Source organism: Rhinoderma darwinii, chromosome 9 (assembly GCF_050947455.1).
Source record: "Rhinoderma darwinii isolate aRhiDar2 chromosome 9, aRhiDar2.hap1, whole genome shotgun sequence".
Classification (NCBI taxonomy): domain Eukaryota; kingdom Metazoa; phylum Chordata; class Amphibia; order Anura; family Rhinodermatidae; genus Rhinoderma; species Rhinoderma darwinii.
In genome coordinates this window covers 101098500-101170588 of record NC_134695.1, presented here as the reverse complement: position 1 = coordinate 101170588, position 72089 = coordinate 101098500, and the positions used below count along the sequence as shown (strand labels likewise).

Here is a 72089-nt window from a genome sequence, read left to right as displayed (position 1 = left end):
TTTTAGCCAGAGCAGAGAACCACTAAGGAAGAGTGGCACCAGTTACTTTAACAGACTCAATCAGTCATTTGAATAGGCGCCATCTAATACTATATTTGCATATGTTGGAATTTGGGCTTTAATGACCAGACCCAACTAAATGTTTTGTTTACAGGACGTTATTCTCTATAGACTCTATTGTGACATTTGTCATAGTCAGAGCTGACCTGGGTCTGGCAAGGCTCAGCAGCTGTAATATATGGGAGGGCAATCACTTGGCATTGCCACTTAGTGCACTATACATGTGTCGATCATTGAACGCAGAGTATTTAGCTATTGAGATTAACATACTTTGAGGGAATTGAGTTGCTGGGAGTGGGAACCCCACCAATCAGGAATTGGTGGCCTATCCTAAGGATAGGCCATCAACTTCTTAGGACCGTAAAACCCCCTTAAGCACTACACAGCATCCAGGGGTTGTCTCGGACTTCAGCGGTCACCCAAAACAAGAGCAACTCTTTACAACAGCTCTTCGATGTGGCTAACAGAGGGCTGTCTATATCAGGGGACTCCACTCTTTTTCCCCTACTTGCACTATTAGGTCATATAAAAGGGGGTTCTCGAAAGCTAGTAACCCTTTTAAAGGCGCTATACAGGGGTTAAACAAGATTTCTTCCAAAACTAGTGCCATACCTGCTCACAGCTTGTGTGTGATGTTGCAGCTCAGCCCCATTAACATCAATACAGCTAAGCTGCAATACCAGACATAACCTGGGGACAAGTGTGGCACTGTTTTTGGAAGAAAGCAGCCAGTGGTTAACTTGTTGGTTCACCACTGATGAATCACATATACTAGAGAATTGCATAAATAACAATTTCATTAGATACACCTATTTTCGTTATTACTAACTTCACAAATTAGGACTTTTCTCCAGGACTGCAAGTCTGCACTGTAAATGTGCGATTTTCTAGAATTTTATAGCGCTGCCGGGGGACCGGAAGTCGTGTTGCACAGTCTTCTTTGATGACGATACGACTCTTCGTCATGTGATCGGCCTCCGCTGTACTCTATGTATATGCAGCAGTACAGCGGGGCCAGTCACATGACGAAGAGTCATATCATCATTAAAGAAGACTGTGCAACTCGACTTCCGGGCCCCCGGCAGCGCTATAAAAATCAATGAAAGTTTCAGAACATGCACAACGGGGGACCGGAATGTATAATAGCGAGTGTACCCACATACTGAAGTGACTACACTGCTAATAATTTTTGGTCCCCACATAACCCCTTTAACTGCTTGTATTCTGAAGCAACGGAAACAGGTGGGGGTGTAGTCATAGGAGGTGCAGAGATAGAATACACTTAGGGTATGTTCACACAGAAACTCAAAAACGTCTGAAAATATGGAGCTGTTTTCAAGGGAACACATCTCCTGATTTTCAGACGTTTTTAAGCCACTCACGTTTTTCGCAGCGTTTTTTACGGCTGTTTTTAGAGCTGTTTTCAATAGAGTGTATGAAAAATGGCTCCAAAAAGTCCCAAGAAGTGACCTTCACATCTTTATCGTGGCCGTTTTTTTTACCCGGCCTTTTTTCAAAACGGCCACGTAAAAAAAGTACTGTTGGAGCAGAACACCGTTTTTCCCATTGCAATCAATGGGCAGATGTTTGGAGGCGTTTTGCTTCTGATTTTTCGGCCGTTTTTTTTGGCGTTTACGGCCCGGAAAACGGCCGAAAATAAGCAGTGTGAACATACCCTAAAGTCCTAAAGCCCCTCTGCCACATACTGTAAGATGACACCAGTGCTATAAATGGTACATGGTATATGGGGTTACTGTTAGTAATTTTCCATTGGGACCCAGAAGCTTCAAGTTACGTCTCTGAACACAGGCTGTCATAAAACAGCTCGGTTCAGCCGATGGGCTTCTATTTGTAAAAGAGCATCTCTGATAGTAAGTATGTACAGAATATATATATATATATATATATATATATATATATATATATATATATATATATACACACATTGTGTATATAGGGAACTGCTTTTCTGTGATTTCCTAATATATACCAGAACATACAATATTACAGGATGTGATCTCCCAGTATAGCGCTGAGTATATTGTAGGTGCAATGTCAGAATACAATCTAAGTCCATGCAATGTGCTGCAAGTCACTGTACTGGAGCCTCCCAGTCAGGAGGGAGTTTTTGGAATGTATACTTGTGAAACAATTAGCCCACGCCTGGAGAACTGCCAGCCTGGTTTTATGTTATGCTTTCTTATAAGATTATAACTTTTATGAGACCTGTAGCCGTTATTTAAGAGAGCGAGATAGCATTCTGCAAAAGAGTAAACTGCCCGTCGTATCTATCAATTGTTACTTATGCCGCAATATAAATCACACTCAACAAATCTGAACACAACATGAGTTATTGTCCATCTGTTTTCGAGCTAAGAGAAAAACATGTACATGTGTTTGGAGACAGTGGTTGCGCAAGCGACTCTCTAGCTGTAAATTTCCAACAGTTAAAAGAATAATATATCTATATAAGTGTGCGAAATCTGTACTGGTGGAGTTGCACGCTTCCGCCGACGAGCTTAAAGTCTATACTATAATCCAGAACTTTATTTATCCAGCATTTATATTATAGGGAAAATTCTTGCTTTATGGAGCATTTTATTGGTATATATTAGGTCAACAAACAAGTAATCGGGTAAAGTTCATAAAGTCTTAAAGGAGAATGACACCAATAGGATCAGCATTGTTTGAACGTAGCACAGTATACTTAAAGAATGCTTAAATAACAACTACCTAACATTATTATTATTGCTAGAATTATTCCCTTTACAAAGCTGGTAGATGCCAAAAATAAGGGTACATGGGATTTATATTTCCTGCTATTGCCCTTTAAATCTGTCAGCAGACTATAGGCTTCCTTCAGCAGTAACAGTACATCTGTACAGGAAAGCAGCTATAGGGATGCAAAAGTTGGAGTTGCAGCTGGACTGCGGTCTCTCAGGGGGCCCATCAGTCCCCATGCCACTTAAGAAGACAGTAATATTATAATGAGTACCTTCATAGTGGGAGGACCAGAAGAATTTAAAGAACTAGTGCGGTCACATTTAGCTTCATAATGAATAACTACAGTGGGAAATACCTGCAAACTGTACTGTAAAGTGCAGAGTTTATTCTATTTTGTCTCAAAAGGGAGTTTCCGGAGACGTTTTGTGTGTTTCCCAGGGAAACGATTTTCCCACGATTTGGGATTCATATGTTGGTAAGCATGGATGGAAATATACAACCCCAGCACACACAGAGGTAAGCATGGATGTACCTTCGGTGTATACTTCAGGAGCACTTTCCGCCAATGCGTCAATACTTTAGGCCGGTGTCTGTTAGTATACTTTTTTTTTTACTATATTGAAAAGCATACTTAGCTACACTTTCAATACAGGCGAATCCAGGAAGAAAAACTTGTACCGCGCTATATACAGATTTTTTTTTTTACACTGGAAATCAATGACAGATGTAGGCATCTATGTGGGCAGATAACTCTACCAGCACTGTCTATAATTAGGCTTCGTTCACATCTGCGTCAGGGCTCCGTTCAGGCGTTCTGTTGGAGCTTCCCATCAGGGGAACCCATGAATGGAACCCTGACTGAAACAAACAGACACCATAGGTTTCCGTTTGCATCACCGTTGTTTAAGGGTTCCGTAGTTTTGAATAGCGCAGTCGACTACGGTATTGATTCCATTAAAACTATGGAACCCTTGCACAATGGAGACAAACGGAAACCATTTTCACCGGATCCGTCACCATTGAAATCAATGGTGATGCAAACAGAAACCTATGGTTTCCGTTTTTTTCAGTTTGAATTTCGTTCATGGGTTCCCCTGACTGAAAGCTCAGACGGAACCCATGAACGGAGTCTCGACGCAGATGTGAACGAAGCCTAATTATAGACAGTGCTGGTAGAGTTATTTACTGTTTAAGGTGGCATGGCATATAATAGAGCTTTATGAATAGAAATAAAAATAAATATAGAAATAATAAATTCATAGATAAATAAATAAATAATAATAATCAGAAGAAGAATGCCAAATATTTATATCTTCCTTTCAGCCATAGTGCCAAATGAAAAGATGTAATGTGTAACAAGTTATGCGCAAATTCTTCTAAATACGTTTTAAAGGGACAGTCTCATCACAGATAACCCCATTAATATGAACGGTGCTGCCATCAACTGGTCATTTTCCCCCCAGCGGCCGATACAGGTGAAATATAATACAGTGGTCCCTCAAGTTACAACGGCCCCAGGTTACAATATTTTTAACATACAATGGTCTTTTTTGGTAACTTGAAACCACATGTCTGGATCTCGGGCGTGTGTGATTGGCTGGAAGATCCAGCCAATCCGCATGGGGATTTTACTGGTAAAACACCTGTTGTAATGCAGTGCACGTCCTGATTGGCTGTCTAGTAGCGCCTCTCTACAGTACACTACTACATGTCCTGTGCACTACTTTACCTGCGCCAGGATGAGTTGCTCTTTTGGGCGCCAGGTAAGGGCGGCTCCATCTTATATTCCTGGTACACTGTGTACTGTACAGGCTCCTGAAGAAGCTCCTGTCCTCATCGTAGAAAGTGATTTACAGGATCCAGCATCTGCAGTATTTCTGACATATATATGTGAGAACTTTATCTGTATTAGTTATCTGCTAAATTATATTTTTTTCTTATTTGTGGTTGACATTTTGGGGGCTTTGGAACCAATTCCTGTTTTTCCATAGAGTTATGCTCACAAGTAACAATATTTTCAACTTAAAATTGTCGACCCCGGAACCAATTAATATTGTAACTTGAGGGACCACTGTATATGAAATTGGCACTAGTGATTGTCTGAGACAGGGAAATAAGATTGTGAGTTCCATTGGGGCTGGAGACTGATGTGAATAAAGACAATCTCTGTATATTCCTGCGGAATATGTTGGTGCTATATAAGCAACAGAAATAAATGATAAAGAACATTAACAGTGGCCGTTCCTATGAATGGTTATCCTTTTAGTAGCCATTTAGTCTTCAGAGCGAGAGTCGCTGCTTGTGAGTGTCTCTCCACTTTGGCTCATAGACATATGACTATGACATGATACATATGCTCTAATAAGGTTTATGGGATTGGGTTGTTGAAATGAGACAATCCCTTTAAATCTCATCATTTCAGAGGCAAAATGTTTTTTTGAAATCCCAAACCTTCCTCCCCACTATTGGACTGTGTTTTGTTTGCTTTCCACAAGGATATAAATATACTGATAATTCCTTTGCAAATAGATGTTTTTCTTGGAATCATTTATCTTCACTCAGTTTTTCACAATATAGACTTTGAGTTGTTATTGAAGGTCAGAATACTTCAGCTTTGGTTGGGGGGTGGATGGGAACAGGGCCGCCATCAGGAATTTCAGGGCCCCATACAGCTAAATTTTCTGGGCCCCCTACCGTGGCACCACCTGTTAACGGTACTCCGTCCAGCACTATATCATGGTACCCAGGGCCGCCATCAGGTGGGGTATTAGGGGTACTGATGTGAGAGGCCCGGCCAAACCTAATTGAAAGGGGGGCCCGGCAACTGCCGCGACTTGCCTTTGGTAGAAAAAAAACAGGCCCCTGCAATGGGGCCCGTTTTTTTCACCAAAAGAATGTCGTGAGCTGCGGGCCCCCCTTTCAATTAGGTTTGGCCGGGCCTCTCACATCAGCACCGCTAATACCCCCCCCCCCTGATGGCGGCCCTGGGTAGCATGGGGGCCGTCAAACACCGCCGCCCGTGTGACTGATCGCGCGCACCCGCAAACTCCCGCGCGTGCGCACTCGCGAGGGCGCACCCGCGACCGCACGCACCTGCGACCGCCCGCGCACCCGCGACCGCCTGGAACCTCGCACCGAATTTTGAGGCAGATTTTGACCTGCTCACACTATCTTGCCGCGTTTTTTGCCCGCGGCGATTGAGGACAGCAGACAAAAAACGCAGCGAAAAATGCATTTTCTGCCACCCATTGATTTCGATGGGAGGTCAGAGGCAGAACCGCGGCAAGAAAGGACGTGCTGCTTTTTCTTTTTTCCGCGCCTGGCTCCCATTGATTTCAGATTAAATCAATGGGAGGCGGTTTTGGAAGTTGTTTGGTGCTGATTCTGACGCAGTGTCCGAGTCAATATCAAGGCCCAAAAACTCTGTGAACTGGGCCTTATTGTTAGGGCTTATTCAGACGAACGTGTAATACATCCGTGCAACGTGCGAGATTTTCACACGCCTCGCACGGACCTATGTTACTCTATGGGGCCGTGCAGACTGTCAGTGATTTTCACGCAGCGTGTGTCCGTGTGTCCGCTGCGTAAAACTCACGACATGTCCTATATTTGTGCATTGTTCGCGCATCACGCACCCATTGAAGTCAATGGGTGCGTGAAAATCACGCCCAGCGCTTCCGCAGCCGTATAAACTATGAATGAAAACAGAAAAGCACCACGTGCTACAAACATACAAACAGAGTGTCATAATGATGGCGGCTGCGCGAAAATCACGCAGCCACGCATCATATGCTGCTGCCACACGGAGCTGTTATGGACCTTTTGCATGCGCAAAATGCCACGTTTTTTTCACGCGCAAAAAGCACACGCTTGTGTGAATCCGGCCTTAGGGTAGGAACACACTAGGCATGAACACTGCGGATTTTATGCAACACATTTTATTGTGGATAATCCGCAGCGTATCACAGTCGCAGCAGAGTGGATGAGATTTGAACAAATCTCATCCACACGCTGCAAAAATAATGGACCTGCAGTGTGGCTTTTGGCTTTTTAAGCCGCAGCGTGTCAATGTATTCTGTGGAATCGCTGCTCCTCTGTTGCGGAAATGCTGCGGTTCTGCCGCAAAAATCACAAATGAGAAAAAAAAAAAAGGCACTTTTTTAAATTTATAAAAAAGTTTAGACTTACCCCGGCCGTAGTCCTGGTGACGCGATCCTCTATTATTAGCGCAGCCCGGCCTCCTGTCAAGACGTTTCCTCCCATGTGACCGCTGCAGCGGTCACATGGTCTACAGCGTCATCCCAGGAGGCGGGGCTACGTTCAGAAGAGAGAGATGCGTCACCAGGACTACGGCCGTGGCAAGTCGAAACTTTTTTATAAATTTAAAAAAGTGCCTTTTTTTTTTTCTCATTTGTGATTTTTGCGGCAGAACCGCAGCATTTCCGCAACAGACGAGCGGCGATTCTGCAGCATAAATTGACATGGTGCGGCTTAAAAAGCCAAAAGCCACACTGCAGGTCCATTATTTTTGCAGCGTGTGGGTGAGATTTGTTCATATCTCATCCACTCTGCTGCGACTGTGATACGCTGCGGATTTTCCACAATAAAATGTGTTGCATAAAATCCGCAGTGTTCATGCCTAGTGTGTTCCTACCCTAAGGCCGGATTCACACAAGCGTGTGCTTTTTGCGTGCAAAAAAAACGTGGCGTTTTGCGCATGCAAAAGGTCCATAACCGCTCCGTGTGTCAGCAGCGTATGATGCGTGGCTGCGTGATTTTCGCGCAGCCGCCATCATTATGACACTCTGTTTGTAGCACGTGGTGCTTTTCTGTTTTCATTCATAGTTTATACGGCTGCGGAAGTGCTGGGCGGGATTTTCACGCACCCATTGACTTCAATGGGTGCGTGATGCGTGAACAATGCACAAATATAGGACATGTCGTGAGTTTTACGCAGCGGACACACGGACACACGCTGCGTGAAAATCACTGACAGTCTGCACGGCCCCATAGAGTAACATAGGTCCGTGCGAGGCGTGTGAAAATCACGCACGTTGCACGGATGTATTACACGTTCGTCTGAATAAGCCCTAACAATAAGGCCCAGTTCACAGAGTTTTTGGGCCTTGATATTGACTCGGACACTGCGTCAGAATCAGCACCAAACAACTTCCAAAACCGCCTCCCATTGATTTAATCTGAAATCAATGGGAGCCAGTCGCGGAAAAAAGAAAAAGCAGCACGTCCTTTCTTGCCGCGGTTCCGCCTCTGACCTCCCATCGAAATCAATGGGGGGCAGAAAATGCATTTTTCGCTGCGTTTTTTGTCTGCTGTCCGCAATCGCCGCATGCAAAAAACACAGCAAAAAAATGCGGCAAGATACTGTGGGCAGGTCAAAATCTGACTCAAAATTCTTTAAGGAATTTTGAGGCAGATTTTTTCGGCCTGCAAAATACTCTGTGTGAACAGGGCCATACATGATCAGCACTTTGAGACATTTTACTCACTGTGTCAGAAGAACTGCTCCCACTCCAGTCCTCGTCGGTCCAGATGTCCAGTCCTTCACCACCAGGCTCCAGAAAATGGCGGGGATCGTAGAACTCCTGCCGCCGCGCAACAACTGGACTCCTCCCCCTCTCCTTACGCAGCTACGCTCTGGAGGAGGCGGAGGAGGCGGAGGAGGTGGAGGTGGAGGCGGAGGCGGGCCAGCAGGTAAGTAGTCTGTTCGCCGCTCTCCCTGTGTGGCTGTCCTTGCCAGCAGTTCGGCGATATTCTTGTGGTGCGGGCACGAGCAGGTTGCGAGCCGGCACGCACGGTCGTTTGCGCTGGGGCGCGCGACTGCGTTCCTTCGTGCGCGCGCGCTTGTGCGGTCGAGCGTGCGCGGGTGCGCGTTTGTTTCACGGCGGTGTTTTACCAGAGGGGGCCCGCAGCTCACGGCGGTGTTTGACGAGAGGGGGGCCCGCAGCTCATGACATTGTATTGGTGAAAAGAACAGGCCCCATTGCAGGGGCCTGTTTTTTTCTACCAAAGGCAAGTCGCGGCAGTTGCCGGGCCCCCCTTTCAATTAAGTTTGGCCGGGCCCCCTACAGTAGTACCCCTAATACCCCCCTGATGGCGGCCCTGGATGGAAAACATGGGTAACAAATACTGGGACCCTCAAAGACAAGGGGGGAAAGAGGTTTCACTTGTACCCAGCCCTGGTGCCCAAGAGGCCCAATGGTCACTCTTCTACATGAGAGTATACCAACACTTTAGGCCTTAACAACATGCCACGTACATGTACCATGGCACCTGTTAAGAGGAAGTATGGAGCGGACTCACAGGCTTTTTATAAAAGTGGTTCAACATAAAAAAAATATAAATTTGGTATCACCGTAATCGTATCAACCCGTAAAATAAGGTGAACTTGATGTTTTTACTGCCTGATGGACGCCGTAAAAACAAAACCCCCCAAAAGATGGCGTAATCACTGTTTTTTGCCCATTTCACACCACAAATAATTTTTTTACAGCATCCCAGAACATGAAAAACAACAACTTATCCCGCAAAAAAACAAGCCCTCATATGGATACCCTAAAGTCTGCAGTTTTTACTAATCATATGGCATGTCCCAGAGTTTCCATTTCAGTCCATGGGGTATATTGTAGCTCTGTCAAAGAAAAAATAAATGTGGGAAGTTCTTTTCTTGATACAGTGATCACTCCATGACTTTATTGCATCTAAGTTAAAAATAAAACATTGGCGCATTTGACCCTGGAAGCCCATATGTCAGAAATGTATTTTGCTGACCCATCATCATGTTCTCACCCCTTGTCAAAGAAGATATACTGAATGCAGGATATGGATGATTCCTAAACAGACTATGGAAATTCTATGTGACAGGATGTGGCGACTTTTTATAGTAAATTCCAATTTAAAGATAATTTAGAGGTTATTTTATTTATTGTAGCCCAGATTTTCCTGGGGTGCCTTGGAACTTGGTTAAGAGTTCCCTAGAAGGCAGCAAAAGTTGTCAATTTTTCAGTAGGGATGGGCAAGTTGCAGGTGGAGAACATTATTTTAGGGGTTCCACCACAGTAATAAGGTTGGATATGACTGCTTTAGCCAATGCCTGGCTTAGACTACAACACAACCGCTATCACCCAAATATTCCATGCCATCCAATCACATTACTCACATTTAATACATGTTGCCTAGAATTCTTAATCACTAAATTCTTGGTAGATTAAGGGAACCTGTCACCTCTCCTGACTTGTTTGTCTTATTAAATACTTTTATTCCCCATAGTACATCAAATTTGGAGCATCTTTTCATATAACTTTGCTTTGTGCCATTCCTCTGTTATTCCTCCTGGAAATGAATAAATTGACAACTCCATATTACCATGTCCAAGTCAAAGGGGTGTGTTTCTACATAGTCTCACTTTGTCAGCACTGATTGGACAGTGTCAGACTATATAGGGACACACCCCCAACTGGTAACACCCAGTTGTCAATTTATTCTACATTATTAGGAGTAATAACAGAGGAATGGCCCTATGCAGAGATCTAATACAAGATGTTCCAGAATTGTTATATCATAGGGAATTCAAGTATTTACTAAAACAGACATGTAAGAGAGTTGACAGGTCCTCTTTAAAAGGAAAAAATGTACAGAGCTTCACAGCACAAATCATGAAGCGTCATGGACAATAAAAAACGACAATGTTTTAAATAAAATGGAACTCAATGGGCCTCATGTATTAAAACTCTCAGAAAAAAATGTGTCCTTGTTGCCCATTACAACAAATCAATCTTGATCGGGAAAAAAAATCAACATAGATTCTGATTGGTTGTCATGGGCCACATAGATACATTTTCCTTTAGACACATCAGATACATTTTGATATTTGTAGCCTATATGTGTTTGTGCTTACTATCCACTTCATACAATATTACCATATTGCAAACATATACATTCTGTGATAAAGAAGGGGCAAAAAAATTACATAGCCAAAAACTAATGACAAATCAGCAACCCCCGTCATGATAGTTGCAAGCAGCAACTGACGGAGCATCTGAAGCAGGTGTGAACAGAGACTTACATCATTATTGTAAATCACCGACCTCTGGCGACATTGAAAACAGCCACGAATGCCACAAAAAAATCCACTGTGCCCAAATTTGGACTGGCTCCTGGGTTTCCCATTGCTGTACAAAATGAAATGTATTACGCCATGATGTAGCACATCCTCTGATGAGGTTGAAAAATGTTAAACATTTCAGACCAATGTAAAATGTCTCCTAACCATCGGCCCTTTGGTAGTAGTGATAATTCTGTTTAAGCACCTTCTCTTTCGTAATGACATCCGCTTTACCAGTCCCCTAATTTACCAATGGCATTTCTTATTACTAACTGCTGAAGAAATCCTATTTGAACCAGTAGCCCCTCTCCTTACCATCCTCACATCATTCGAGGCGCATGCTCGCTGGCGGCATTTACACTTTTAGAACTTTCAAAGCCCCTCCACCTCTAGGAAGAGGGGCCAATGAGTGTAGAACGGCATCAATAGAGGTTATTTCTTCTTGCCAATTGCCATTTATGTAGGCCCCTATTCTTACTATTGGTTCCTCTCCTCATTTAAGAAAGATGTTCTCTGAAGGCATACAGAATTTTTGGAACTTTCAGAGCACAGCCTTCTCTTGGCAGAGGGGACCCAATTGTTTAGAACAAGTTAGCAAATTATGGGGGCTTCACATATGGCCTTTGGCTCCATCCAAGGATCGCACATTACATTCAATGTCCTGCTTACACTAGTTTACAAATACAAGGTGACTTTCTATTATACAGTAGTAGATGGGAGATTTAAAAACAGCAAAATGAGGGTTCTCAGCTGTTTCCATGTCACCTGTTTGCTGTAATGGAGGGTTACTGTGCATGTACCATCACCCCCCTCTGGGAAACAGGATACACATGACCCCTGTTCTTGGTTTTGGTGGGGGTGGAACTCTGATTAAACAATTATGGCAGAATTTTTTAGAATGTCAGTGCTGATGACAAGTTACAGCTTGTTCATTAAAACTTACCTTCCAGGGTCAAGAGATGACACACAGTCAAGTCACATTATTATGACCCCCAGCTAATATCCAGAGTAACCGCCGTGTGCAGCACGGACAGCAGCTAGACAGGCTGGGAGTGACTCAATAAGGTGCTGGTAGGTTGTCTGGTATCTGGAGCCGTTCTGACTGTAGTGCGTCCCACATTTGCTGGAGGGTGCGTGGGGGAGGATCCATAGAGCGAACAAGACGATCGCGGTCCCACAGATGCTCCATTAGGTTCAAGTCTGGTGAATTAGGGGGCCAGGGAAGTACTTGGAAATCTTGGTCGTGCTCTTCCAACCACTGTCAGACATTTCTAGCTGTGTGACCTGTCGCATTCTCTTGCTGGAAGATTCAATTTTCCCCAGAGAAGACAAACAGCACTTATGGGTGGATGTGACCTGCAACGATGGATTCATACCCAAATGGAGTCAAAGTGCCTTCCACACGGATCAGTGGCCCAGAGAATGGCATGAAAAAATTCCCCAGACCAGAACGCTGCCGCCACCGGCTTGTGTTCTTCCAGCAATAGTTGCAGGGTCTTTGTTCTCTGATGTTTTTCGCCTGACACGCCAACGTCCATCCATTCGATGAAGCAGGAAACATGACTCATCGGAGAAGGCAACCCTTTGCCAATCATCGGTTGTCCAACTCCGATACTGCCGTGCAAATTGAAGCCTTTCTTCGGATGCACCTTTGTTAGCATAGGAGCCGTGACCATCCGTCTGCTTCGGAGCCCCATACGTAGTAGAGTTCGCTGAACTGTTGTTTTAGACACACGTCTGGTAGCCCCCTGGTTGATTGCTCCACTGCAGCGTGTCGTCCGGCCGTCGCGCACTTTAGTTGCCGACGTTCACCTCTCACATCAATGGCACGTGGTGCTCTGCAGTTTCCACATTGGTTATTCCCAACGGTGCCATTTGTCTACTAACAATACACTTTCACCACGGTAGCACGTGAACAGTTCACAAACTGCGCTGTTTGAGAAATACTGCCACCCTTGGCCCGAAAGCTAATAATCCTCCCTTTTTGCAACTCTGATAAATCACCCCTTTTACCCATGGCAACAAGGAGTGGTATGTGTTCAGACAGCCTATCGCACACCTTATATACCCACCAAGCCCACGACACATCACTTCCTTCATGGGCTACGCGCTGCCGATGTTGAAAGTAGGAGGTGTCATAATAATGTGACTCGACTGTGTATATTATACAGGGTGGGCCATTTATATGGATACACCTAAATAAAATGGGAATGGTTGGTGATATTAACTTCCTGTTTGTAGCACATTAGTATATGGGAGGGGGGGAAACTTTTCAAGCTGGGTGTTGACCATGGCGGCCATTTTGAAGTCGGCCATTTTGTATCCAACTTTAGTTTTTCAATGGGAAGAGGGTCATGTGACACATCAAACTTATCGAGAATTTCACAAGAAAAACAATGGTGTGCTTGGTTTTAACGTTACTTTATTCTTTCATGAGTTATTTACAAGTTTCTGACTTATAAAATGTGTTCAAAGTACTGCCCATTGTGTTGGATTGTCAATGCAACCCTCTTCTCCCACTCTTCACACACTGATAGCAACACCGCAGAAGAAATGCTAGCACAGGCTTCCAGTATCCGTAGTTTCAGTTGCTGCACATCTCGTATCTTCACAGCATAGACACCTGCCCTCAAGTTGCCCACTTCTGCTGAGACCATTGGGAGTTTTTATCCTCCATTTAGTGGGGTGCTGTTAGTGTCATGTTGGTGAAAAGTCCCTACTTCTGTCTTTCCGAACAATATTTGGCTTTGTTAAAATTGCTTAATCATGCAATAAAGTTGCGTCTATTTTGTCCACAGTCTTCGCAGGGCATCCTAATGATAGTCATGCTCTTCCTTATCGTATCCTTCATTTTAACAAGAAAAACAAACTGAGACGTGTGCCAAATTTTTACTTTTTCCGTTTAGGTTTTTAAATGCAATGAAAAAACAATCATGTGTGTAATGATTCATCCCCAGTCCGGAACATTGTATCAGCCCGCAGATAAGCTCCCTTAGTTGTATATTGTTTTCCTGTGTGATTAATATTTTGTCCATTTTATTTTGTCAAAAATTTCACATGACACTGCGTGATTTGAAAACAAGATGAGCCGAATTAGAATCAGGATGAGCGGAAGTCGAATGAAAGATAACAAGGTATTGTCAGGAAATAGAAGATATTGAGGAGTCTTCTGGTATAAATATGAGGGAGACGGTCAGAAGAGTTCATGGTCAGGGCTTTCTCTACTTTGTGAAATAAAAAAAAAATTGTCAAAAAATTCTAAATAAAGCAGAAGAAAAGTGTGAGAATATGCTGCCTCCGCATTACATAAGATTATATTATGTTTAAAAGGTCCTTGTTGTTTCTGAAGGTCACATTTTACTCTCTGACCACCTCGTGTAACATCATCAATAGATGGTTAATGAGTTCAAGTGTTTAATAATTATTCCTGATGAGTTTTACAGTCACTGACTTTCTACAGATGAGGGCCGTCAGAAATCATTCTTTCTCGTGCATCTGATCTAAATAGATTGAAAATAAGGGGCCATCATGACCCTAGCTTACAAAGAGAGACCTTAAAGGGGCATTCCCATCTTATAATGTTACGGCAGATCACTAAGATATGCTAAAACATTATGATTATGACCCCTACTGATCACAAAAATGAAGGAACCAGAGCACCCTTTAGCTCATCCCCTGCACAGCGGTGCTCTTGGCCACATGTTGTGCAGGGAACTACAACACAGCCACATTTAAGCGGGTATGCCGCCGTGCAGGGAAATTTCGTGCTTCTGCGCCTTCATTTTGAGGATCTGTGGGGGATGTAGCAGTCGGACATCCATTATCTGTATATCATAGTAATGGGCCATTGCTTACGCTCATGGGAATGGATCAAAAAAATCATGAAAAATCTTGTAAATTTTTCATATGTGGACCCAGGTACCAGAGAGAGAAAGGTTTATTATTATTTTTTCTAACCTACTTTATGTATAAATTCCATACCATTTTAAAAAATTTCTGCTTGCAGACTTTGAATGGGAGCTTTCATTGTTTACTTCCAAAGGATAGAAATTTTGACCAAAGGGGAGTATGGTGAGCAGTAACCCAAGAGGGAGATTGTTATGTACAAGGATTGAAATGACTCACAGTAGTCCATGTGCCGAGTGGAACTCACTATTTAATCTCACACACACATTAGGGCACATTTCATAGGAAATCAATCAACCAATCAGTACATTTTTGGAATGTTGAAGGAAACATATACAAGCTCAATGAGAACATATAACCTACATGCAAATCTTGTGATCTATGTGATTTCAACCCAAAACCACAGTCAGTGATGTATATAGAACTGATGGAGCCCCATGGCAAACATCAAAATAGGCCCCCATTATGGTGCCAGGACAGAAGGGTTTGAAGTTTGTTGCCTCCTCTTTGCCCTTGCCATGACCCTTGAGGCAAATTTCCACGCCCTTGCTTGCTTACAATGCGGTGCAATGTTGTTCAATCTCTATTGTCATATTTAACGTGGCCCAACTAGAGTAAGGGACTAAACAAGAAAGGAGGATCAAAATTTGTATCCCCGATGGCCTACCGTGCTGCAAGACAAGTCGTAACTAGGCTTTCCATTACCAAGGGGAAAAAGATTCCGTTTTTTGTATCCAAATTCCCTGGCAAGGCTGAGTGGGTTGTTGATTTCCTCTGGGCACACAGCACCAGGGGCACATATCTTATCATCTGGACTTTGCCCTCTGCAGGCAAGTCCTCAAGCATCCCCAAGAAACTTTGGTTCCCAGTGAGGCAAACACTCAAAAATAGTTTTTTTCTACTCTATGAAATGCTGCCATTTATTGACAAACTTTACATCAATATTAGGGTAAGGGCACGCGGTCACGGTGCGGTCACGGTGCGTTTATATTGCGTTTTTAAACTGCAGCAAGTCATTTTTCAATAGAAGTCAATGGTGAAATGTTTGTTATGGACAGACTGCTGCTATTATATTACAATGTGTTTTTTGTGCAGTTAACGGCATCTTCATAATGTCCGACCGCATGCAGTTAATGACCGCGCTGCCAAAGTTGTTGCTGAACTGCTTGCGCTTTTGCTAACAGTTCTGCAATTCCTTGTAATGAACTATATACAGGAAGCACCTAACGAACTTCAACACGGGTGAAAACTATGTTATCAATTATTTCCATTAAAAACGCAACAGAACTGCAGCATTACAGAGACAAAAAACGCATGCAATTGACCGCATGCGGTTTTCAAACGCAACAAAACCGCGTCAACGACGCATCGTGTGGCCTTACCCTTAAATGGTTCAAATGAGACAAGACATTGTCAAACTCTTTTCTTTAGATCCCCGGCTAGTGGCTTTCAAAATAGGGCTGGTTGACGATGAAACGTAGCTGGCTACAATTAAGCAAAATCATATGGGAGTACTAATCATAAAATGATATCATCCCACCGGAGATAATAAACAAGATTTTATATGGCACGTTAAGTAGTTATGTTCATTACTGTTTGTAACAGTAAATTAAAAAAATCCGTCATATCTGCTTAGTTTTCTGGAATCTGGTTCAGAATCAAGTTTTAATGAACTCAAATCATTCATCTCTCAAAGTAACATTAACATACTGTACTATATAATTTTCATATCCACGAATACAGACATCAAAGAGGTTTATGAAACATGAAATACTGGGTCCCCAGTGCCGATGATTAATTCTTTAGCTTCTGCCCATTCTGTCCGCCCAGATGCATGGACGCTCACTAATTCATATATATATATGTATATACACACACACACACACTCATACACACATATGTAGCGTAATAAATTCCAAACATTTTGAAGTGAAATAAAATACATTTTACAACAATTATGGCAAACTTTTTGTATCTTTGTAGTATATATATATCTCTATTACTGTTGTTTATGTTTGTTTGTTTTTACTGTGTATTGTAGAATAAAACACCCTGTGTTGCTGCCTGAAAACCATAAGTAGGCAGGCTATGCCAAATAACAGTTCCTCATAATATCTACATAATAGTACAATTCAGTGCCAAAATAATAACGCCATAGAGTGCCTAAATAATGCCTATGTCAAGTCTCCAAATAATAGCACTTTATAGTGCCAATATAAAACTGCTGTGGTTTTTCCACACAATTCAGTGCTAAAATAAAACTGCCATTCAAAGTTCCTGGTGGTTCAGGCTCTTCACTCTAAGGCCCTGTTCACACTGAGTTTTTTTCCAATGGTTTTTGCAGCGGAAACCGCGTCGGAAACCACGTCAAAAAAAGTCTGAAATCGCCTCCCATTGATTTCAATGGGAGGCAGAGGCATTTTTTTTCCTGCGAGCGGAAAAAAATGCTGCGTTTATTGCCCACGGCGCTCATTGTGCAGCCTCAAAACGCCACGAAAAACGCGGCAAAGAGACTGCAGGCAGGTCAAAATCTGCCTCAAAACGCCTGAATGAATTTTGAGTGAGATTTTTCTGCCTGCAAAAAAGAACTCTGCGTGAACAGTACCTAAGGTTGTTCTTGGGGGTGAATGAAATCCTTTTGGCCCCTAGTTAGTACATCTGATGACATTATATATAAGAATATTTATGGGGTAGGGGTAAAAAACAAAAACTGCTTTATGTGTGAAGGGGGACGGAGACAGAGATGACTAAAGGGTACATGTTCATGGCAAAACCACATGCACATACCTTTGAGTGCAGCAAACATATTATTGACCGGTGGGCCCTCTAAGTGCTGCTGTAATTTGCCCCGATGAGACAACGTATGTTTCCCTAAAATAAATTCTTCCTGTGGAGAACACCTCTGTGATATGGCATATGATGGAGCATATAGATTACTCTGTATTCCTACGTAAAAAAATCGGAGACACGCAGAGGTAACGCAAGGACCTACAGCTGACTATAACCACCATAGTATGAACCCGAAATATGACCATGTGCATTGACTCTAATGCTTGCAGCACCCTGTATACAGATCATTTATGGAGCTAAAATAAGTATATACTGTATATCAGCCTAGTAGATGACCAATGATTAAATTCCACCAATGATTGTAGCCCACCAAAGTCCCCCTGTCCCAGAAAAAGAGACAACACATTTCAAGTGATTTCCTAGCTACAAACCTGTACTTGTGCTACAGAAATTTTCGCAGGTCCTTTAAACATGTACAAGATCTTACATGATCTATTATGAAGAACATGAAGAGTAATAAATATATACATGAAATCCAGCATCAATACCAACCTTGAAAGATACAGAGAAAAGTATAAAGGACGTTCTTCTTTATATCAAAGCTGCACAACGCTCATTAGACTTCAAAATAGAATAGATTGTTGAATAGAGAAAAAAAATAAAAAAGTAAAGCTTGTAATAAATCATAATTTTATATTGGTTGTTTCATATTTTATTCTATTGACCAACGCTACAGAATATGGCTCTTCTCAGAGGGTTTACAGAACATTGGCTCATCTCAAAGGGTTTAGTTAGGACAAGGTCTCCAAAACCTCTGTAGATATTTCTAGACAAAGGTTCCCACATAAAATTTGGGTAGTTCAGGGGGAAGTAATTCATGAATTTCTGTATTGGCTGGTAACTCAACCTTCCTTGTTTCCAAGATCGTTGCCTGGTTCCGGTAGGTGATGCAATTTTCCCGGAATTAGGTCTATAAAGGATGGGTGACGCGCCATGCCACCAACCCAATTTAAATAATGGGAGCCCTAGTACGGAATACATAAGGGCGGGTGGAGGGTTTGCAATCCGAAGCTAAACCCGAAAAGTTCTTTATTTTTGGGTAGAGATTGGAATAATTGTATATATTTATCATTTTGAGGGTAATAATAATGTAGCCGTCATGCTATGGACATTGGAGATGAAAATTATAGTTTTATTTCATATTCTGAGACCTTATCTGCTTCAGTTATTGATGAAGGATGTAGTGATATTATTACCATGTTTGTCCCTATTAGGGCATGACCACACGTGGCGGATTTCCTCCGCAACTGTCCGCATCAATGCCGCACAGAATCTGCGTTGCAGATTCTGCTGCGGATCTGCACAAAATGTGCAGTAAATTGATGCGGACTAGCTGCTGCGGACTGCGGGAAAAGTGCTTCCCTTCTCCCTATCAGTGCAGGATAGAGAGAAGGGACAGCACTTTCCCTAGTGAAAGTAAAAGAATTTCATACTTACCGGCCGTTGTCTTGGTGAGACGTCCCTCTTTCGGCATCCAGCCCGACCTCCCTGGATGACGCGCCAGTCCATGTGACCGCTGCAGCCTGTGCTTGGCCTGTGATTGGCTGCAGCCGTCACTTAGACTGAAACGTCATCCTGGGAGGCCGGACTGGAGACAGAAGCAGGGAGTTCTCGGTAAGTATGAACTTCATTTTTTTTTACAGGTTGCTGTATATTGTGATCGGTAGTCACTATCCAGGGTGCAGAAACAGTTACTGCAGATCGCTTAACTCTTTCAGCACCCTGGACAGTGACTATTTACTGACGTCTCCTAGCAACGCTCCCGTCATTACGGGAGCCCCATTGACTTCCTCAGTCTGGCTGTAGACCTAGAAATACATAGGTCCAGCCAGAATGAAGAAATGTCATGGCAAAAAAGCAAGACGCATCCGCAGCACACATAACATGTGCATGACAGCTGCGGACTTCATTGCGGAACTTAGAATCTCCATTGAAGTCAATGGAGAAATTCCGCCATGAGTCCGCCACTGCTCCGCAACAGACAGAGCATGCTGCGGACACCAAATTCCGCTCCGCAGCCTATGCTCCGCAGCGGAATTTTACGCCTCGTCTAAACGAACACTGCTAAATTAAAGTGTAAGTCAATGGACAAACGGCTCCGCTGCGGATTAACGCTGCGGAGTGTCCGCAGCGGAATTTAAGTGAAATTCCGCCACGTGTGAACCCAGCCTTAAGCATACTTTGAAGAGTATAGTAGATATCCCAAGAGATTTCCATGGATGGCTGTAAAACCCAGCTGATCGTAGTCATGGCTTTTCTCTGACTTTGGGCAATCCCATCTGCAGCCATAAATCTTTCATATTTGTTAAGAGAATAGAAAAAGAGCAAAGTGCCGTGACTCGACTGCTTTGTGATTTCCTTCCTCTTCACAATACCTTTATAGGTTTAAGGGAAACGTCAGACACTTAATTTGTGTGAATTTGAGTCCTGCTGAGAGAGTGGAGGACTTGTTGATTGAGATATATATATTTTATTTATCGATTTTGAGCACCATTAAAGATTAACTATTGGATATAGCTTTTTTTTTATTATTATTATTATGAAATTGTGATGGATCCAGGGTCCACATAGATTTATATAGAATTCCCTAAATAATATGATGGCTGCAAATCCCATTGTGATCACAAGAGAGATGTTCATAGAGAAGTTGGACCCTTATAACAAAAATTAGCAGATGAATCCATCCTTTAGTAGGTTCACACCACCATATCCCCATACCCTGGGAGAGGAGAGGCTGGTACTTGTCATACCTTGCCACCCTTTATAGGTTGAAGGGCGGCATGCCCCTCAGACTAGTCTCTCCCTCTCTATGTTGCTTTTTTGCTGATGGGGTGCCTATGAAGTTGAGTATGCCTGCCCAGGTTGACACCACCTATGGGATGATGCCAACCTCAACTAGAGCTCAACTGTCCATGGACCCATTAGCAACCACAGAGGCTTGGTCTATGGTACATACAATCCTGTATATACCAAGATTCGATTATGTGACAGGTCTAAGGTTTAAAGGCGGTTATCCGGTTTCAGCAAATGAATGTTATTTTTTGTATGATTAACCCCTTCCCGCCGCAGCCCTTTTTCAGATTTTCATTTTAGTTTTTTCCTCCCCACCTTCCAAAAGCCATAACGTCTTTATTTTTCCGCCGATATAGTACTATGAGGGCTTGATTTTTGCGGGACGAGTTGAAGTTTCTCGTAGCACCATTTATTTTGCCATATAATGTACTAGGAGACAAGAAAAAAAAATATTTGTGGGGTAGAAAATAAAAAAACAGCGATTCCTCCAAGTGTAAAAAAGACAATTTATTTTGTGTCGCCAAATTTAGAGAGCCATAACTTTTTTATTTTATGTTTATTTATTTATTTATATTTTTACTATGCTCTAGGGGGAAAATGTGAAAAGGGTTTTTTTTATTAACTTTTAATATTTTTATTTTTTTTTACACAAAAAAACTTAATTTAACTCCTTTTTACTTTTTTTTATTAGTCCCCCTAGGGGACTTGAACCAGCGATCGTTAGATCACTTGCACGATATACTGCAATACTAATGTATTGCAGTATATCGTGATTCTGACAGGCACCTATTAAGCCCTGCCGGAGGCAGGGCTTAATAGGTGTACAAAGATAGTGGACCTGGGGTCTTCATTAGGCCCCCAGGCAGCCGTAGCAACCATCGCCCCCCAGTGATTGCGTTGTGGGGGGGCGCGATGAGCTGTTAGCCCCCCTTTTCTAACGATTTAAATGCTGCGGTCTCTGTTGACCGCGGCATTTAACGAGTTAAACTAGCGGGATCGTGCTCGAGCACGATGCCACTAGTTAATTTGAGGTGTCGGCTGTAACAAGCAGCCGACACCGGCATCATATGAAGCGGGTTCACTCCGTGAGCCCGCTCCATATTTCCCCTAGCCGACTTTGGCGTATTGATACGTCAAATGTCAGGAAGGGGTTCAAAGTTTTTAAGATCTCTGCTTGTTGTTATTTAGTAGGAATATTCATTGTTTACTTCCAGTGGGTAAAATTGGGGATGTGAGTCCCACCTCTGGGACCTGCACTTATCTCAAGAACAGGGGTTCCCCGGTGAGGCAGGTAGTCGGGTTTCAGGAAACAGCCGAACCTAGAAATATGATGGCTAGTAATTCTGCAGTAGTTTTACAATAACAGCTTGCCTATCTCTGCCCCGCATCTACCACATGATGAGATGGTATTACATTGCACTGGCACCAAATTTAATTGAATAATCTCAGAACCGTGGGCCTTCTCGTGCCCAGCAATGGGCGTAAGGCGTCACTTTTTATTTTGCCAAGCGCACCAGTCTATGCAAAGTGATTTACAATCAATAGAAAGTGATTGCTCATTGTTTGTCATCGATAAACAGGAGGAATCCTTGACGAAATAATAAGCTGCAGCTGATGACAATCAAAGTGCGCTGAATACTGTTCATGGAGTCTGATTGCATATCCTCCACCCGACGTGTATGTAAACTATCACTGCATCCAAATACAGCAAATAATATTAGGATACAAAAGTCATTCTGAACACTGAGCAGCGCTGGATTAAAAGGACTGTGAAAAACATTGAATTTCCATCATTATCAGATAAAAGGAAAATGCTTCTGGCTACTTATCAGTCATCTAAACTGAAGTAAAGTGCTATCAACTTGTGGGATTTATGTCCTTATTAAAAAGGAGAATTATAAAGCTGCCGAATATGTCTGCTCTATATCACTGATGGAAACTGCCATATTTTTTGGACTGAAGTTTAGACAACAGAAAATTAGGAGAAAAAAAAAATCTGATTATTTCAGGCTTCTTTGGTGGTCTAGGTTAGCAGAGGGTTCAGTGCCATCTTCCCTGATGGTCTAGGTTGGTGAAGGAGGTAATACTAGATTCTCTCATTGTGTAGGGTACTGGAGGGGTTAACATTAGCTTCCCTGTTGACCTAAGGTAGTGGAAGCTAATGGCTGGTGGTCAAAGGTAATAGTGGGCTAGGGTAGAAGTGGAGGGTATTAATACCTAGAGGACTCGTAAAATATCCAAGATTTGCTAATGGTTTGAAATGTTATATTTCATTTTGTAACTAGTATCTTTATATCTGAAATGTAGTGGCTATGGCTACAAAACTGTTTTGCCACATGTAGGTCTGTTGTGGTGCAAAACAATTTTGAAGCCCTGGCCACAACCTTTCTGATAGGAAGATATTAGTATTAAAAGAAAATTCAAATCTCAGAGAGACTGGAGAATCTGGGAGCATAAACTCATGGCAACCTTTGTCACCCTCAGAACAGGAATGAATGTGTCGTATGGATTTATGTCATTCTACATCCCTAAAGGAATATTCCTCTCAGACCTTGAGGGGGCATCACAATAGGGTTACCGCCTTTTGATTGTCAGATTCCCGGACAGTTTCTTTCTACCTCTCTTATAATGACATAAAAGTAGCTTTATGATTTATATAAGATTCTTGGATAAATCCCCTATTTATCCATAAGTAGACCACATGTCTCCTCAAAAAACAGCTTACCATGTGTTTCACAAAACCAAATTAAATTACATTCGTATAAAGTGCAATTAGGATCCCCTCCAGGGATAGATAAAATATGAATACAACACACACAGTACCCCCTAGATATAGTGCCCCCTTTAGATAGTGCCCCTCACAATGTGCCCCTTGTATATAGTGCCCCTGTAGATAGTACCCCACACAGTGCCCCCTATAAATAATGCCACATACAGTGCCCTTGTAGAGAGTGCCCCATACAGTGTTCTTAAACTGTGCCCCCTGTAGATAGTGCCCCCTGTAGATAGTGGCCATCACACGGTGCCCTTATAGATAGTGACCAACACACACAGTGCCCCCTGTAGATAATGCCACAAACATAGTACCCCCTGTAGCTAGTGCCACACACAGTGCCCCACACACAATGCCCCTGAGGATAATACCCCAGTCTGTGCCCTTTGAAAATGAAGCGCCACTCACAGTGCTACCTCAAACAAATAAACATACATGGTTGCTGTGGGTAACTCCTCTACTTTTCATTTGCACCAGATTTTTTAAGGATCTCTACCATTGTATTTCTATAGTAATTCTAGGGCTACATGTCTTCTTCTTCTAAAGGAGGTTTTACACTGGGCAATTATCGGGCAGACGAGCATTCATAGAATTGGTCTGTGTAAAATATTATCGGTGTCGGCAGCAGATCTCCCTGTGTAAACAGGGAGACGCGCTGCCGACGTGATAATAATGTATGGGGATGAGCGATTGGAGTAACGTCTCGTTGATTGGCGCTCGCTGCACCGGACATAATCGGCCGATGTAATAGGGCATTTAGTCAAACACAGGCTGGTCATAATGCGGACATATTTAAAGACAACCCCGTTTATCTGAGAGCCGCTGCGGTAACACACAGACAACTCAAGTTCACCAGAGCGGTAACTGCTGCGTACCGTTACATACTCTTTCTAAAAAAAAAATAAACATTTAAGCTACTAATGTTGAGAATAAATACATTAATTTATATTTTTAATGATAGAACATTGCACTATAGACATTGGTAGTAATTCAGGTTTCAGCCACGCATCTTCGCATGTGGTACTATGATGCATCCACTCAGCAGCATTATCTCTCTGAAAATGTATTTTCATTTATAACTAAATGGCGATAATCTCCGATATCTTCTGTAAATGATCTCAGGAACGGTAACTTCAGTGCCTTTCCACTAATCCAACCCTTCCAAGCTTAGAATTTCCATAGGCCAAACGTCACGTCGTTGATGATATCACTGACTCTAACGTGGTCCCTTTGTGATGAAGCAGGCTACAGCTTTTTTTTTCTCTTGTACATTCTCCCTATACATTAATTCAGTTTATTCTGAAAACATTAAGAAATGTAATTACAATCACACAGGAAAGAAAATAAATCAAAATTTATCAGCATTAAATGGATAAGGCCGATGACAACCGTTGCATACTAAGCCAATTTATCTGTAAATGGATTAGTGCAACAATTCTTGGTACTGCATATAAACTCAATTTTATGCTGATATTAGCTTTTTTAATGAAATTATGCATGTTTTATAGAAGTTTTATTATGTTACTTTTGCATTACTGGAATCTGGATGCCTGTGTTGTTGTGTTTTATAGTATATCTCCTTAAGTTATTAAAATAGGTTTGTTTAGTCATATGGGTCATTCATTTTAAATAGCATCGTTTTTTGTTACATTGCTTATAGTATAAAACATTAATAAATGTCAAAATACCTCTTCTTGTCATAAAAAAATGGTCTAATCCAGTCCTAGACCTGAGCTAGATGACTCCTTTAGATACATCTTGTCACTAGGGGTAGATTGACCATTTGGGCATTAGGACAGTGCGTAATGGTTCATGGCCATTGGGGGGGGGGGGGGTCAGCCACAGCTCATAAATATACAAAGGCCTTCTTTGCACCAAATAACTGGCCAACATGAGTCCCAGCTTCAGGCTAGATGAGGCCTTTAGATACAGTACTGCGTGTTACGCCGATGGTAGTTCTAAAGACCGCAATCCCAGAAAATAGCTATCACATGGGGGAAGCATGCATTAATGCTGACAGAAAACAAAAGGCACAAGTAACTCACCAGTGGATGAGTGGAACCGAATACTGAAGGTAGTAGAAGATGAACATGCATAAATGGAGCGGATGGCAGATGAATAGCATGCAAACAGTTAACAGATGAATAGACAGTGGACAAGAATTAACAGCACTCAGTGACCCTATCTGAAAACTATCCCACAACAGGGTAAGACAACAGCTTGGCAGCAGACCAAAGGCAAACAAACCAGTCGAACTAATGATCTGAGAATACACATAAATCACTATATAAAATCTAGATCTCTCAGAGGACCAACAGGACCCACAGTACAAAGAATCTGGAAAGACTTTAGCAAATGACAGAAACAGTGTAACCAGCACCTGAGTAATCCAGGCCTGAAGTATATATGTTTAGTGCTCTTTTCAATGGTAGACAGTAGTATATATATATTATCAATTTTCCGACTCTCAGAACAGTGACCATTGTATACTGGCCAGTGGTATCTAAGGTCAAAAGTAAGACGAGTATATTCAATATAGATTTTTGTTAGCTTAGATACATCTTTATCTTGACTTTTAACGCATTAAATACACAGTGTCAAGCAACTTTAATTTGACCATTTTTATTTGCTTTGGTTGTGTGATATCACGCTGCAGCAAGTTATCAGAGTCAAGATAAAGATGGCTACATCCGTATATGCTTTCCATTGCCTAGTCAGTGTATACATATACTGGTTACCAAGACGGAAATACCTCACTATTCATCATAATAGAGTATAAAAAATTGTAATGTAGACAAACAATTGCATTTAGTAAAAGTTGTAGGATGACGTAAATGTCAAGAATGATTCCATTTGATAAAATGCATGGATGTTTTTATATCAATGTTTTTTTTATTTTTGTTTTCTTCTTTTGAACATACATAAAGTGTCTGGTGTTTATCTACTTCACTATAAACAGATGTTACATTCAGTTTTAAAGATTTACTGGTGTAGAAAACAGCGTATTAGGTCTCATACAGTAAATCAATATCAACATTTTAAAGGTGACATTTTAACAACTGTGGTAAATTGAATCCAGTAAATATGAGTCTTATATTACTCTTTGCAACAGATTATGGGCATAAATGTGAATATTTTATTAACTCCTTATTGCCGGTACTCCGTCAGTCTGAGATGTAGACCATGTACACATTTAAAAGATCTGGGTTTTCCAGAACCAAACAGAGCAGACCAGTGGTCATACAGAATCATAATTTTATAGCCAGGGGTAGTCTCGGACTGGGGTTAATTGGGCCCTACCGAGAAATGATTCTGAGGCCCACCCTCCATCTACACAGAACATGTCCACATCGACTGTACTTTAAATTCATTGTAAACCTTGTTGTTATCATTGCACAGAAAGGACATATTAATTAGGTCGAATATGTTATTTGTGGTCATTTCATACAAAATAGACCCTGGTGGCAAGTGACTGGATCCAATGTCAGCTCTAAATGGGTTGTATTCTGCCGATCCTTTGGGGCTTATTGTTCTATCAGAGTCTGGGTTCACCGTAGGATCTTCTGGTACTTTGCTGGGAGATTGGAAAAAGCCCCTTTAACCTGCCATTTATATGAATGCCGTCCTCATGTGACACATAGGCATTTGGGTCACCTTGGGCACTAGGCTTGGTGTGGCTGCCACCTCTGCACTCTCTGTAGCTATGTCACCGCTTCAAATTCACTGTTCAGTTATAACATGAACTGAGTAACATGGATTATCTCGTTACAATAAGACCTGTCAAGGGGTTGGATACGCAACAAGTGATCAGTCAGTTCTTGAAGTTGATGTAATGGAAGCAGGAAAATTAGGCAAGTGTAAGGATCTGAGCGACTTTGACAAGAGCCAAATTGTGATGACTAGATGACAGGGTCAGAGCATCTCCAAAACAGCAGATCTTGTGGGGTGTTCCCGGTATGCAGTGGTTAATACCTACCAAAGGAAGGACAACCATTGAACCAGGAACAGAGTCAAGGGCACCAAAGGCTCATTGATGTGCTTGAGCAGCGAAGGCTTATCTGTCTGGTCCGATCCTACTGATGGATGCAGTGTCATGTTCTGGGCAATGTTCTTCTGGGAAACCTTAGGTCCAGGCATTCATGAGGATGTTTCTTTGACTCGTACCACCTAAACATTGATGAAGACTATGTGCACCCCTTCATGGCAACGGTATTCCCTAAAGGCAGTGGGTTACTTCAGCAGGATAATGCGTCCTGCTACATTGCAAAAAGTCTTCAGGAGTGGTTTGACGAACATGACAGTTCAAGGTGACTGAGTTCAAGGTGTTTATTTGGCCTCCAAATTCCCCAGATCTCAATTCGATTGAGTATCTGTGGAATGTGCTGGAGAAACAAGTCCGATCCATGGAGGCCCCTTCTCGAAAGTTACTGAACTTAAAGGATCTGCTGCTAACATCTCGGTGCAAGATACCACCGGACACTTCCAGAGGTATTGTGGAGTCCATGCATCAACAGGTCAGAGCTGTTTTAGCGGCAAATGTTATGGCTAAGGGTATGTGCACACGATGAGAGGCTTTTACGGCTGAAATGACAGACTGTTTTCAGGAGAAAACAGCTGCCTCGTTTCAGCCGTAAAAGCTCCTCCTCGTAATTTACGAGGCGTCTGTGACGCTCATAAATCTTGAGCTGTGCTTCATTGACTTCAATGAAGAACAGTTCAAATTACGTTGCAAAGAAGTGCCCTGCGTAAATTACAGGTCGTCTGCACAGTACGTCGGCAAACCCATTCAAATGAATGGGCAGATGTTTGCCGACGTATTGCAGCCCTATTTTCAGACGTAAAACGAGGCATAATACGCCTCGTTTACGTCTGAAAATAGGTCGTGTGAACCCAGCCTTACAGTATACATATATATATTATTCTACGCCTGATCAATATTATAATTTTGTCAGACTAAAAAAGAAATGAGCTGTTGACAACTAATCTTCTGTGCTCAAAGCAGTTGTCAATTCTGATCTTACTCTTCTCTGACATTATGCAGCAGGGTGCGAAATGAGCAACCAAGGAAGTCCTTCCAAAGTAAAGTACCTTCAAGGGTTGAGTTGAAGTACTCATGAAAGGTATAACATTGAGATGTCCAAAGTTACATGAAATCATCACAGGAGAATTAAGAGGATCTAACACTGAGATATTCAGGATTATAACAGATCTGATCTAGAAGATCTACAACATTTTTGGTCACCACAGTAACCCTATGGGCTCAGGAGAATACGGACCATCACCAGTGTCTTGCTGTCTTCTAGGCCGTCTTTATATAGACAGTTCACTGAAGTGCAGAAGACGCTGCCGGGAGTGTTGACTTTTCTTGGTAAACGAGACATTCGAGCTTCATGCTCCACCTTCAATTAAAAAGTTTTGAAGCGTTTTTTGTAATTAGTTTAAAAAATATCAACTTTAAATGTCATTGTAGTTCCTTGTAGCTGCGAATAGGTTATTGTGATTTTACTAATTAACTGATCTTGTTAAGCATGCAAAGTTCATGGATCACTGAATGACAAAAATAAGCACTGGAGGAAGCCGTACGTTCTTATTAAGAATAAACCAAACCTGAAAGAACTACTTAGAATATGGTAGACCAGGGGGCTATATAGAGGAGAAGGGGTCCTATATCAAAATGGGGCCAAAAATTGTTTCAGACTGACCATACACTAATCCCAGGACAGTAGGTATCAATGCTTGCCCCCCCCCCCCCCCACCCAAATTCCAACCGATTCTGGTAGATAAAGGCAGCCGTGGTATCCTGAGCCCACCAGGGTAAATAATTCAGATTATTCCGATAGTCCCGCTGTACAGAACATGTGCATGTCTTGAGATCTTGTGGTATCATTAGGCATAAAGTTTTTGTCATCAATGACTTATAGTTTATTTTTTAATTAACCTAAAACATGATAGACCCAAGTCAGGGGCGGACATACCATTGGTGCAACCTGTGCAGCTACACAGGGTCCCAGGAGTTTAGGGGCTCACTGTCACCTAAATCCGTCTTCTTTGTATTAGATCGCATGCAAATGCCTGAGATAATGAATTTTATGACTAACAATTACTGATGGATCCTTAGAGACATGAGGGGGTGATTTATGCTGAAATATTGGAGAGCAAGGGGCCCATATTCTGTTCTTGCTGAGGGCCCTCAGCTGTTTTAGGCTGCCCTTGACTCAAGTGGCAACTGTTCGGCCCCAAACTAAAATTTGAAGGGGTTATTTGTCTACTTTTGACTTCATGGATCCTCATTTAGCAGAGCCGATTTGTTGTATTAGAGCTGCGGCCCACCTAAGGACCCTGTGGTTCTCTGCAGGGCCAGTCTGACCCTGGATGTACTCTCCAGCTGGTTTTCCCACTCCCATGTTTGCTTATCTTGAAGTACAGTCAGGGACAATTCTTGCCTTTCTTCTGGCTGGGGTGGAAATTGAAACAATGTCATCTCCTACAACAGTGTAGATAAGAAAGCCAAACAGTGACTTGTATTTTCTTATGGGGGCACTGTGGCTGTCACTGTTATGAGCACTTCATGGCTCTCACTGTTATAGGATGTTGTGGCTTTTGATGTTATGAAAACAATATGGCAGTCACTGTTATGGGGACACTGTGACCGTCAGTGATATGGAGGCACTGTAGCTTTCCCTGTTATATGGTCATCGTTTCTGTTGGGACCCTGTTGCTGTCAATGTTATGGGGGCACTGTGGCTTTTACTGTTAGGTCGTGATTGTCATGTTTATAAGAACATTATGGCTGTCACTGTAATGGTAGCACTGTTACAGGACACTGCGGCTTTCACTGTTATGGAAACACTATGGCTGTCACTGTTATGGGGACACTGTAGCTGTTAGTGATATGGAGGCACTGCAGCTTTCACTGTTATAGGATCATCATTATTGTCACTGTTATGAGGACACTGTAGATCTTGATTGTCACCGTTATGAGAACACCATGGCTGTCACTGTTATGGGACACTGTGGCTGTCATCTTTATGGGACACTGCGGCTGTCACCGTTATGGGACACTGCGGCTGTCACTGTTATGAGAACACTAGGGCAGTCACTGTTATGGGGACACTGTGACTGTCAGTGATATGGAGGCACTGTAGCTTTCACTGTTTTAGGCTTATCCTTACTGTTACTGTTATGGGAACCCTGTACATGTCAATGTTATGGGGGGAACTGTGGCTCTTGCTGTTCAGTCGTGACTGTTATGAAAACACAATGACTGTCACTGTTATGGGGACATTATAGCTTTCACTGTTATAGGGTCCTCATTACTGTCACTGTTATGGGAACCCTGTTGTTGTCAATGTTATGGGGCACTGTGGCTCTCGCTGTCCGGTCGTGACTGTTATCAGAACACTACGGCTGTCACTCTTATGGGAGCACTGTGGCTGACACTGTTATGGGAGCACTGTGGCTGGCACTGTTATGGGAGCACTGTGGCTGACACTATTATGGGAGCACTGTGGCTGGCACTGTTATGGGATCACTGTGGCTGGCAATGTTATGGGAGCACTGTGGCTGACACTATTATGGGAGCACTGTGGCTGGCCCTGTTATGGGATCACTGTGGCTGGCACTGTTATGGGAGCACTGTGGCTGACACTGTTATGGGATCACTGTGGCTGACACTGTTATGGGGGCACTGTGGCTGACACTGTTATGGGAGCACTGTGGCTGACACTGTTATGGGATCACTGTGGCTGACACTGTTATGGGAGCACTGTGGCTGACACTGTTATGGGAGCTGTGTGGCTAACACAGTTATTGGGCTCTTTGGGACACTTACATCTACTACAAATATCCTCCAGCAGGGGGCGTTGTACCTATTTCAATATTCAGAATGTTGAACGATATTTAAATGATTATTACAAAAATAGCTTCTAAAATGAAAATGGTGGAGGGGAGAAATTCTTCATTAATCTGTCTGTATTAAATCTCATGTTGCTCCGCGGGAGATTATTACTTAACTCCACTTTAAAACCTGTAAATAGGGTTTATTATCATAAAACCCTCCAATAAACTGCCGGAAAACCTTTTCTATCAAGAACAAACCCTATCTGATGGGTTACAGAAATGCCAGATGTCAGTCAGGTGTTTACTGTACAGAATTAGTGTAGAGGCGGGCGGACTGCGAGCAGATTGCCAGGGCTGGAAATAGACTCCAATAGGAAATCTTTGAAATAAGTGTAAGTAACAGTGTTCTGTTCTTGATTTACCATTCATGTGCGCACAGCTGCTACTGGGGAAAGAAAGGAAGCACGTGACCAGGCGCACAAACACCACAATCCGGGACTTCTCGCAGATTACATATTTAAAGGTGCCGTTCCACCTAACGACATTGTCCATAATGATGAGAAACTGGAAACTTTGCACCATTTTGTGTCATATAAAATTTTAGATTTTTTTTTTTTACATGGTCTCCACATTATCTCCTTCCCGTGTCTAAACTAAACTTTGGGGAAAAAGTCGCTAAAGAACTATTCCAGCAGGTCCCCGCTTCATAAGTTCATTTTCAATAACACAAAAGATCACGTTACCATTTTTCACACTCTGCCGAACAGTTTCCAATGCTCTCCCATCTGAGCAGAGCTACGTTTTCTGATCGTGTAGATTTATGAATAAAATGACAGAGCTACAGTAAAGACTGACACGTTATACAAGCAGAAATAGGAGAGAGGGAGCAGAGAGATGTAAAAATTATGTATATAGCATTGTTAGGATTTTAAACATTAAAATCTTTTTGAATGGTAAGAGCTAGAATTTCCTGCAAAAATTAAAATTAAAAAAAAAAGTAAATGTTGGCCTTTTAAATTTGTTATTCAGCTGTTATATCTGTTTCTGGGAAAGTTGTGTGTATCATAGGTGTCCCAGGGGTCGGATCATCACTGATCATATATAAAGATAGGTCATCAATGTAAAATCCCAGAAAATCAATTTAAGGAGTCTGGTAAAGCTGGGAGACAAGTAGCTGTAATAGCGGATATAACCCAGAATCAGATCTAACTAAATAATGTGCACTGAATGGCCACTTTATTAGAGGCACCGGCCCTTTCACGATTAGCCCTTATTCACACGACAGGGTTTCCCGGCCGGGTGACGGCCGTTCATAAATCGGCCATCACACGTCTGCAGTAGGAACAATAGACCCCTAATGGGGCTATTCACACAAACAATTTTTTGACGGCCCGGGAAACCTGGCCATCAAAAAATGGGACATGCACTATTTTCGGCCGTTTACCCGGCCGCCCGGCTCCCATAGAAGTCTATGGGGCCGGGTAATACACGGCCATCACCAGAATGTGTCCCGAGTGATGGCCATGTATTCCGTCACTCGCGCTCTCTCTCCTCCTCCTCACAGTGCAGAGTGCATGTGAGGAGGAGGAGGGTCTTTTTTGCTCCCTGTAGGAGTGGGAATCCCCAATCCCCGGCCGGGGATCGGGGATTCCGCTACAGGAGAAGTGAGTGACTACACTGTCCATATATGGACACAGCGACGTCACTCACTTCTGAAGCGGAATCCCCGACCCTATGGCCGGGAATTCCTCTCCAGGAGAAGTCAGTGACTATACTGTCCATATATGGAAATTGAAGTCAGTGACTTCTCCTGGAAGGGGGGGGATGGGTGCAACCTACAGGGGGCTGTGTGGCATTACCTACAGGGGACTTGGTGGCATTACATACAGGGAGCTGGGTGGCATTACCTACAGGGGGCTGGGTGGCGTTACATACAGGGGGCTGGGTGGCATTACCTGCAGGGGGCTGGGTGTCATTACCTGCAGGAGGCTGGGTGGCATTACCTGCAGGAGGCTGGGTGGCATTACCTGCAGGGGGCTGTGTGTCATTACCTGCAGGGGGCTGGGTGGCATTACCTGCAGGAGGCTGGGTGGCATTACCTACCAGGGGGGCTGTGGCATTATCTACAGAGGGCTGTGTGTGGCAACAAATTTAAATTAAATTCATCTGATTTTAAAATGGACAGGGAAAAAAACGGATGCAAAACGGGTCCAAATCGGCCGTTAAAAACGGCAACACGGCCCGGAACGGAATCGGAACGAATGCAAAACGGCCGGGAAAAACAGCCCAAAACGGACGTTTTTATCGGCCGACACTCGGACCCTGTCGTGTGAATGAGGCCTTAGGCGGGATTCACACGACCGGGTCGCGTCCGAGCCCGAGTGCAGGCCGGTAAAATCGGCCATTCTGCCCGGCCGGTTTGCATAAAGTTATGCATCCGTGCCGGGCCGGGCAGATCCGGACAGTGACATCAGCGGCAACTCCTGAAGGGGAATCCCCATGTGTTCGGGGATTCCGCTTCAGGAGTTTCCCCTGATGTCACTGCCCAGATATGGACAGAGACATCAAGTGCTCTGTCCAGGAGCGGAATCCCCGAACACACGGGGATTCCGCTCCTTCAAGGAGCTAAAGTGCGGCTAGCACATAGCAGAGCGGGGAGATACCTCCCCGCTCTGCTATAGTGGCGTCGCTACAGTAGTAGCAGCCGCAGCAGCTGCTAGCGGCGCCATCAAAGGTGTCGCCGGGCCAGGGCGCTTTTAAAACAAGCAGGAGAAGGGAGCCAGCGCAGCGCTCCCTCCACCTGCTGTACACCCCGGCCCTGCCACACCGTGTACAGTGATGCCATTCGTCAGAATGGCATCAACTCCTCCTCCTCACATGCACTCTGCGCTGTGAGGAGGAGGAGATAGAGCGCAAGAGCCGGAAAACCCGGCCGTCACTCGGGACACATCCCGGTGATGGCCGGGTATTACCCGGCCCCATAGACTTCTATGGGAGCCGGGCGGCCGGGTAGCCGGGCGAAAATAGAGCATGTCCTATTTTTTGACGGGCGGTTTTCCCGGCCGTCAAAAAATCGGTCGTGTGAATAGCCCCATTAGGGGTCTATTATTCCTAATGCAGCCGGGTGCCGGCCGATTTATGAACGGCCGGCACCCGGCCGGGAAACCCTGCCATGTGAATGAGGCCTTAGAGCTCTCCTGTATTAGACCCATGACCCGGAGTGCAGCATAAAATCAAGTGAGCACGTTTTCCGTGGATCAGTTTCAGTGGGAATCCACATTAGAATGGGAAAATCTAGCGATCTGAGCGACTTCGAACGAGGCATGATCATCGGTGCTAGAATAGTCAGGGTCAGTATTTAAAAAACGGACGACTTTGTCGCTTTCTCGTGCAACAGTGTCGAGATTATACGGATAATGGTGTGATCAAGGAAAGACATTCAGCGAAAGGGGATCCTGTGGACGTCTACAAGTCGCCGATGAAAGAGGAGGAGGTGAAGGATTGCGCACAGTCCAGCAAATTGCAGCTGATTACAATGTTCGTGCTCCAACTAACGTGTCTGAACGCACAAGTCGTCGTCCCTTAGCACGGATGGACTATCACATCAGACGAGTAGTTCCAGGACCATTGTAGTCTAACGGTCAGGCTGGTGGAGGTGGAGTAATGATGTGGGGAATGTTTTCTTAGCACACCCTGGGTCCTTTGATTCCTGTGGATGGACATTTGACCAGTAGGGTTTACCTAAGCATTGTAGCCGGCCAAGTTCATCCCGTCATTACAACTGTTTACCCTGTGGCAGAAGGACATTTAACGGCAACTACGAGAAGCTTTCCTGTCCGAAACGACCAATATTCCTGCAGAACGATTTCAACAACTAGTAGATCGATGCCACGATGAATTGCTGCAGTTCTGAAGGGCAAAGAAGGTCCAACGCTCTACTAGATAGGTGTCTCTTTTGAAGTGGCCATTCATAATGCTAATGCGAGCATAGCCTTCAAACAGATGTTCCGTCTACTGATTGGACAGTCATCCTGGGCCTCATATAGGGTGAGTAAAACATAATGATAACAACAAATTTTTTTTATAATACCTACCTAGTCTCCATCCTCCCATTGCTCCTCTTCCGGCCCCCCCAAGTCACAATGGAGTCAGCAGGTAGACGCCAGTGAGTGACGTCATCAGCTATGCCTAGCTGCTCCATTCACTTAGCAGAGTCTCAGACTGTCATTTCCCCCACATTACCACTGGAATCGGATGTCACCGCAATATTAAGACTTTCGCGATTTCTTTTAACTCACAGAACTAATATACGATATATGACTTTATATACACAGTAGATGATATACAATATGATCCAATACAGGATATATGACATTACAAATGATATGACATCATATATTTATTTACTTTCCGTTGCTTAGCTGACACATTCAGTAGCGCTGTACAGATATTTTCACCACTCACATCAGCCATGTCCCCAACCGGACTCACAATCCCCTATCCTATCAGTATGTTTTTGGAGTGCGGGAGGAAATCGGAGTCACCGGAGAAAATACGTGCAAACACGGGGAGAACATACACACACCATGCAGATTTTGAAACCAGGATCCCAGCGCTCAAGCCACCGTGCGGCCTTATATATGATATAATGTGCAGACATGCTACAATATGACACTGCATTGCATTATATTATGTCATTGTGCTGTATATGTCATATTTTGTGGCACTTTTCAAGACAAAAATATTGAACTATTCATTACTAATGGGTCAGTCATGTCCCATTTATTTAGCTTTGTTCTCGGAGACGTTTCCACAAATCCGGACCTGCATACGTGTGACAATTACAAGAGTAATGTAAATGTCAGGACTGGATAGAACATGTTCACACAGGACCTAGGCTACGTACAGTATATATCTTATGTATTTTTAATATGTATGCCAAAGGCAAGCACTTGCCCAGCTGAAATCAGAAGCTCTACATGAATCTGTATTAAAGATTTATGGAACGCCTGTGTACCTGTACAATGTTACCGAGCCGCTGCCAAGTTAATATTGGAGGAGCATAGACAGCTATTTCTTATGGACAGGGATTATTTATGGCTGCAGCCTGTACCTCATCAGTCTATATTAACTTAGCAGGCCCTCTCTGCTTCACTATTATGTGTCACTTGTAAATGGACCTGGCTTTACCACATTTTCAGTGGTCTCCAACCTGTGGCCCTCCAGTTGCTGCAATACTACAACTTCCGGCATGCCCTGGGCATCCTGGGATTTGTAGTTTTGCAACAGCTGGAGGGACACTGGTTGGAAACCGCTGAAGTATTACAGTAATAAAGTGGCAGGTGAATGGCAGAATTTTCCAAATGGCAAGTATAATGTAATATACTATTTTGGCCTCTGTCTGGCTGGTATACGTTGGTATACCTTGTTTTCGAAAGATGGAACAGCGTAGCAGACTATGTTTTCCATCTTACCGAATCCCGCAAAATACGTATACCACATGCTATGCGTTATTTCAACTTGGGGGTTTATGGGTGACGAATGCCACTGTATATGGCATCCATCACAGACCTCCATTAAATGTTTGCGTCGGAAAGCTCCAGTGACGTAACTATCCATATATGGACTGTTATTGCTGGAGTATTGTGACGCAGCAGAGGTGGTCCTATTCCCCGCAACCGCAAGACCTTTACAGCCAGTGTCCCTGGCTGCTATCTGCCCAGGGAAGCTACATTACTGGGGCTACTTCACGGAAGCTCCAGTGACGTAGCCTCTACGGGCAACGATAGCAGCAGCGGACTCCAGCTGCTTTAATGTTCTTGCAGTTGCAGGAGAATAGGGCCGTTGTGCGGTTGGTATCTGAAGTCCAAGGGCAGAGAAATACTCATGCTCTGGTCGGGGACTCCGGCATTGCAAAGGTTGTGACATCACTGCCTATATATGGACAGTGACGTCAGGAGCTTCCCCGGGCACAGCACTTCAGGCAGCGCTCTGCCCGGTGGGTTTGGGTGTTGTACCCCACTGTATTCCTTTACAGTGGGATACATTGCAGCCTTCCATCGGAGGTATATGTCCTTAGTCCTTAGATGTATACCTTCGACAGAAGAAAAGAATGCGATGGGAACTAGGCCTAAGAGTCACCCGAATCTCAGAAGTATTTAAACAGCGGCATATAAACTGTAATATAGGTCTCTATACTAGTCACACACCAGGGTACATAAAGTAGTAGTACACAAACTTAGCTATAGTGGTTGAACCGTTGAAGAGGTAGTAGTCAAGCCCAGCCCCCGGCCCCTTTGCCACATAAGAAGTCACCACTACTATAAATGGCACATGTTAGCTGGGAGGCCCTGTAAAAGATTTTGCATTGGGGTCCAGGAGCTTTAAACTCCAAGTCTAAAGGAATCATTTCTACATGTCCATAAATGAGAATTGTCCAATTGTCCGCCATGTTTGTGGAATTCAAATACCTTCTATTTTAGGAAGACCATAATCCAAAATTTCCAGTGGGAACATAATCTATTCTCTACTTGGTACAAGGAATGGTTTTCTTGGCGGTTTCTGTTTTTCCACGTGATTGATTACATTTACAAAGGTCCCTTTTATTCCGTCACATTTAAACTTGTCTTTATTTTACAGCAGAAGAAGAAAAAACTTTTGCAGAGTTCCCGATGTTTGTTCTGGGTTAATGACAGCCGTATTATAAACAAGAAGACAGATTTGGTTCCTAGCAGCCTTGATCCTCTTGCCACATACTACACATCCTAAAATGGAAACAGATGGAGCCTTTGAAAAGACCATTTTCCTTTTGACTCCGCGTGCCTACATGTGACATTGCAATGACGCCCCCACCGCTCGGACATATAGATCTCATTGCTGCCTCTATCTTTCCTCCATTCCCTCAGCGCTGCTCACTTACCTAGGTGATTAAAGGGAATCTATAGTTAAAGTATTGTTATTCTTCCTGTCATTTTCGATGTTATCGATCTATAATTCCTTTCTGTATGAAAACCCTTTGTTTCTCCCATCTCTTTGTTAAAGCAGAATAGTGGAGTATTACCTGAAATCATTGATTATATGTGAAGGTTTTAAGGCCGAGAAATGGGATAAAGATACATAGGACTCAAGACGGGAAGATAAAATGTCCCTTTTTCCTCTCCTTACTTACAAAAACTCCTCTGTTCAATAGTTCAAAAGCAAAACACATTGTTAAAAGGAACTGCCTTAAAGGAGCCTCCTCCTAAAGTCTATTTCTTCTAAATTTACTATACATTTACATGCAGTCTATTGATCACTGCTATCAGCCATTTCCGTCCTGGGGAATGACTGACTGTAGTGTTCTTCAATGGGATCACTAACAGGACGTTAAAAAATAATGTCTGCCCCTAGTTCTGAGACCTTGTATGTGGCCTACATAGAATAGAGAGGTCCCTATTGCTGACATCTCAATGGGGCCACATTTTGGAGCTAGTTGTAAAGCATGATGGTCCCTGTCCTATTTTACCTCTATTCTTTTTAGGATAAAAGGGCAGTATTACCCTCTGATTAATTGTTCCAGTTTACCTGCTAACGTTGCAGTGCCCATGGGGAGATGGAGCCTTTCTTAAAGGGGGTTTCTGGGACTTTTTGATATTGATGGCCTATCCTTACGATAGGACATCAATATCAGATTGGCGGTGATCCGACTCCCAGCACCACCGATCAGCTGCCTAAAGGGCCCCTTCATAGTTTACCAGGCACAGCACCATACATTTGGTAGTGGTTATGCCTGGTATTGCAGCTCAGACTGAGCAGCAGAGAGCTGCATTACCAGGCACAGCTTCAAAAATGTATGCTCTGTGCCTTGTAAACAATGATGGGATGCCGGGAGTCAGACCCCCATCATCCGTATCAAAGTCCCAGAAAACCCTGTGGGCTGTCTGGTCTGTCTCTATGGTATTGAAGCCTTTGGACATGTCCGTGGAAGAGATATTAGTAGCTCTTTTTGTAATCAGCACACTTTAGATTTATTGCCCTTTTAACAATGTTATAAAAAATAAATTTCATGCAAATCCTTTCCTTCTGTTAACTATGGCCGAAGAGTATGTCAATTTTGCCAAAGGTTAATGAGATGCATTGCTGGGGAGATTTTTGGCTGTGTGGATTACTTCTCCATCTCTATTACTAGATTCAGGGGGATCACAGTACTGAGGGTCTACTGAAGTCACATTGTGGGCAGTTGTTTAAATATGGTCTACAAAAATATGCATACTAAAAAGTACCGCGGCAGCCTTCTTTACCTTTCGCTTGCTGATGGACCCATGGTCATGTGGTCAACAAAATGCATTCAGCCTTGTATGCGCAAAACCTGTCTAAGGGTATGTGCACACACACTATTTACGTCCGTAATTGACGGACGTATTTCGGCCGCAAGTAGTGGACCGAACACAGTGCAGGGAGCCGGGCTCCTAGCATCATAGTTATATACGATGCTAGGAGTCCCTGCCTCTCTGCAGGACAACTGTCCCGTACTGTAATCATGTTTTCAGTACGGGACAGTAGTTCCACGGAGAGGCAGGGACTCCTAGCATCGTACATAAGTATGATGCTAGGAGCCCGGCTCCCTGCACTGTGTTCGGTCCACTACTTGCGGCCGAAATACGTCCGTCAATTACGGACGTAATTAGTGTGTGTGCACATACCCTAAGGGTATGTGCACACGTAGCGACCAAAAACGTCTGAAAATCCAGAGCTGTTTTCAAGGGAAAACAGACCCTGCTTTTCAGACGTTTTTTGACCAACTCGCAATTTTCGCGGCGTTTTTCGCGCCGTTTTCGCAGCGTTTTTTACGTCCGTTTTTGGAGCTGTTTTCATTGGAGTCTATGAGAAAACAGCTCCAAAAACGTCCAAAGAAGTGTCCTGCACTTCTTTTGCCGAGGCTGTATTTTTACGCGTCGTAGTGTGACAGCTGTCAAACGACGACGCGTAAATTACAGGTCGTCTGCACAGTACGTCGGCAAACCCATTCAAATGAATGGGCAGATGTTTGCCGACGTATTATAGCCCTATTTTCAGACGTAAAACGAGGCATAATACGCCTCGTTTACGTCTGAAAATAGGTCGTGTGAACCCAGCCTTAGGTTATGTTCACACGAGGGCGTCCGTTACGGCTGAAATTACGGGGATGTTTCAGCCTGAAAACATCCCCGTAATTTCAGCCGTAACGGCATGTGCAGGCGCTTGAACGCCGCGTCCATTACGGCCGTAATTAGCGCTGCTATTCATTGGAGTCAATGAATAACGGCTCCAATTACGGCCAAAGAAGTGACAGGTCACTTCTTTGACGCGGGCGTCTATTTACGCGCCGTCATTTGACAGCGGCGCGTAAATTTACGCCTCGTGTGAACAGACAAACGTCTGCCCATTGCTTTCAATGGGCAGATGTTTGTCAGCGCTATTGAGGCGCTATTTTCGGACGTAATTCGGGGCAAAAACGCCCGAATTACGTCCGTAAATAGGCCGTGTGAACATACCCTAAATCAAAATACTGTAGCCCAAATAATTCATCCCATAACTGTCTTAGACCTAGTTCACACAGAGTATTTTGCAGGCAGAAAAAAAATCTACCTCAAAAATTTGAGGCAGATTTTGACCTGCCTGCGCTTTTTTGCCGGGCTTTTTGTGGACGTTTTTTGCCCATGGCCATTGAAGCTAATGCAAGGACCGCGGGCAAAAAATGCAGCGAAAAACGCTTACAAACTAGCGCCGCAGGTTCTTTCTTATTTCATTGGGAGTACAGGGGCGGACATGTGGCAAGAAAGGACATGTCATTTTATTTTCCTGCGAGCGGCTAAAAGCCGCCTGGGAAAAACACGCCTCTGCTTCCCATTGAAATTAATTAGGAGCGAATTCGGAAGTCTTTTGCTTCTAATACCGACGCGGTTTCCGCGTCAAAATCACTGCCAAAAAACACAGTGTGAACAGGCCATTTTAACGTCCATTTTAACACATAAATTACCTTCCAATAGTCCATAATAATGCCAAAGCAGAGGGTGTTGTGTAGTTATGCCAGGAATAAGGGTATTTTCACACGATGTGTTTTCAGACGTAATTTGGGCCGTTTACGCCTCGAATTACGCCTGAAAAAACGGCACCATTACGCCTCCAAACATCTGCCCACTGCTTGCAATGGGATTTACGGTGTTTTGTTCTCACGAGGCGTAATTTTACGTGTCATTTTCAAAATACGGCGCGTAAAAAGATGCCGCTTCAAAAGAAGTGCAGGTCATTTCTTGGGACGTTTTTTGAGCCGTTTTTCATTGACTCCATTGAAAAAGAGCTTCAAAAACAGCCGTAAAATACGCCACAAAAAACGTGAGTTGCTACAAAAACAACTGAAAATCAGGAGCTGTTTTCGCTTGAAAAGAGCTCCGTATTTTCAGACGTTTTTAGTTTGCGTGTGAACATACCCTTAGGGGTGGATGTAGTAAGCTGGCCATATATGTTACATCATAGTTGACCGATATATCGGCTACATTGTCCGCTCATCTTTTAAAAATTGCCCGACAACCAATTAATGTCTGTCAAAAATATGAATGGTCATGTTGGATTTTTTTGTGTGTAGCGTGATTGGCTGATCTTACTATAATGGGCTGATTATGCGGCCTATGGAAAAAGTGGTATGGCCCCTCGCCTACCACGACTGCCACTTCATTATCTTGACTGGGGTCACATCAGTCGGACCCCCACTAATCAGATATTGATGGCATATCGTAGCGATCTGTCCTGAAAGGGCCGCTTTGTTCTAATATGTACGGCCAGCTGACTGGTGGAGCTGGGGGATAATATACAAATGTTGCTGGACAGCAATAAAGCTGGTAACGTGTGGGGCGGTGGAGGTAAGAACTAGTGAAGCTTTGGAGCAGGGTATGCCTAAGGACATGTCAATTTTTGACTGCACATGTTTTCTTTTAAATAACAATTTCTACTTTTTGTGCAATTTTTTATTAAAAATACTTAAATCTTGTTAAGAATCTAACCATTGCCATAGCAGGCATCATGCGATCGTGCCAGTCCTCAGTGATCTAAATTGATGGAAGTCTATCGTATATTAAGTAAGTCAATGCCCCACTAGATATATTTTTGCTTTCAGCCACGGAGTATCCAGAATTTTACTAAAATATATAGAAACGACACAGGCAGAAATGAAAACATTACGCGACAAAATGGGAGACACAAATCTCCCCCAAAAAAACATATTTATTGATATTCAATGCAAAGAGAACCTGTTACCATTTTGCTAATACCAACATTTTCGGATCCCTTCGGTGTCCTTACAGACAGAATATGCTGTCGTAACAATACTTCAGCATTATATAAGACGTTGCCTCCAAAATAGGATCTCAGAGCACTTATAAAAATGCTTCACGAGGAGAACTGACAGTCAGATCTATTTAGTCCCTACTCACTTATGCAAGACGTGGAAGGAAAGCGCCATCCTAGAGCATTTTGATTAGAGGATGTCTTAACTATATTCTCTTCTTCTCTGTCTGACTAGATTTTGTAAATAAAACAGACTGGGTCAATGGTCCCCGGGAGACCACACTTCCCAATAATGAGAGAAGTGGCATTTACAGGAAGGTTTTAAACTTTTCTTCTATGACATGAGTTTTCGTATGTCCTATATTAATCCTTAATTTAAAAATGACTAATGTACACATCTAATTAAAGTTTTATGGCGTTCTGGTGTCCCAGTGTCAACTGTTTGTTTCCAGTTTCTCTCCTCGTAACGCTGTCAAATAAATTTCTGCTCATTCTAATTTAGTGTCTTATTACTCCGCAGAGTAAGAGGAAAAAACAAGAGTCTTGACAAAAACTATTTCAAAGTTACTTTGTCGGGGAAAACTTAGGGTGCACTGAGGCAGTTTCTGACCGTACCCTTCTGTCAACTTGGCTAAGAAGGCATGGATTGAGTTAGTTTGAGGATATCTGCCCCTTTAAGGATATTCAAGATGTGTTTCACTTGGACTATAGCAACCATTTGCTAAACGTTGGCACTTTTGGGCCATTGTAGGACTGGGATTCTTTGGGTCCAACAAAGGAAATAATTCTACGGGCCCATCCTTGAATAACAGATATAGAAAATGATACACGGATATCTATAATTTTAACATTTCTCAAAAATTGATATGGTACTATGTCCACCAGACTTGACATCCTGAATTGTAATCTGGCAACTATTATTGAGACAACTGCCTTAGACAATTTGGTTTGCCAGTGGTGTTGCAAACTCAGTTGGGCTCCCATCTAAGTTAAACACAGTCTGTCAGATGCTTTATGGCTATTAAGCTAATGCCAGCACCCGATAGGGGACTTAAACACATGTGCAACCATACCTTTGTGGCCACAGATAGACTGAGCAGTGCACAGAAAAAGAACTTTGATCGCGTTTGCAGATAATCTTATAAGTGCCTCGAGGGCAGTCCCAAGTACAGCAAGTGCCTCGAAGTCAGTCCCTAACCCGGCAAGTGTACCGCCTCTCGGAGTAAACCCTTCCAAATTTATCCCCCTTGGTCCTGATTGATAGCTCCACTAGCACATGCGTGAGATTTCAGTGGCAAACACCATGCCATAGCAGAAAGGTAAAGCCGTCTTCAAAACCAAGGGAGAGGCATTGGGCATTTACTCACGAGAGCCGAACTACTGGCAGGACTTGCAAGCTCATTTTTATATGTGATCAAAGTTATTTTCCTCTGCACTGCTAAGTCTATGTGTGGCCACAAAGATATGTTTGCACATGTGTTTAAGGGTCCTCTTACTACGATACAGTCAGCCGATGAACGAGCGTTTGCTTTTCATCGGTTGATCGTTGCCCTGTTTACACGGGGCAATGGTCGGAATTGAGCGTTCGGTGAATGCTCGTTTGCCCGATAATTGGCCCATGTAAAAGTTCCTTGAGTGCCCTACCTGGCACTAGTATTAGATCAGTAGCCATAAAGAATCAGACAAACTCCCTTTAAAGATCAGTCAATTACTCTACATCTACAACTCTCTTCTGTGCGATTCAAAAGTCTTTAAAAAAAAGCTCAATTTGCCTACCATAATGGCCTGATTATCATTAGGCTGGGCGAAAATGTATGGGACCTCTATATTTAGCTTAAGCTATCTGTGTTGGTGTAGCCAGTGTAAGGATTTTACAGCTTCATAAATGATGGTCACTATTTCTTAAGAATTTAATGTTCATTTTCTACCCCTAAACTCTGTCTTACCTGGGCTCGCTTGGCTCCTCTCTGCCGCAAATTCTAACCTTGGTTCCTTAATGTCTGATCAGTACGATCGATGCACGGAGAACCTCCACGTTTTTTGATTGACTGTGTAGATTCCTGAATTGGTCAGAACAATCCTTGTCTGAATTGGACAGTTTAGTGCCATCAGAGAAATTCAAGTCGTGCCATGAGTTGCCTAGTCTACAGTGTAAAGAAATATGCTCTATCGATTGGATATTACCAGAAGAAAAACTATGCAGGTGCCAACAGTGTCTTAATGTGCCCAAAGTAAGCCGGGAGTCATCCTGAGGACTTCTCACATCAGGTTTTTGTTTGCTATCACATCAGCCCAACTCCAGGCACAACTGGACTTTCAGCTGGCGAGTCACATACCTTGAAAGTATTTTTGTTGCATTACATCAAAAAATATTCTCCAAAAGTGCACATGACATAAGGGGAGACCTTATCTCAGCTATAATTCCATTTATTTTTTTTTAACATATGATGACAGCACAAACAACAAACCAATAACCAAATAATTTTTTAACTACAATACCTTGTTGAAGATCTTTACATAGCTGAAACACATTTTTTATATTTTCAATCCACATCTGGGTTGCATTCATAAAACTCTTGATGATAAAGTTATCTCAAGGGCTATTGTTCTGTCCTGATTCAATGAGCTTGTTGTAGATTGCTGTCAATGTAATTGGGCGCCGGGGAGTTCATCTCAGTGCATGAACAAACAAGTACCGCCTGATAAATAGAAATGGCTTGACAATTAACCCTAGAAAAGATGTTATAGATAAATTCCATAGCAGATACAACATCCATCAAGTCATACCCTTATCTGTCTGTGTTGAGGTTTTTTGCCATAATAATTTCCTTTACAATGATCATCTATAATTGCCAGCAGGACAGGAACAGGATTAGAAAACAGTTAGGGTATGTGCACACACACTAATTACGTCCGTAATTGACGGACGTATTTCGGCCGCAAGTCCCGGACCGAACACAGTGCAAGGAGCCGGGCTCCTAGCATCATACTTATGTACGACGCTAGGAGTCCCTGCCTTGCTGCAGGACAACTGTCCCGTAGTATAATCATGTTTACAGTACGGGACAGTTGTCCTGCAGCGAGGCAGGGACTCCTAGCGTCGTACATAAGTATGATGCTAGGAGCCCGGCTCATTGCACTGTGTTCCGTCCGGGACTTGCGGCCGAAATACGTCCGTCAATTACGGACGTAATTAGTGTGTGTGCACATACCCTTAGCAACGTTGTGAAATAACAGGTGTAAAATGTTGTTTCTTCTTCTAAGTGTTTTAGTGCTGTGACTGTTTTGTGGTCACCACAAGTGAAGAAATGTTGGCAAACGGGGAAGTGAAAAAGGGATAAGGGCACCAGGACCACTTTCCTGGTTTGGTAGGAATGTGGTGGTGTCAAGCAGCTACTGAATGGGACCTCATTTTTATCTTTGCTATGTGGACCCACTATCGTCTATGTACACCACTGCCATTAAATGTAACTTGTTAGCAATATTGCATCTGAGATTAAACTGAAATGGTCACTAACTTTTCAACAAACTTTGCTGAAATCAAGTGTACAAGCAATTCTAAGAAACTTTATCATATATCTTATTAGAAAAAAATGCCAATTTCTCCACTTATCAAGCACCTCTTCCCCCTGCCTCCTGCGCTGATCGCTAAATTTACGCTAAATCCGTCACTTCAAAAGGTCACTGAGGGATTTGATGACATAAGCCCATAGAAGTCTATGGAGATGAAGAGAAGAGGAGGGAGCAGGAGCAGAGTGAGAAAAAGAGAGAGAGGCAGAGAGACACAGACGCTCCTTCAGCTTCTAGTAAGTGTTCTATTTTACCTCAGTGCTCTGCTACACTGCTTATTAATGCTCCATGTTGCTGCTGCTTCTGAGGGTGTGCTACAAGAATTTGGGGAGCAAGATGTTCTCTTATCTACGTGTGCAATGTGTGGCAGACATGATAGCAGACCCAATAGCACAGAGAAAACTGGAAATTAAAGATAGAGCTTGCAGAGGTGAAAACTGCTAAAAAATTAAGGATGCAAATCATATAATAGCCAGAAATAGTGTTATTCCTTATGTACACACATATGACAGATTATTCTGAAAACTCACCTGAAAGGTTAGGTACACTCGAACTACTAGGCAGCATGTTACACAACAAACCTAAGAATTTTTGGACCCTTTGTACAATGGTACCAAATGCAACATCTCACTTTACCATATCAGAATATGTCCTTTGGCATTTTTATATATACACAAGTGCCTAAACCTTTTTCTTTAAGATCCTGCTGTTACCTTATGATGACTACTCTTCCAAAGTCCCAGTTAATAATTCATGTTTTTTTAGACCCATGAAATCACTCACAACAATAATCCTTTAATATATACAGCATATTATTTTTCATACTATTTTTAAAGTCTTATTAACTAGGAACAAAAAAATATATATATTAGAAGATTAAGCGACTCTATGTTGAAGTATTTAGGTTGGTTGTTTGATCCCTAAGCATTTTTTTGATCCTTGCTAAATTTGCCACGACCATCAGTCAGAAAGGAAGAAAATTATCATGAAAAACAACATATATAATGTGAGACAGCGGCTTTCTGCATGTGTGATTTACTATTCAAGATGTGCAGCTGTGAATGAATAGTTGGAGCTCTGCCAGCAGGGAAATACATATAGAATCGAGCACAGGATAACCTACCTATTGCTAATATCATGTGTCATCTCAACCCATGACCCAAAATACTCGAATGGAAGAAAACACACAACTCATATAATTTGGAGGATTTCCGTAAAGATACTCAAAGACCATCGACAAATGGCAATTCAAGCGAACAAAAGATCAATCACTATCAAACATGCCTGTTTATTTCACTCTCCAGAAGGGTAACATGTAGGTCCCACAGACCCAAATGCAAAATCTTTAGTAGGGCCTCAACTATCACCTGTCCATCTGGGCTCCATCAGGCTTCAATGTCCAACTGCTGCACCCCTATAATTACACTACTGATTCTCTAAAACACATTGAACAGAATGCATTGTGTGTCAGAAGTTGATTTAAGATTAATTTATGGAAACTACCAGCAAGCTGCTGTTGATGGATCTGTTTATTATGTGTTTCAATTAAGTTTGATTTTACTACAGTGTCCTAATGTGAAAGGAAATGCTTTGTAATTCTTTATCTGCACATTAATACCTAATAAAAGTATTAAATATTAATGTGTTAGTCAGATGACTTGGATGGAAAAAAGGATCAACTAGATATGCCATAAAAGTCAGATCGACCGAGTCCTATCAGTGGTAGATAAAGAAACAGTCAATATGCTATAAACGTCTATGGTGTTATTGAGCACAAGCTGGGACAAAAACATATAAAAAAAAAAGCTCAAGTAAGATCCATTAACAACAAATACAGTAGCCTGATGTTAGATAAAGGAGGTTATCTCTTTGCTGAAATTGATACAAAAAGCAAAATAGTGATGCTAAGCAAATGTAATTAGGATCTTTACTTTCATGGAGTTTTCCATTTTTAAGGTGCCCAAAACTTGGGGGGTACCGGTTCTCCTTGTGGAGACCCAGCTGGTGTAGGGAGTCTTACAGGCAATGCTCTCTGGGAAAAAGTATGCAAAATAGCTCTCCCCAAGAGAAAGAAAACTGTCTTTCTAGTTCCACCCATAGATAGCTACCCTTTAGGTCAATATCTCACTGGAAAGGAGCTGCCAGACACAGCTTCTGTGTCGACGCCCGTGGGTAATCAGTCTGCACCTGCTCCTATATCTGTGAGACTGACTCCATCTTCTACCACTCAGGATGGCAGACTTAGGCGTGGGAGAGCCTATCACAGCCTGGCCAGACGGAGCTAGCTCCCGCCCACTGTCTATTTATGCCTGCCTTTCCTGTTCCTCCTTTGCCTGTGATTCTGCTCTGCTTGTTTCCTGGCTCTGCTGCTGCTGCTTGAACTACTGATCCTCTGCTTGTTATTGACCTTGGCTTACTGACCACTCTCCTGCTCAGCGTTTTGTACCTCATGCACTCCTGGTTTGACTCGGCTCGTTCACTACTCTCGTTGCTCACGGTGTCTCCGTGGGCAGCTGTCCCGTTTCCCTAGCTTCTGTGTACCCTTGTCTGTTTGTCTGTCGTGCACTTACTGAGCGTAGGGACCGTCGCCCAGTTGTACCCCGTCACCTAGGACGGGTCATTGCAAGTAGGCAGGGACTGAGTGGCGGGTAGATTAGGGCTCACCTGTCTGTCTCCCTACCCCGTCATTACACTCACCCTTTGAAGAGCCTTAAATGTGTATTCCCACAATTGACATTTATGATCTATCGACAAGATAGGTTATAACTGACTGATCGCTTGGACTCCCACCAATCATGAGCACGGGGGTCCCAAACCCCTGTTTCTCCTCACTGCTTGACCGCAGTGAAGAGGACATTGAATGGAGCAGCAGTAAAGCATGTGCGTTGCTGTTTTTTTTTTTTTTCAAAGTCTATGGAAATTATGGAAACAGTCGAGTACAGTGCTCAGCTGTTTTTGTCAGTCCCATAGACATTGAATGGAGCAGGGGGAGGCTTGACCTCCGCTCCATCCAAGCTCCTCTTCACTACAGGGGGTCTAGTGAGGAGGATCTAGGGGTTTGGGACCCAGATCTCACGATCAGTGGGGTCCCAGCAATAAGGGCCCCCTGCGATCAGACAATTATTACCTATCCTGTGGATAGAAAATAATTGTCAATTCTGGTACAACCCCTTTGAAACATGAGTAGGGATATCCGCCAAACCAAAGACAGCTATTTTGGTGTTCTTGATCCTTGTCAGTACAGAGTGCACAAAAAAAAGCCACGGCCCTCTCTGACACCTTCAGTACAGGTCTTGATGGCAATCCCTCCATTGACATCAATGCTGCGAGGGTCTAACTATCTACCAAGTGTTGGGTCCCCTGTTCATGGATTTGATGTGATCTCATCTCCGAAAACCCCAACCAATGTAATCTTCTAAATTAGTATGTGCCAATCTGAAGCAATTCTGCACGAGATTCAGAATGGCACATGGGAACAAACAACACGACCAAGAAACTTTAGCTTTGCTTTTAACGTCCTCTATAAATAGTTGACCGTCTAACACTCATAGCTAACCGGTGGTCACAAACATAGTAAAGTAACTATTACAATATAACTTCTAAAGCTCAATATATTTCACAAATTAAATTGACCTATTGACTTGTGGGAAAGTGCAATGAGTATGCTCAGTGAACTGTGCAATAGTCACTGTTTAGGGAGGGGGAGGAGGGGAGCATTGTCTATCACTTATTATCAATGGTGAGATCCTGTGTTATCTCCCTGCAGTTTAAGTTATTCTTTTATAATCTGATGATGATGAGATGCTGCTGACTCTGTCTCAGTCTACACAGTACAACCTGAAAAGTCACAGGCAGTATTAGCCCATTGTAAGGGCTTAGTGGTTAAAGTGAATTCTTTTTTTTTTTAAATATAGATAGTGAGCCCCTTCGGGGGGCTCTCTAGTGGGTGAAAATGCATCCAGTAGAGTACATTTATTAGGGCATCCTACAGAATGAAAGCGGTCTGTCCTAGTGATACATGCCATTTAAATTGGAGTAGGTAGTGTATATATGTTATATACTCATATTGCGCTCATGCCCTATTTTTAAAAGTTGATCAGGCCATTGTGGGGTTAATCTCCGATTAAAAATATAATCTTTTTTGTGCAGTCTTTCTTGCAGTCATAAGCGAGAGAGCTCGAAATCCGCCCCTTTCTCATTCTCTGTCAGCCAAGTGATGTGATTCTGTGACACAGCTGCAGGAGAAGAACATTGCTCTGCTGATAGATAGAGCTTTAGATAAGATTACATGGTGTGCGTGTATCTTGATGACACACTTGTCTAAGCAGCCTTTTAGAGGATAGCCTAATACACATTCTGGAAATACTGCTAATGAATTGCATTTATCTGCCTTTACTTTGCATTATTTGCATTCAGGTTTTGTTTACATTCATGGGTATATATATATAGAGACTATGGATCATTTTCTCAATCTGCATAAGGCAATGAGGCTGAGTTGGGAGGTTGCTTTAAACATGGTTCAAACACCTCTCTATGGATTTTTTTCAGCATCTATAAATGCCACAATTAAAGGAAAGGGTACTTTTATTTATGGATGTGCCCTTAAAGGAACCCTCCAGGCAAAACTGATAAACTGTTGTATACTTAATTCAGGGCTTGAGGGGGCAGTGCAGAACACAGGATTTAATAGAACAAATGAGAGATTTCCTGTGTCATGCTCCGCCCCTCTGGCCTTGAACTAAGCATCACTAAGTTTTGCCTGGAGCTCCTTTAACCCTTTCCCAACATTTGCCACACATGTATAGCAGAAGTCGGTAGGGAATTATGGACCGGGCTTATGGGGCTGAGTTGCGGCGGGTGTCAGCTGTGTATTACAGCTGACAGCCTGCTCTAATGGCCGGGAGTGGAGACAACTTTGATCCCAGCTATCTAGCCGCTTAGATGCCGTGGTCAATAGTGTCTGCATTATTTAAGCCGTTGGATAGAAAGGAGAGGGAGCCTCTGTCACCCCATCAGTCCACTAGCGATCCGATCGCGTTGTGCTGATGAATGTCATGGCAGCCTGGTTGTCTAATGAAGGGCCCCAGGTCTGCCATCTTGGTCCTCCTATTAAGCGCATCAAAACTAAATCGAATCATATAAAAAAAGAAGAGTCGACAATAACCGGCCGACAGGGTTGAGACTGAACGGACAAGTAGCATGTTAATGTAATTGATGAAAGCTGCAGAAGAAAAAAAATTATATTTTTTATTTTTTTTTAAATTAAAATCAATTGCAGGAATGTTTTATGCCCCATAATACATATAATAAAAACTAAAAAAATAAAATAAAGCAAAGGTTTCATTAGCCTTTAAAAAGGTGTTTAGAAAAGTCTGGTTTTAAAAACCAATTTTAAAATATCCTACTACAAAATTCCAAGTTAATAGAGGGGGTCCACAATTTAAAACCCTCATTTATTATCCAGAGAAAAAGCTGGAGGACCCGGTGTGTCCATTCATTACACAGAAAGCCCATTGATTTTAATGGGAATTATGTAATGCTCAATTTCCCCTGTGGGGGTGCTGCAGGGGAACTAAATGCTTGCTTGCAGGTTTTCTGGGGGCCCAGCAACAGGAAACCCTATGCTCTTCAGGGAACCCTTTTAACTAAAAGGTATTGTCCAAATCAGAGCTCCCCTTTAATTTACATCATATCCAGTCTCCAGTTCATAAAGCAAAACACATCTATATATATTTATATATACCGTAAGGTCGTTTTGTCTTTTACTAATGAATAACTAATTATTATTAGTCCAAATTTCTTTGCCTTATCAGAAATTCCCAACGTCCCTGCAGATGAAATGAAGCATAAGGAGCTTTCCGTCTTCTCCACAGGTTCCCTCTTTACACCTCATGCAATAGTAATGACACACAAGACTTCCATTGTGGCACATAATATAAAAGTTACAGCCAGAGAACACAATATAATGACTTTACTAAGCAAATTGTTCCAGCACGCTGATACAATGAGTATATCTTATGCCGCCAGTCTGCAGACACATTATAATGACATTCACCTCCGATCCTGATAGCTCTGGCAGAGGTGTCAAAATGTTGACATTATACAGTGCATTCACATTCGAGCTACATAAATAAAATGAAGATATATCAAGTCAGCCTCATGTTTTAAAAGTGCATTTTTATTAATAAACCCCGCTGGCTGAAAGCAACAGCTCATCTTCTGCTGGAAGCGAGTGACAACAAAGTGTAGTGGTACGGCATTAAGTAAGAGGACGTGGAGAAGAAAATATACTACCTAGATAAATGTTACTCATGAAGCACAGACCATTTATATATAATTCTTCTACACTGTCATCAACAGCCACTGGATTAACAACCATTCCAGATTATCAGATGCAAAAAAGGGGCGAATAGAAAACAAAATCTCTATAATAAAATAATTACAATTCATCCAATCCACAATATAACCCAAAATTCTGAAAAAAAATCTTTATTTTCAAATCTGTATTTAAGAAATATTTATATTCTGTCACCGAAAATCTGGTCCGGATGAAGGAGTGGTCTTCTCAAGAAGTGGTTTTAAGGAGAGGTTTCACTAAATCCCCCCTACTCAATGGTCGATAAGAAATTGTTTTGAAATTGAGGAGCACCTTGAGGGTATAAAATCTACTAAATCAGGGAAAAGTCTGGGACTCTTCCTGGTCATCTTGGCTACAGAGTTCCTCAAATATTACAAATTCTAACTTTCAGCGAGACTTCTTCCCAAATTAAGCCCTCTTAGTTCATGTGTCTCAGATGAAGGAATAATCCTTCCATCTGTGTTAGAATCCTAGTTCTTCAATCAGTTTGGATATAAAGTTCTCTACCGAGAAAAGAAAATGTTACAATCAACTGTTTTTTTAATCAGTAGAGTCTTTAATGCGTAACTAAACTTTTGAAAAACTTTTGACATGTCATAGTGTCATGTCAGAAGTTTTGATTGGTGGGGGTCCGAGCACTGAGACTCCCACTGATCGCAGAAGTGCTTGGGTGATCGCTGTGCCGCTTAATTTCTGATCGGCTTTTCTTAGCTTTTCTCAGAGAGGTTTACGGGTTCCACAGAAAGTCTATGAGTCTGTACACTGCGGGCTCGGCTTTCCAAGGGAAGCCGATCAGAAACAAAGTGCTGATAGGCTTAAGCTTTAGCAATCAGAGGGTCTCAGTGCTCGAACACCCCACCAATCAAAACTTCTGACATGCTACTATGACATGTCAAAAGTTTAAAAAAGTTTATTTACCCTTTAAATGTGTCACATAATCTCTGTATGTATGTTCAATCTTCCCCAAATTTGTCGAAAATAAGTGTTGGCCAACCAATTTGTTGCACTGTCCGATGGTTGACTATATGAATTTCCCTGAACCTAGAGAACTACTATGTGGTCTAAGGACAACCCGTTGATCAATATTTACAATTTATCTTTGCTTTGTGGTTTGAAATATTTCCTTTAGGGGCGTTGCATTCAATTTTGACTTCTTCTTGACTTGAGGGTTGTGAGGCAGGCAGGCGCTATGTGGACTACACAGCGTATGGGTAATATCTGGACAATCCTTCATGGTTGTTGACATTTTCCATGCTATATCAGCTTTCTCTAAAATGTCGTTTTTCTAATTCCTGAAACTCTCTTACAGAGTTGGCAAGGAAAACTACCAACAATCTACCATATCTAAAATGTACTTTATTCCTTCCTAGATGGTAGGACTCCCAGCCATTGGCTTAGGCTAGACTGAGCCATCATGTATTTAGTCTTATGACAAGGTGGTTCCCCCTACATAGACTTCAGAAATTTAATCCAATAGAGTTGTTTATTTTTTCTTACATTTTTTATTGTTTTGAAGTATTCAGAAGTGCAAAAGTTTTGGTTATCTGTCATCACCACCATCCCGAATATGTCAGATGATCGGAAATCCACTCTTACATTTATGTAGATAGTAGATTACTCATCCAATAAAATTTTACTCTAAAATTTCGCTCATCAATATAACATTTTACTTTTCTTTGTTATGACAAATGTTTCAGCATTATATAGGTGTATTGAAGTTATAACAAATTACTATACATTGGAGTGATCATAATTTTTTTAGATGAAAGGTCTCTTCTCGGGACATATTTGTAAGAATGTCATGTCGAACCTCACTTTAATCATGTGTCCTGTCATTTTCCAGGATAACAAATTCTGCAATCCAATATTCTCCATTAACTATATTGCTGCTTAAGCTGAAGGCTTCTTAATAAATGTTCAAACCAAATTCGGCCTTCAATAGAAATTGGATGAGTCGTGTTACACATTAGTTAATAGTTGAATCTTAATGACACACCGAACATACACAATTGAGTGGTGAACTTTTACCTGATCTAATACGAGAGCCCATGCGATCGTTAGAAATCATTGACTCTGCACTTATTGACATTGCTTAACATAAGAACGCAAACAAAAATTGTCCCACAGGGGTAATGCTGACTTGGAGAACCTATGTATTTTGTGGTGGACCTGTGGCTTGTTCAGATGTCCTTCTTAATGCCCTTGATGTGCAGATATTAATTATTTTTGTTGCTTATCACGGACATATATGTCATTGATGTGGCCCTCACTGTTGTTATAGGGACCATTGACGGTGGTCTAGGTCAGGTTGACATAAACCCATCCCACTTTCGCAATGGGTGGTTTATATCTAAATGCAGAAAACCGCTCTCCACAAGGGGATTGATCAAGTGCCAGAACGGGTGACATGAACTAGCACCAGAAAAGTGTTTACTATAATGCCTCCTGTATGCCACTTAGATATCTGATGATATAAAATGTAAACCTTTAATAGGGATGGAGAACATACAAACTCCATGTAGATGTTGCCCTTGATCAGATTCGAATCCAAGACCCCAATGCCACAAGTCAATGGGGCTAACCACTGAGCCACCATGCTGCCCTAGGTCTACAATCTCCCGTTTTCTTCTTATGACTTTAGGTCCCCATCCATTATTTACTTCAGCAAGGTTCCCTAGCTGGGCAGAGGGACAATCCCTATAGGTAACCAAGATGGCAGCCCATAACTGTTGCATCACTAAGTACATGAGAGACCTAAGTCATTGTGAATATATTGCACTGTAGGTCACTTAGATATGACATGGCACGGCCTACTCCTACTCTTGATACAGATCACACAGAGTAAGGGCTTATGCACAAGGGTGTACTGCAGTGCACGGAGGGTGTATAGTTACTTAGTACACAGCCCCATGCCCCCCATTCACTGCCATACCAGCTCAGTCGGGCACCGTATATTCTGAGATATTCTCCATAGAAGCAATGCTTTTAGGGGATGATACCTTTGTTATTATGATGTCCAATAGAGCATGGCACAATTTGTTTTCTGTCTGACCTCAAAATCAGAGGCATGCAGAGGTACAGTAGAGGCATCAAGTACGTCTATAGGAGCCTTATTATAGCTCCATACAAAACGAAGCCGTAAGACCATTTAGGACCTAAAATTACACATTTTACTAAATTATTAAGTAAATCTCCACCAACGTATTAGTCAATGAATTTCTATGGCTCCCTCCTTCAAACTATCGTTTGTCTATAATTATTCAGCTATGAGGATCAGAAAACTTTTTCGTTTTTATGATAATTTGTAAGTTCTATTAGTTTAGTTTTTTTAGGCATCTATTGTGGACTGCAGATATGCTACAGGGATCAAGCATTGCATTACCCACTATGAGAGGAATTGTCTGTGAAAATCTCCAGATTACAATTTTTGGCTCATGTGTCCCCATTGCATTCTCTGGGTTCTCAGCTTGGCTAAAAACAGATGGCCGTTACCCATGGGACACACTGCACTAAGCAAGGGTCAAGAAGACAGCAAGTAAGTTTCTGCAGTTTACGACTTTGCTGTGATAAACTTATTGTGATCAATTTAACGAAAGAGAATAGTACATTTTTACAGTTTGGATGTATTAGGGGCGTATTATGATAATGTTAGGTATTTAGATATTTTCACACTAATTATTCTGAGTCCTGTAACTCCCTTCTAGCCTTCATTTCAACTATCCTTAATATGTATAGAAAAAATTGCACTAATGAATTAAAAATGTTAAAAAATTTAATACCATGTACTTGAAAGGGTTGTCCCATTAGGGACATATCCGTATGTCCAAACATCATAGAAGGGGGTCCCCTACTCAGGGCCCCTTTCTCTAAGATAGCGGAAAGTCGCTGCAAGGAGTGGCTCACGCTCTGGACGACTGAATTGTCACTCTGGAAGATTTGAATGGGCGCCATACATTACCACATTTCCACCTGCAGCTTCTTCTGGTGGTTGCAAGTGGGTCCTCCTTTAGGGAAGGGGTTGTTGAGATGGGCCAACTCATTTTATGATTTCACTGCTTGTGTTACCCAATTTCAGAGAAAAGTGAAGTCTGCAGCTCTATTCCTATGATCAAAAAAACTGGACCCTCGACAGCCCCCATTAATATAGACTTTTATAAGAGAAAGGGATGCAATCGATTGGCCATGAGCAACAATGCACAGTGATTACAAATGCCCTTCCGGTAGCAGCATAAAAGGAATACTCCAAGCAATAATGTGTTATCCCCGATGCTGGGCTGTAGAGGGCGGTGCATGAGACAGGGATTCTCTATTTAGTGTTCTTTGAATACCTGTGTTATGCTCCGCCCCCTCCGATCCATCACTAGGCATTACACAGTGTATCAGTTTTGTCTGGAGTGTTTCTTTAATTATAATTACCTCCCGTTCTGTCCCCTTTACATCTGCAAAGAATTACATTGTTTTCCAAGAATAAAACAGCTACTGCAGTCCCGTCTCATGCCGATCTTCCACTGACAAAAAAAAAAAATGCATAAACCAAAATGACAGGACTTAAATGCTGTATATAATCATCATTAAACTTTTACAACAGTTTTCCCGTTAAGGCAGAAATGCCGGTTCCCAGCACTTGAGTATGTTTTCTTTTATGTACTTGATATATTCAGTTTTGAGACTGTTCAATAATCTGTTATTCTTTGCTGGTAATGCTGCTGAGGCTTCAACTGTATCTTAAAGGGGTTGTCCGCTTTTTAAAGGGATTTCTATGGTCACATGGCATCATTTCAAATGTCACTACTTAAGATCCATGGACAAAAAAAACGCAGCGAAAAATGCTTTCTCTGCCTCATATTGACATGTCAATGGGAGGTCAGAGACGGAAATGCCCGAAGAAAGGGCATGTCGCTTCTTTTTATCGCAAGAGTTTTTTTTGGGGAAAAAACGCCTCCGCCTCCCATTGAAATCAATGGGAGGCAATTTCACCCATTTTTTTTCCGACGCGGTTTCTGTGGAAAAAAACCCGGTTTCCGTGGAACAAAACGCGGCAAAAAAAACTCTGTGAGAACAGGGCCCTAAGAGGTTTTCTGAAGCTCACCTGAATCTCGGAAAGCCTTCTTAAAGAGGACCTGTCACTTCTCCTTACATGTCAGTTTTAGTAAACACTTGTATTTTCCATTAAACAACAATTCTGGAACTTATTTTCTATGAGCTTTGCATTGTTCCGTTCCTCTGTTATTCCTCCTAGAATTTTTTTATTAAATTAACAACTGGGTGTTACCATTCCCCTTGTCCAAGGGCCATGTCCCTACACTGTCTCACTCTGTCAGCACTGATTGGACAGTGTCAGTCTGTGTAGGGACACACCCCCAATTTGTAACACCCAGTTGTCAATTTATTAATGCATTTCTAGGAGGAATAATAGAAGAAAGGCAAACATAGTGTTCTATTAAAATATAATTCAGAATTGTTAATTTATGGGGAATACAATTATTTACTAAAACAGATACAGTATATCAGGAGATGTGACAGGTCCTCTTTAAAGTTGCCCAGCAGGTAGAGATTCAATTTGAATGCTATGTCCACCGTCGAACCAAATTTAGTTTATTGTCCAAATGCATTGAAAATGAAGCAATTTGATTAGTCTTGAAAAGTGTTCTATTACTTCATGTCTACAGCTCCTATGCAGACCTATGTGTCTCCATGATAACAGACTACAAATAATCCCCGTGTAGCCTGATTCTGCACTCACACTGCCCTCCACCCGTCCTCTATTTCTTACTAAAATACATTTGGTCAGTTAGCAAATAGTAGGGGACAGATGTAGAAGAGTATGACTGTGGGATCAGGCCACACAGTTTGATTTTAATATGTTACCATGGACACGTATAGTTTTGCATAGGACCTGGAGAAAACTATGGAACATTTTTAATCAGGACTTATGCAGTGGACATATCCTTGAAGGGCAAACTATTCTCTGTGCTGGTTTTATAGAAAATAAAAGCCCTGGGATTAAGCAAAGTAGGGTTCCCTCGTGCCATTTTTAGACAGTTTTTCTAGAAGAGGCTGGACTGCAGCCCAAAAGACGTAAGGGAAAGCCTCCATGACCGGTATAGGAGGGAGGGGGTTAATACTTCAGGTCATGAAGGGGTCAGTGCAGGGGATGGCAGGAGGAGCTAGGGGGAGGAGTAAAGGGTTGTGTATATAGTTCTTCCTGCTGTTTTCGGCATTGAGCTGGAAGCAGCGGGAGGAACAACAGGAAAAAAACAGCTCCTACCCTCCCGCCCTTGTTTGTTTGATCTATCGGGTCCTTTTGTTGTGTGTGTTTGCTTTGTTTTAACCTTACGCGGTTAGAATTAGCTAGCGCTAGTAAAGGTGTGTTTGGTATGAGTGTTAATTTGTGATTTTCATTTTAATGGGGGTCCCGGTGTCATGACAGCCGGTGGTGGGAGTCCTTGAGGTTGGTCATTACGAACTGCTGGGGGGGGGGGTCGCATCGAGGGTATGTGTCCCCCAGAAAAGTATAATATTTGGAAGACTTCATAGGGTGTTATCCCTTTGAAGTGGTCTTCTGGTTGGAGCCATCTGTAGAGGTGAGCGGTGCCTCCGAGCTGGTTTACGGCTGGAGGTAAATAGGTGGTGGTGGTTGCAGATGGCTAACTCAATGGAAACCGGATCTCTCTCTCTGCTTTCCTTGTGGCTTACTACCCTTTATCAATTCAGTGGGACTATAAGATATCTGTCCAGAAATGCAGCTTTCAGTCAGTAAGGGTAGTAAAGTGTATATAAGAAGGATGAGACTGACCAACATATATGGTGATATTGTTCACTGTCCACAGAATGGATTTCTGTTACTCTTAGGACTCATGCACACTTCCATCACCATTTTCACGGCCGTTTCTCATGGATCCGTATGTCCGTTATGGTATCTGTGTGGTTTCCTTGTGTACTCCGTGTCCGTGCCTAAGGCCTCATGCTCACTTCAGTTATTTTCTTCAGGGTGCTATCCATTTTTTTTAACGGATAGCACCCTGACACATTCATTTCTATGGGGCCATGCTCACCTCCGTTGTTTTGACGGTTCCGTTCGTCCGTTCGGTCAAAAGTAGTGCATGTCCTACTTTTCTCCGTCGTTCAGTGACCGTGGGGCCCATTGAAGTCTATGGGTCCGTCAAAGAAACAGATGGCACAAGGAAGGCATCTGTGTGCCATCTGTTTTTCACGGATCCGTTGCTAAGCAACGGCAGGGCATGCCAAAGTTCCCTGCATTCAAAACACAAGATGGATTTTAACGGACCGTTTAAAACGGAAGACAAAAGGAAGCACAACATCCGTTTAAAACGGAACAACTGAGTGACAACGGAAACCACAAGGATGTCACAACGGACACACGGATCCGTTTTAAATGGATGTGAAAACGGTGAAGGATGTGTGCATGAGGCCTTAGTAGATTTCAGATTTCCTTCTCTTGATGCCTTATTCACACGAGTGTATTTCACTTCCGTGCGCAAATTACACAGCTATCCTCCTGTTAATGGCGCTCAATTCCCCCACTCACCCTATATATCCCCTAACCTCGCCCCTTCAAGCCACCCCCCCTAACTCTTACCTAACTCATCCTCCTACTCCTCCTTCTCAAAATTAACCCTTTCCTCCCTGTCCCCCAGTCATGCTGGCCTCCCCTGAGGCTTTCATCCTGTGTCCGGCCATTACTGGATCCTAGCTGGATGGACCCGGGTACCACGCCCCTCCTCTCCAACCGACTCTGACTCCAACTGCCACTGTAACTCCTCCTCTTACTGAACCAGGACCGCTCTATGTCCTAAGCTCCTCCCACCTTCTGGAAAATTCTTAGTCTAAGCCACTCCCTCATAGGCTGTAACACAGTGCATTGTAACTTCACATTTGTTATGTTAAAGTGACAGTACCTAAAAGTGCAAAAAAAATTCATAAAATACATTCACAACACATTTCACAAGTAATTTCCGGGGGGACATTACATTCATAATACTGACATATAGTTTCAACAAAGTGCTACAATTCAATTTCCAAATAATACCGCCATACACCGTTAAATATTACCATCCTATGAGGCCCCTAGAAAATAAGGGCCCTAGGCAATTGCCCAGTTTACCACACCTAAAAGGGTCCCTGATTATGCACACTTTAGCTAATAAGGGGGATATCAAATGGGGATGGGAATAAATAAAGGGCTAACAATGGGCACCATTGGGGTGTAACAATAGTGGGTGGAGAAACAGCGGTGGCACCTGGTCCCCTCTTCCACATTAGAAGACACCAGTATTATAACTGGCACATGGTAGGTGGGGGCCTCGTGACAAATTAGGCATTGGGGCCCAGGATCTTCATTGCTGGCAGCATTACAAACATTTCATAGAAAGACTGTGCGGCCAGGGAAGCCAGGTGAAATGTTAGCATATTCCAGGAGAGCTGCCACCATGCTGCGGGGCGTCTGACTCCAGACATGCTGTAACGTGATCATGATCTTGTTGTGAATAATATGAGCGACATGATACGACATGTAACGTCGGCTTACACCACACATCTGACATTTATGTTAGCTCTTATTTGACTACGTCATGCGTTCAATGAGAATTAATAGGAGATTATTTGTTTTTAGAAAGAAGCATGTTTATTTAATCGGTAGCTGCGGCCTTACACCCAACACGAAGAAGATGCTGGACCATTCACTCTAAAGTCACGTATTAGATGATGTTGGGTCTTCTCCCATCAGATTAGCTCGAACTCCAGTCTGTACTTTGCTGAAACTCTAAGGGTATGTTCACACGCACTAATTACGGACGTAATTCGGGCGTTTTTGCCCCGAATTACGTCCGAAAACAGCGCCTCAATAGCGTTGACAAACATCTGCCCATTGAAAGCAATGGGCAGACGTTTGTCCGTTCACACGAGGCGTATATTTAGGCGCCGCTGTCAAATTACGGCTCGTAAATAGACGCCCGCATCAAAGAAGTGACGTGTCACTTCTTTGGCCGTAATTGGAGCCGTTATTCATTGACTCCAATGAATAGCAGCGCCAATTACGTCCGTAATGGACGCGGCGTTCAAGCGCCTGCACATGCTGTTACGGCTGAAATTACGGGGATGTTTTCAGGCGGAAACATCCCGTAATTTCAGCCGTTACGGACGCTGTCGTGTGAACATACCCTAAGGGTATGTGCACACGTAGTGACCAAAAACGTCTGAAAATACGGAGCTGTTTTCAAGGGAAAACAGCCCCTGATTTTCAGACGTTTTTTGAGCAACTCGCGTTTTTCGCGCGTTTTTCGCGATGTTTTCGCGGCGTTTTTTACGTCCGTTTTTGGAGCTGTTTTCATTGGAGTCTATGAGAAAATGGCTCCAAAAACGTCCAAAGAAGTGTCCTGCACTTCTTTGACGAGGCAGTCAATTTACGCGTCGTCATTTGACAGCTGTCAAACGACGACGCGTAAATTACAGGTCGTCTGCACAATACGTCGGCAAACCCATTCAAATGAATGGGCAGATGTTTGCCGGCGTATTGTAGCCCTATTTTCAGACGTAAAACGAGGCATAATACGCCTCGGTTACGTCTGAAAATAGGTTGTGTGAACCCAGCCTTACAGGGTCTTTCTGATTGATGTTTTTTTTAAGGTTAATCATTGTATAATGAAAGTTTAGCAACTTTTTAATATACTTTGCGTTTCATTTATCAAATTACGTCCAAAGAAGTGTCCTGCACTTCTTTCACGAGGCAGTCATTTTATGCGTCGTCTTTTGACAGCGACGCGTAAAATGACGGGTCGTCGGCACAGTACGTCGGCAAACCCATTCAAATGAATGGGCAGATGTTTGCAGACGTATTGGAGCCGTATTTTCAGGCGTAAATCGAGGCATAATACGCCTCGTTTACGCCTGAAAATAGGTCGTGTGAACCCAGCCTTACGAAGTGTCTAAACCATCAGTGCACAACATTTTTTGGTTTCAGAGCCAGATTGTCATATTGTGCTAATTCAAGGGGCCGCAATAAAACACTTGCCTCACACCATTTTGACAGATTAAAAAACAAAAAATAAATAAATATATACATACACCAATCAGCCATAATATTAAAACCACCTGCCAAATATTGTGTAGGTCCCCCTTGTGCCACCAGAACAGCTCAGAGCTGTTAAGGCATGGACACCACAAGCCCTCTGAAGGTGTCCTGTGGTATCTGGCACTGTGTTAGCAGCAGATCCTATAAGTTGTGAGGTACGGCCTCCATGGATCAGACTTGTTACCAGCACAACTGTCACGATGCGGGGGGTGGACCCACTGGATCCGTAGCGTAGCGTAGCGGGATGGCAGCTGGCCAAACAGGTAAGTACAGAGTTCTATAGTTCAGCGAGGATACCTGAGGCAATCGTAGACAGTAGCGAGGCAGGCACGTCCAGGCGGCGGAAGACGTCAGGAGAGGCGTAGCAAATCAAGCGAGACTGTAGTACAGCATGGCAACAGCTAGGCAACAGCACGGCACGGAAACAGGATACGGGATACAGGATACAGGAACAAGGTACACTGGGAACCTTGGAAGACACTGGGAGACCATTAGCACGACAAACTATGGGTAAGAAACAACGCTCTGACAAAGAGCAAGAGGGCAGAGCCCTTTTTATAGCCCAGGGCATCCTGGGCTAGACTGCAGACTTCCTGCAAAATGTGCGCTCTGGCCCTTTAAGACCGTGCACGCGCAGGCGGAGATAGTGTCGATGTCCGGAAGTGAGTGCTGGCGCCTCACAGGAGGACGACACTGCAAGCAGGTAAGATGTCCATGGCCACGGCCGTCGTGGATTAAGGCAGAACGATGGACCGTGGCCATAGACTTTACAGCATCCCACAGATGATCGATCAGTTTGAGATCTGAGAAATTTGGCAGCCAAGTCAACACCTTGAACTCTTTGTCCACTTTCAGAACTGCATGGAAACACCCTTTTAATTTGCATAAACCCAAATCTTTTATCAGCCCAGTTCTCGTGAAAAATGGGACTCTTGGCAGGTATGGAAAAAGTAGAGTTAGAGGAGTTGTCTTATCACAAACAACCCTTTCCATCTGAGAGCTGCCTGGCTCCTGAGTTGATTGTACTGGGGGACGATGTGTCCAGCTGCTCATCGACTCTACAATGGTAGAACTACATGCATGTAATATATGGATGGACAGGGCTTGGCAGGGAAAGAGAGAAAATGGCTATAATACAAAGGGGTAATGGGTGCTAGACCCTCTTATATGAAGTCCATATCCTAATAGGGTATTACGATTGGAGCTGTCAAGAGGAGATAATACCTGCTTAGGGCATACGGGCATCATAGTTGGGGTTGCCCGCTTTGGATCCCAATCCATGAGCTAGAACGGAGAGTTGCTCTGTAAGAGCGGGTCCTGCTCTGGAGGACCCGGTGCATCTTTGCATTACATGGACAGCTATGTATTTGAATGGGCGGCATGTACTGCTACATTGCCCCTGCAGCGGCCACAGCTTCACCCAGCGATGACAGCTGATCGCCGGGGGTGAGAGGTGCCGGCATTTTCTCTCGGCTTCACGGTTCTATGCTTCGCTATTATTAGGAAAGTAAATTGCTAGAGATTTTTTTTTTTCTTTTCTTTTATGGCAAATTATTCATTTGTAAACCAGTTCTTTTCAAAGAAGCCCCCAAAATCCTTGTCAGTGAATTGTCAGGCGCTGAATCCACCTTTAAGACATGATCAAAGGCGCACTCATCTCTGCTTGAGTTAGGGATTCAGACAGCAGTCTATAGCTTCTCACATTCACAAGTATTAATGAAGTTGCAAAAGGAGGTCTTAAGATCTTCTGGTTAAGCTCATTGTGTGACGGTTCGAAATCCTTGTCAGATTTTACATTCCAGGTCCGTCTTGTCTTCTCACTTTCTGTAACAATCTGCACTAATATAGCAAACAATGTTATATAATGTATTACACATCACTTGAAATTTTCCATTGTCATGTCTGTAGATAGTATTTGTATCACATTGTAATGTAAGAACCAAATGATTATATAGGGATGAGCGGCACTACATCAATACTGCTTATCTCTTCCTACAGAAGCAGCCTGTCACAGATGATAAAAAGTTCCTTCTCCTGTAGCAACCACTGGCTGCCATGTAGTGCCCCTCATTCTGTAAAAAAGGATCTGGAGCAGCAGAAGGACATCATAAAAAAAAGCCTAAGCCCACTTGCACACTTTCACGGACCCATTCACTTCAGTGGGTGATAGTTTTAATGGAGCCGACTCTCCGATCCATGGAAAGATAGAACATGTCCTTTCTTTCCATGGATCACGGACGGGACTCGAGCGGCACACATGGTCTTGTGCAAGAGAGTGGTTTTAGGGGTAAGGGTTTGCTAAAGAAGAAGTTCCAAGAGCATTGCAACAAACCTGAAGAAACCTGCACACGTGACCCTTCCCCATAGTGCAGACCAACAACTAAAAGGAACTACAAGACACCACGTGACCTTCCAGTCACTGTCTCAGGTCTGTTTTTGGATTGTCTATTACTGTTGTGAGGGTAGACCATGGTCTCCCGGTGTTGTAGGCATCTAATAGCATTCAGAATATGGCAGCCTACTGCATAACTCCCAACATCATCACACCCAGGTCGGTGCCCAGTTGTCCAAATGACGCACTAACCTACCAGGCTTCTCCAGAATGTATTAAATTATTTCACATCAGGCGTTGAGATGGGAATGTCCCTCAGAAATTGGGATGTAATAAGTGTCAAATACCAAGATAGGAAAGAAACTAGATGTAGATAAGTATAGGACGTCGTGTCTTCCTGCCCAATGTTTGTGATTATAATGGAACTTGATCATTTGCAGTAAGAAACCTCCATGAACTTCCAAGTTTTATTCGTCATCTATATAATTAAGAGAGTCCAGGGAGCAATTTACTGTCTTTGCCAACCCATCTAACAAGGGTTCTGAAAGTTGGTTGTTATAAAGGGTCATGAATTACCATGGTCATTTATATTATACCCTAGGCATCTAGCCTGGGAGAGTCCAGCAGTGATATCATTTTGATGACATCATCATTTCCTAATAACCTGAATTATTAAACACAGGCTTAGCCCACCAAACACATCCACCATGTATAGGTTACAGGTAAATTCAGCCCTTGAGGACACAGCCAGTTTTGGCCTTGAGGACCTGAAGATTTTCTTTTCATTTTACCTATTTGCATTCTGTTGGGTATTACTTGTACCTGTTTTTTTTTGTGTGCTATTTTTGGTACATGAAGAATATTGCATAAAGGAATGGTTCCAGACTAGAAAAAAAAGATTCTCATTTTTTTCTAGAAACAGCCACACTCTTGTTCATGGATTGTGTCTGGTATTGCAGGTCAGCCAATAACAGTGAATAGCGATTAGTTGCAGTATCAGTCATAGCCCAAGGACAATTGTGGTCCTGCTTCTGGAAAAAAACATTATTTTATCTAATCCTGGATAACATCTTTAATTGATAAAGGAAAAAAAAATCCACGACACTCATCATAAATTATGTTCTACGTTTATTGTACAAGTTGTTATGGTTGTGGAGATACCAAATGTGCCAGCGTATGTGTAACAGCCATGGCCACGGACCGTCAGGTTTACTTACCCCCTGACGGCCGCAGCTATGGTTCAGTGAGCGCTGGCTTGCATCTCCTCCTCAGGAGACACCAGCGCTCCCTTCCGCTTCGCTCTGCTGTGTCCCATAGGGTGCGCGCGCACGCCCGTGCCCGGTCTTAAAGGGCCGGCGAGCGAACCTGAATCTGTTGTAATTAGCCCATGATCCTGGACTATAAGAAGGGCTATGCCCCTTTCTGCCTTGCCTGAGCTTTGTTATCGTTACCTATGTTCGTCCCTATGTTCGTTAAGGTCCCTTAAGTGTCTTCCAGTTCCCAGTTCCTGCTACCTGTAACCTGTATCCCATGTTATCCTGGTCTAAGTGCTGTGAAGTATTGGAGTCGTGCTGCGCTGAGTCTACGTCTGCTCTGCTACACCAAGCCTGGTGCCTGCCTACTGCCAAAGTCCCATCTGAGCCAGTCTACTACTGTCTCAGAGTTACCACAGGTACACCTATTGAACTATAGACTTTCTCCTGTGTCCTGTTGGCCAGTTGCCATACCATCAATGCGGTACGGCCCAGTGGGTCCACGTACCCTACGTGACAGTATTATATGCCAGCACAACAACGGACAACATGGGCATATAGTCTTGGGGTTCTTCAATGGGTCCTGAGCTGACTATCCATTTAGTTTTGGCACAGATCATAGTACAGGGATATAAGGGAGCTCATCTCCTTTGTCTATGCTCTTGTATGTCACAAGCAGCTTGAATCATGGCACACAAGGGGTTAAATGACGGATATCAGAGTTTTTTCAGATATTGGGGCTGTGTATTTACTCCTCCCACGACGGTCTTTCTTGTCATGGTGTGGTAACTTGTTAAAGGGTTCGCTTCTCCCAAAAAGAAAGGGGAAATGAGAATTGGTTATCAGCTATAGGACCGAAAGGTAATTTCAAATGCGGACAGTGCAATTATTGCAATTCCATTATACGCACTAGGAACCTTAATTTAGGGGGCTGTGCTTTTGAAATGAATGAGCTGATAACCTGTAGAACTCAATATGTTGTATATGCAATAATCTGTAACTGTGGTAGATTTTATATAGGAAAAACGATACGATCCATGTATATAAGATTCCGTGAATATATAAGATCATTAATTACAGGCGAGGGATGCCCTAGGTTGATACAACATATGCAGGAAAAACATGAAAATAATGCTCGATGTATGCGGTCTGTGGGTATAGTTCACATTAAACCGTTATTGTTTGGAGGAGATAGACATAGAACTCTACTACAAAAAGAGGCAGAAGTAATCTCACAGACAGGGGCACTAGGACCTCTCGGACTTAATGACCGAAACGACCTAAGTGCCTTTATAACATAAAAAAACTTTTTTAATGTAACGAACATATATAAATATATTGTTATCTTAGCTTGATATAACTATGATGTATCATTTCACTACTATATAGTGTGCATTTTCCCTGCCTTTTAGTATTTTGTTACATAACAGTCTGTATTGATCGGTGCATAAAAAGGCAGGTAAAGGAAGTGACGCCAGGGCCTTGAGAAAGCGTGTACGCACGTGAAACGGCCGTAGGCTAATTCCACATCCTGACCGAGATCTTCTGAATAAAGAAATTTTGTTGCAGGTCCGGTGAGTTCCTCGATATCTTCTACCTTGTCTATTACCAACTTGTTAAAGGGGTTGCCTAGGATTAGAAAAAAGGGTCTGTTTTAGTCCCCGTTCGCATTAAGGCTGGGTTCACACGACCATGTTACGTCCGTAATGTACGGAACGTATTTCGGCCGGAAGACCCGGACCGAACACAGTGCAGGGAGCCGGGCTCCTAGCATCATAGTGATGTACGATGCTAGGAGTCCCTGCCTCGCTGCAGGACAACTGTCCCGTACTGTAATCATGATTACAGTACGGGACAGTAGTTCCACGCAGAGGCAGGGACTCCTAGCATCGTAGGAGTCGTAGCGTCCATCACCCATGGGAGGCTATGGGTGATGGACGCTACTGTACGCCATACTGTAAGGGAATCAATTTAACGTATACGTCAAGAGCATTTCATGACTTATACTTTAAACAAATACCATAATAGCCTATGGGTGACGGATGCCTAACAGTGGTATAGGCTATTACGGCATCCATTTAACGTATATGTCATGAAAAGCCTTACGAGTAAACGGATGTTATAACAGCCTATGACAAAGTTAGGCATGCGCCTCAGTCTAGATTTAATGTATATGTCAGAAACTTTTCCCTGCGTATACATTACATTAAACAGGCCAAAAAAAGTGATGTGAACATGGTAATAATTGGATTCTAGGCTATTTGTAGGTTTGTGCATGGGCATAACTAGAGGGTGCGGGGCACCATGCCACACTTTTGAATGGGGACCGGCCCATCATGGGATCCCTGGCATGGACCCCCCAAATCAGACCCCAGGTCAAACATAATGTAAAAAAAAAATGATTTACTCATTGCCCCTGGCTCCTCTTCAGGGCTCGCCTGTCCTTGCCTTTTTCACAAGGTCTCTACCACAGCGCATAGAAGGTCCTGACGCTGGATGTTGTGACCTGGATCGAATACAACATCGCATCAGGACCATCTATGCACCGCAGCACAGACCTTCTGTCCCGAGGCCTGATGTCGTCATCTGGGGGGAACCGGGTCAGGCTCTCGGCGGGCCGCCTTCTCTTCTGGGCCGGGTCGTGGACGCCCGCCCTGCAACCGTGATCCTTTACGCCACTGAGTTTGTGTGTAGTTTCAGCTCAGATACGATTGCCTAAACTGGATACAATTGTCACAAACTCTCAGCCGTGAGAAGTATTCGGTAAGTAAATGTCTGCAAAACACAGTCAATTATCTAATATTATCGCATAAAGCCGGAAACCCCCTTTAGCCCATCAATACCAAGCTTTGGCCAGTATGGCAGTGAGACGGTTAAGCCGATCGGCAGGGAACTGGTAGTTGGATCAGAGTCGCATGCCTCCGGGCTTGTATCAGTTCCAAAACCATTATCTTGTTGGTACATGTTACTGACAGAGGATTTTTTTTCTCTTCATTGTGGTTATGAAATTAAACAAGGATCTGAAATAATAAAATAAAATGTTTAACAGCTTTATGGCTGTTTACAACTCTTTTGGGTGAGTCAGACCTGAATGTAAGAAGCTCTAAGGTGCTGGCAAGGAATCCTCTGTAACTCATGTTTTTTCCCCGACGGTGATAAGGAATTTTCCATGCTGTGAAATGACCTTCTATGTAGATAATTCTGTCGAGCCGGTCTCTTCCATGTTAGGGTAACAAGGAGACGTATATCTAATATTGTCCGGGGTCTGCGCTGACAAAGGAAGGGTCCGTCTTGTATTATCTGGGAGCTCTCCACGAGGTTCAAGTTAATTATCAGTATTCACCAGATGCAAAATGCAGCGGCATGAATAATGCAACAAGGTCTTAAGGCGCGTGTTCTGTGGGTGCAAGGGCCGTGTGTGGGAAACGACTTGCTGAAGGTTTAACCGTCTCACGTCTGGGCAAACAAAACTTCATATTCATTTCAAGCTGACAATGGAGCTTTTAGACCTCATACCCACGATCAATTGATTGCGCTATATAGAGCAGCAATACGGCATCCAAAGACGTCTTTTGGGGCCCTGCTGTACCGCCTTACACCTCTGAGTTTTTTTCTAGCAGTTACCATATGAATTACGCCATTTTTAGATGCCGTATTATGGAGGTAGAAGCACCATAATATTATACTATTAACTATTATACAATGGGGAATCCACTAATATAATTTTTTTTTATTATTTTGTTGCTAGGTTTTTATTATAGTAACAATAAAATATACTCAACAGTTGGATACCATCCAATGTATAAAGCATGCCACCCAATATATAGAAGAATACAGTAACAAACAATATTCAGTACAGACCCGCCCAGCACCCTCTTCCATTTCTGTGGCATCATGAGTGCCCTAATATCATTTTATCATCTGAATCACTTCCTTTACAAACAGGGGAAACCTAATAATGACCATGGAGAGCTATATGAAAACCAAATTGCCCGCTACGTACCTACAGGGAATTGTGTGTGATTCAAAGCCGTATCGGTACTCAAAATAACAAGAACTTAAATCTTAAAGTGTAACTAAATGTTCAACAAACTTATGACGTGTCACAGTGATACGTCAGAAGTTTGGATTGGTGGGGGTCCGAGCACTGAGATCCCTACTAATCACTAAAACGAAGCGACAGAAGTGCTTGTGTGAGCGTTGAGCTGCTTCGTTTCTGTTCAGCTGTTTCCGGAAATGCGATGTATCGGAGTACCGGCTCATAGACTTTCTATCCGATACATTACTTTCCGGAAAAAGCCGAACAGAAACGAAGCGGCTGAGCGCTCACACGAGCACTTCTGCCGCTTCGTTTTCGCAATTAGTAGGGATCTCAGTGCTCGGACCCCCACCAATCAAAACTTCTGATATGTCACTATGACATGTCAGACGTTTGTTGAATGTTTAGTTACCCTTTAATCTTAATCTTTCCTTCATCATATAACATCAGCCATAGGAGAATACATACATTGAGGGAATCTCTATCTTTTATGAAATGTGTTACATTACATCCTATACACGGAAGAAGAGTGTGATCAAGCATAGAGCGGCAGAATTAAACAAATAGTTTATATTAAAGTTTTTTTTACAATATAAAGCCTACATTACACCCAACCCCAACCCTCCCCCACTGTATAACAGTTTTATATATTATATCAATTTCCATACTTAAAGCATTGACTCAAACAAGGAGTAAAAGGAGAAAACTACGTGTTACCACATTCCCGTCTAAGAGATTAACCCCTCCAGTCCTCGTACTGCAGATCTGAGGAAGAAGTGCCCCATCTTCTACTAAATCCGAAGACGGTGGCAAGACACTGAGCCCCTTCACTTCAGTCTACACCCTTTTTCATACGGATAACTCCACTTAGATGATGAATCAATTCATTTTTTTTTTTGGAAGATCTGCATCCAACCAATGAGTAGCTATTACTTTGCGGGCTTGGTATAGAAATGTTTGTGTTGCCAATTTATGGAAATTTGGCAAATTCTTCATATCCCAATACTCCAACTAACGTTGGGTATAGGGGTTGAGAATAATAAAGATAGAAAGTGAACCCCCCAGGACCACTGCAATATAGGACACATCCAGAACATGTGCATTAGATCAGCACCCTCCTCAGAACATTTGGGACACTTAAAATCAGGAGATAACCCCATTTTGAGCAAAAGAGTCTGAGTGCGATACACCCTGTAAACCAAAAACAATTGGGACTTGCGATGTGCCACATTTAGAAAGATTTTAGAGATATTGGTTACGATCCCTTTCCTTACTTCATTCGAGAGTTCGCCTATATCTACTTCCCATTTTACTTGTAAACTTTGGAGGGGCAAAATCTTTTCCAATACATGTGCATATAAAAAGAGATACGTCCCTTAGTGGAGCCTGTGGATCCAGGTAATGAAGTATACAGCGCTACAGCCGTCAACGTAGACTGCGCATTCATCACGTAAAGGGACTGGTAAAAAAAAAAGAGCGTTGGATAAAACAAAGTCGGTTTTTAATTGTTGAAAGGACTTTAGACTGGAGTCCTGGTATTACTGGGTAACATCTCGCCCTCCACTCCTCCCCCATTGTTGGTTTAAGGAATTATTAGTTATGTAATTCTCTCATAGTTTGAGAGAAGAAGCTTTAAAGTAGAGGTGGACATGGGAGATTTTATTGCAAGAAAGGAAGAGAGGTGGTGATCCCGTGATTGAGATCGTGAAAATAACGATCTCTTCCAATAAGTCATTTGTGGCATGAACAATCCATATGTCATAATGGTCTATAGTGAGGAGGTTTATATAAAAGACAAATAGGATGGACCCCCAAGCTTAATGGACGTCCACCAATATAGTCCAGATCATAGAATATCATGAGAGCTACGGTACCCCAAGGGTATCAGCTGGGAGTGATTGTCAGCCACAGATCTAAAGAAAAAGAGGAGTTGTCCGTTTTCTCACCCCACAAGATAAATGCAACCCCCACTGTAACGTTTCATGATGGGCCTTAATTTTAGAACCATGAAAATTGTATCCGTTGTTGTATCTGAATTATTACTAATGTGGTTTATCCATACAGAAAATTTCGGGAAAA

The 72089-nt window shown here is 42.9% G+C and overlaps 1 long non-coding RNA gene across 1 annotated transcript; it reads right to left on the bottom strand.

The window, feature by feature from the left end:
* Positions 1–44872: 44872 nt before the first annotated feature.
* Positions 44873–60052, bottom strand: LOC142660530 (uncharacterized). Its single transcript, XR_012850513.1, has 3 exons — positions 59897–60052; positions 56713–56804; positions 44873–45067 (listed from the first exon to the last, which is right to left on the bottom strand). It is a non-coding gene; the product is annotated as an uncharacterized LOC142660530 (long non-coding RNA).
* Positions 60053–72089: the final 12037 nt, after the last annotated feature.